Source organism: Triticum urartu, chromosome 7A (genome assembly GCF_056163025.1).
Source record: "Triticum urartu cultivar PI428250 chromosome 7A, HENAU_Tu73, whole genome shotgun sequence".
Classification (NCBI taxonomy): domain Eukaryota; kingdom Viridiplantae; phylum Streptophyta; class Magnoliopsida; order Poales; family Poaceae; genus Triticum; species Triticum urartu.
The window spans coordinates 52,222,627-52,294,260 of NC_141879.1; the positions used below are offsets into that span (position 1 = coordinate 52,222,627).

The window sequence follows — 71,634 nt, forward strand, 5'->3', positions numbered from 1 at the left end:
TCTAATCCAACCCCACACGGCACGGTCGCAATCCTCTAGACTCCGGCTCGTGCGTACTCTGCTTCCGCGTGCCCTCCGAATTCCAACCGGAGACCGGCACGCACGGGGTGACCCTATAAAATCCCCACCCCCACGTCTAGCTCGATCACTAAGCAAACAAGAATCTCCTCATTCGCTCGAGGAGCAGCAGCAGCAAGGAATCCTTCTTTCCAGACTGCCTGATTCAAGCATCCGTCAGTAGAGGATCCATGGCTATGGAGAGGTTCTTCACGGCGCTCGTCTTCTGCGAGGCACCGCTGGACGGCTACGGCACGTCGGTGCTCACCGCCGGCAGCACCGACACGGTCAAAAGGCTGGTCTCAGGTGGTGGTGACGCGACGAAGCCGTTGGTGGCTATCAAGCCGGACGCTGAGAAGGGGCAGGGTTTCTTCACTGGCAAGCAGATGGCGCAGCGGCGTGCTGGGTTCGAGCTCGCGTTCGACGGCCTCAATTGCTTTGACACCGTCGTCATGCACTGAGCATGTCATTGTCATGTCGCTTTCTTGATTTTACTCTGTATAGAACTTGGATCAGTTAGAATGTTTGAGACGTTGGTGGGGTTGTGATGTTTCGTTCATTCTAGTCTAGTATTTGACCGGTGCACAATCTTGTTTACAAACGAAAGGAATTTAAAGGGGACATCTCCTAGTATCATTTTATGTCTTCGATTCCATGTCATGTAGATCATTCAGTCAGACTACTGTTTGACTATCTGTGGCACGCGCTTGTTGTACAATTAAGAGGTGTGGCTGGTAATACGACGTCGAAAATTTCCCTCCGGCTCTGCTTTCCTGTGCATGTACCATCTCTTCCTGAAAAGTAGTAAGAATATAAGAGGAAGATAATGACACTGAGGAGAGAACAAAACTAGTCTCTGCGTGTGTGTAGAATTGAAGTAGGAGTTGGACCTTACAGGCCAAGCTTGCCATTTGGCAAAAGAATAGCCCAACTTTGCTTAGCAATGCTTGACAGAAACAGAGCGAGCGTACATTAGAGATATATCGATCATGATTTCAGATATCACTGTCTGTTAGATAGTTCCTTACAGTGAGAATGTGTTCGAGTGCTAAACGTAAGCAACCCCCTTCTGGATCCCTAGAAGAAAAGGGGAGCAAACCATACAATAATTGCATTTCGATCTTAGCAGTCATGTTATCAGGTGTTGCCAAAAAGGTTCCCGATACCTTCCATTTCTTGCAGTAATTTATCAGAATATGTTGTGACATGGTAAATATGTATTGTACGTACATACTAAATTAACTTCAGATTTTTTTTAATAACTTGTAGAGTGTGGTTTCATCAATTGGTTCAATGGTAACACCATAAAGATGGTTGCATTGGATACGTCCTTCTATTAAGGTAGTGGACTTCTGAAAGGTAAGCACACAGACACTCATATTTCTTTCAAAAGGAAGCTTGCCCTCAGCCTCTGCGTCAAAAAAATGCATACAACAAAATTTATTACGAGGTTTTTGGTTATTTATAGAAAAAAAATAAAGGAATGTACGTCCAGCCAAAGCATCGACAAATATAGATTACAGGGAATGCTCATGTGTTACCAATCCTATTACATGAGGCAATACAAATTATGAAGCAAGAGGGTTCCTGAAAAGGACTTAAGAGCATCTACAACAAGGCCGATATGCCGATAAACTAGCCGATTTACCCCTTATCATGGGTCAACCGATAAGTTCTCGATAAGTGATGTCCCCAGCATTGCTATAAACTTTGTTAAAGTTTACAAAATTAGACTTTGGCCAAAGCCAATATGCGGAGTAAATAAAAATGAAGGGTTATATTATAGACTCCATCTAACCTCCAGACTCCGGCGACCGGGCACGCAGAGGGCGACCATTAAAATTCTCACCCCCGACGTCCAGCTCGATGAGCAAACAAACAAGAATTTCGTTCGACGAGCAGCAGCAAGAAATCCGTCCTGACAGACTGCCTGATCAAATCTCATCTTCATCATAGAATACATGGCCATGGAGAGGTTCTTCAGGGTCAAAAGGCTGGTCTCAGGTGGCGACGACGCGACGAAGCAGGCGGTGGCTACCAAGCCATACGCTGAGAAGGAGAAGGGCTGTTTCTCCGGCAAGCCGATGGCGGAAAGGCGCGCTGGTTTCGAGCTTGCCTTCGACGGTCTCGATTGCCTTGACACCGTCGTGATGCACTAAGCATGTCGTATTCACGATTTTGATCTGTATAAAACTCGGATCAATTAGAAATAAGAATGCTTGACGCAGGCGTAGGCTTTTGATGTTTTTTTGTTCATTCGATTGTACTACTATTAGACATATGGCGTTGAAGATCTTCTTCCAGGTCTGCTTCCGTCAGCCTCTGCCTCAAAAGTACAAGAGTAAGAGAATAGTAGCTACTAGGAGAGAACAAAATTAGGGCCTCTGTACGTGTGCCAAACTTGCCATTTGGCAAAACAATAGCCCGACCTTGCTTTGCAATGTTGTACAGAAAAACAGTGTGGATTACAACTAACTCGAACTTGATTTCAGATATCACCATGTCTGTCAGAATGATTGTTCCTTGCGGTAGGGGTGGAAACATGATTAGGAGAAGCGGTCTCTGCTTCAGTCACGGTATGGCAGATAAGCATGAGTAATTAAGTATGTCCACCGCCAGAAACAAACTCTTTTCTTTGACGGGGAGACAGTGTTTTTTCTGCGGGTCGACGTGGAGATGACGTAACCCCACACGGCACAGTCGCAATCCACATGCTCCTGCACGTGTGTACTCAGCTTCCGCGTGCCCTCCCAGTTCGAACCAGGCACCGGCATGCACAGGGCCAGGCCTCGAGCCTCCAAAATCCCTGGCCCCGACGTGCAGTTCGGTCACCAAAAAAGAATCCAGTGGCCAAGCAGAAATGCTTGATGAAACCAAGAACCTGATACTCGTAGCTTGAGCTTAGCGTGATGTTGTCAAATTTGTTCCCAATGCCTTCCATTTCCATGAGTGTTTTTCAAGCAAGACATTCAAAGACAAAATGCACAGTAATGGATCACATGGTTATTGACACACGAGGAAGAAGGTATGTATGGATATCTTGCATCATATGGACTCTAGGTCTCCAGCACGGTAGGTGAGCAGTTTCTAAAATAAATGGCTGACTTGATGATCTGATGGTACGTAGCCACAAACTAGCGTAGTATTAGAAATCGGGTGCAGACATGTGCGGATTACAATATGCGGACGACACTTTGCTACTCTTCGAGCCCGATGACCATAGTATAGCCTCGATTAAGCTCATCCTCCTCGCTTTCGAGATCATCTCCGGCCTAAAGATAAACTTTTTGAAGAGTGAGGTGATTGCCATTGGGATGGACAATCCTTGTGCCACTCCCATTGCCAACCTTCTTAACTGCAAACTAGGGAGTTTTCCAATTAAGTACCTAGGCCTTCCCATCTCGGACAAACACATCTCGATTCTTAAATGGGAACCCTTATACGGTAAGGTGGCGAACCGGGTTAGTCCCTGGCGCAGCAGGTTTTTATCTTCTGCGGCTAGGCTGATTCTGACAAACTCTAGCTTGTCCTCCCTGCCCCTGTTTACTATGGGCATGTTCCTGCTGGCTGATGGAGTCCACGCCAAGCTCGACACCCCTAGGACTAAGTTCTTTTGGGAAGGAACTGGGACAAAAAAGAAATACCACCTGATCAAGTGGGCGGCGCTCTGCCGCCCCAAGAAATTCGGTGGCCTTGTGATCCTTAACTCCAAACTCATGAATGTAGCGCTCCTTGTCAAGTGGATCTGGAAAGTTTCCCAGAACGAACAAGGACTTTGGGCCGATATCCTTCGCGCCAAATATTTCCCCGATGGGAATTTCCTCACCTCAAAGGCGAAGGGATCGCCTTTCTGGAACGGGATTCAGGCTGTTAAACCTGCCTTCACGCTAGGGGCCAAGTTCTGCGTTAAGAACGGGAACTCCACGAGGTTCTGGCTCGACCATTGGCTTGGGTCGGAACCTCTTTGGCGTAGCCACTTTGTCATCTATCAACTTGCCACTAACGTCGACATTTTGGTGGCCGACGCGCTCAGAACTAACCCACCAGCCATATCTCTCAAAAGACCACTCCTCGCCCATGAACGGGCAAGTTGGGATGGGCTCCTAACTGCCTTGCAAGGTGCATCTCTCTGCCCTGAGGCCGACACGGTCTCGTGGTCCCTCTCGAGCTCCGGGAAGTTCACGGTCCAGTCGCTTTACAATAAGCTGACCGAGGGACCGACTCTTGACATAGCTAGGGGGCTATGGAAAGCGACTATTCCTCTGAAGATCAAAGTTTTTCTTTGCCAATTATTCCGTGACTGCCTCCCTCTTCTAACAACATTGCCATTAGACACGGCCCTTCGGATGGGTCTTTTTGCGCGTTATGTGGAGCGCATGAAGATGCTAACCACATCTTCTTCAAATGCCACCTAGCTCGTTTTGCTTGGAGTGTCGTCCGTGATGCGTTTGCGCAGAACTAGAATCCCCATACGGCGTCGGACCTACGTGGGATCCTTCTCGCTCATAGGGGTAGCTTCGGGCGCGTGCTGTGGAGATGCGTAGGGGCGCTGTGCTGGTCACTATGGACCACCCGTAATAAGATGACTATCGAACACAAGTTCCTTAACCATCCTGCTGATATTATTTTCAAATGCCACTTGTTTCTCCAGACACGGACACCGTTGGGGAAACGGCGTGATGCAGATCGGATGATGGAGGCCATGGAGCGGATCCGCACGATACAGTTTGAAGCCCGTCACTAAGATGTTGCTCGTGGTGCTACTGGCTGCTTGTGTGCTAGTGTTGCTGTTTCTCTTTATCAGGCTGAGGCCGGTTGCATGTTCCGTACTTTTGGCTTCGGCCACTTACCTTCTGTTGTAGTTTCTGTGTTGAACTTGTTGAATGCTGCCTGTCGGTGGGCTTTATTAATTTAAGGCCGGACGCATCGTGCGTCTTCGTTCTAAAAAAACATGTGCGGATGTTATTGGAAAAACTTGTTAAATTATGTGAAACAAAGAGTGCCAAGAAAATAGATGAATATATGTGCAATGCCAATTTCTGCTAAATGTTACTTTTTTTTAAGAAGTGCCACATTTATGTTAATAACATCAGCAAATTACACCACACGGAGAAATCCAGAGAGATAGCACACCAAGACAAATTACACGAAACAACCCCAATGAAAGAAAATTGTAGAAAACTCCTCCTTGGTCGCTGGAGCCGACAACATAATAACTGAACGTTTCAATTACCACCGTGGCTGGCAGGGAAAACCATATCAGCAAAGTTGTGTTGTAAGCCATGGTGTCTCTCGTGAATGGCATCACACTAGTTGTTGTTCATTGTCAGGGGGAGAAACTATTCATGAAATTACAACACACGTGGCATCTCGATGAAGAAATCCAAAGAGATGGCACACCAAGAGAAATTACAAGATACATCCCCACCAAAGGAACTTTGTAGAAAAATCCTTGGCATGCCGCCACAAACTAGCTTAATATTGGAAATCAGGTGCCTGACATGTGGGTATGTTATTGAAAAAACAAATTAAAGTAGTGAAACAAATAGTGCCAAGAAAATAGATGAATACCTATTTACTGCCTATTTCTATTGAACATGACTTGTGAACTGTTTATTTTATCTTATTCTTCAGAGGATATATCTCAAACTCTTGTTTGTGATGATCGCTGCATTATTACCAGGATTGTTGTCTCGACTACCTTTCAAGGTTCATTTTTTCTATTTTAAATTTGGTGTGGTTGGTACTAAAATAGTTTTGGCCTCAAAATTTTGGATTACTTTCCGAGCAAAATCAAATGAAATGAAATGTGGTAACAAACATCTAATGCTGATCAATTTTTTAAAAATTACTCAGATGTAAATTTTGAAACTTTTCAATCAACAACAATGCAGATGGCTAGATGGCCAGTGACTACTGCCGCCGATAAAACATGCACTCATGAAGCTATTCGAGGCCTGAGTATATACGGATTCATGGATTCACTGGCAAAGAAGATATGCTCCAAGAACCAGGAACATGATTCTCGTGTGTTGAGCCTAACCAGATGTTGTCAAATATTCCAAATACGGATCATTTCTATTAGTACCTTATGAAATGCAAACATATGATGACAATATGTGCACTGTCAATTGGATGGGAACGCCAAACACGGTTAGTGGGATGCGGTATAGCTACATCTTCCCTTATAAGGAAGCACAACGATGTAGGTAAGAACCAACTCCAACTGATGGAAAGCGAAGTCAACCATGTGTTGACTACGAAATGTGTCTACTGGTTTTTTTTTTGTGTGCAAAACCTTCTTTTAAGGAAATTATGGATTTAGTAGTATTCATGCAATGTTCATAGTAATTGCTGGATTTTACATGTGAAGCCTGGCATTCATATTTTATATTCCTAGATCCGTTGATGCGACCCTTGCATTTTGTATTGGCGTGATAAGGTTGGTTTTCCATCAAGAACGGATTTGGCTCTGTCGCCAATGAATAGTGGATCTTTTCCCCATGTTAAATCATTGGCATCGACTATACATACGTAATGTTTACTTTTCAATTACGAATCCCACCACTCCAGGCTCCACCAAAACTGTGACACTCCAACTCCGACCTAACTGCTCAGGTTGAAATTTCCTATTTTTTTTTCACTAGAGGCTCCGTTTCTATCTTAGCCGCTCCCATTTTGTATGTGCTGAAATATACATATATAAGAAGTACATATTTCAGGTAAAAAATAACCTCTTTTCCCACAGGAAATCATCATCACGGTGCTAAATAGGCAAGCGCTGGTGCAATGGTACTATTTCAGATGGTCTAGATGAAGATGCTTTTATGGGGATCTAATGACGGTGTATAGGATGAGAAGTAATCCATTCGGAACTTATGAAATACTGCACACGTATTAGAATTAAGATGTTTGATTCCGTGGCATTAGTAGTTCTGTTGAATACTACACACGTTGGAGTTTTTTTTTCAAAATTTCCAGCAAGTTTAACAACTCAACATAGACGAATATGAGAGACTATTAGATCATCACAGAAGATATAATAAGACATAAAAAGCGGTGTGCACACAATCCTCCTTCATCGACTATGTATGAAGATTTAGCCTCTCAGCAGCTCCAGGAGTAGCACGCCACAATCACTTCACACTAATTTTTCTTGGTATTGCGTAAGAAGATAGGACGGTGTAAATATTCTTTCCATCGACCATTGCTCAAAAATATGCCCATGCCACCGATCGGGGAACAAAGGGTCATAAGAGATTGTGGTGCAAGAAACATACTAGATTTTATTTTCCTGACTAGATGTCTACTTGTGAAACGAGAGGATGGTAAAGATAAACCGATGGTGGGTGAAGGTTCAGTTAATATAAGTAATTTTGTGTCAGTATGTGTGGTTGAGATATGATTTTGTCTTGACAGTCCAACTAAATTGATTTTTTAGAACTTAGAACTGTGAATTCAAACCTATAAAACACCATTCACTCTCTCTCGTAATTTCCCCCAAAAAATAAGCTGGCATTCTCACTTCTCATGTACCAACCAGGCAAGCTCCCACAGCTAGCTGTAACTCCTCGTGGCTGATATCTGCTATGAGCAAATGCGTCCGCCCACCATGCCCCTCTTCCAATATGAGTAAACCACCAACAACACCGGTGCCGTTAAGCGGAGACAATCTACCCGTGGTAGCCAATGCATTTCAGTTATCAAATGTTTTTGTACCGAAAAAGGGTTCCCCGCTTTATATTCCAAAGCAAACCATCATTGTACACATCCCAATGCTGGGGCGAGCAGTACATCAAGCCTAAAGAAAAAGAAAAAAAAATAAATGCCAACAGCGACAGCTCGACAAAGCTTGGCAGACCCGCGACCGTTGCGCCTTCCGGATACAAACCACTACAGCCCTAGGCTCCGATCTACCGCGAACTAAGCAGCACCTCCAAGAAGGGATGCGACGCCGACGACGCTGCTGCCCGAACAAGACCTAGGGTTTCCCCCAGTACGCGGAGGGAGGTGGGGGATAGCTACTCCCGACACCCACCAAGAAGGGATAGTGGCACCCGCCGGTGTCACCGCATCGGAGCCGGACGAACTGGCAAGGATTTCTCCCGCACGCCAAACCCCACCAGCCAATCGGAGCTGACCAGCCAAACCACCGCCCAACCATGCGCCACCCCGGTTGCGCCGCCACCAACACCGTCTTGCTACGAGCACCACCACGAGGCCAAGAAGACCGGAGAGAAGATCCAAACGACGGGAGCAGTAGCACCGAGGCCGAGCGGGAGGGAACCACCTCCACTGCCGTCGTACGGGAGGCTCGCGCCTTCGGCACCGTCGCGGTAGCCGTCCGGACACTGCAGCGGGGCATACCAGGCCACCCCTGGCCCGGCCAGGCCCGAAATAGGCCCGCTAAGCCCCGCCGGCCACGCTGCAGCAGGCTGGCGTCTACGCCACCAGCCCCCGCCGATCATCGCTGTTGGACTTCAGCCCTCAGGATCAATCACATCAAATCATGATGAACACGCAGACGAAAAAACTTTTGCCAAAGGCACCTGTCGTGCCTTGTTTTTTTTTCTTTATTTCTTCTTTTTCTCCCGATGTTACAAAAGCTACGCCCTGGCTGCACATATATATACTACTTGGATCAGGACTCCTAGCCGAAGCTGATTACTACTAAACCTATGACACGCAATTGACCAAATACAATTCCTAGACGAACTATGACACCTAGACCAGACTTGTAACCGGACTCAATTCTAACTGCTTAAACCAACTACTCCTGCATATACACGTATACTACCAGGACAACAACTAAACTAAGACAAGATTATTCTAACAATCTCTCCCTAATCTTAACTTGTCATCTCCTCGTGCTCTTCTTCATCTTCACTCGCTGGAGATCCACGACTTGATGATCCAAACTCCGACGTATGATCCGGACTACCAGCCCATACGGTCACATCTACACGTGCAACGTGCAAGACTGGACGCATCATCAGTCTTCACGTCGTACGACTTAACTGGTCACTGTCTCACATCGAGCTTGATCTTCAACTTGTCATATCCGTACACTAAGTATGACCCGCCTGGAAACATGCAACACATCTCCTTTGCTGCCATGTTGTGCCACCGCCATTGCTTGGCCACTGCCTTGCACTCGGTCCGCACCATACTCCTTGTACTTGCTTGCAGTAGATCCACTCTCCATTGGTCGCACACCTCCTCGCTTTACGATGGCTTCGCCTACCACTGTCCGTCTCCGGCATCACACCGAATCCACACTGGCCGCAACCAGGATGCTCCACGAGGACGTGGACATGACTCACGGAACACCGTGCACACTGCATCCACTCCAACGAATCATCACCAAGACGAGCACTTGGACACGACGACGACTCACAGACGCAAAGACAACTGACCGTGCAAACTCGCACGACTCCTTGACTCATCCGACTCCCCCGGACGATGATCTTGATGAGCTCCAGCACCACACACTGGCACCACCTCTCCCATCAACGATCTCTTTCCGCCGTCTTCCCGACGACAGTCTGCGGTCTCCCTCCATGTCGCTCCATAGAACGACGGTTGCTTGATCCTCTGCGTCGCTGCATCACCCAGCAACTTCATCGCCCGCCCTTCCTCGTCGCCGCACCACCCAGCAACTATATCGCCCGCCCCGAGGCGCTAGTCGGGTCGCTACCCCGGGGCAAGCACTCGACTCTTGAACCTTGCTCTGATACCAATTGTTGGACTTCAGCCCTTAGGATCGATCATATCAAATCACGATGAACACACAGACGAAAAAACTTTTGCCAAAGGCACCTGTCGTGCCTTGTTCTTTTTTCTTTATTTCTCCTTTGTCTCACGATGTTACAAAAGCTACGCCCTGCCTGCATATATATATAGATGCAGACCAACCATACCAACACGTACTCTATACTACTTGGATCAGGACTCCTAGCCCAAGCTGATTACTACTAAACCTATGACACGCAATTGACCAAATACAATTCCTAGACGAACCATGACACCTAGACCAGACTTGTAACCGGACTCAACTCTAACTGCTTAAACCAACTACTCCTGCATATACACGTATACTACCAGGACAACAACTAAACTAAGACAAGATTATTCTAACAATCACCGCTCACCACCGCCTCATGATGGCCACGCCAACGCCACGCCTGTCACCGGCCCGCCCAGGCCCAGATGGGGCCCGAAGGGCCCAGATCTGGGTTGGGCGGGCGCCGCCAGCCCGCGCCATCGCGCAGCCCCGCCGCCGACGGCGCCGCCGCCGCCCAGAACTCGCCCCTGCCGCAGCACAGGAAACCCCGCCGCCGCACAGGACCGCCGCCGCCTGAAGACACCGCCCGGAGCGCTCCGTCCCGCGCCGGAGAAACCCTAGACGTGTAAGGGCCGGGGGCCGCCGCCGCCAACGTCGCCCGGGCCAGGCCCGCGGCGGGCGCCAGCGCCGGCGGCAGGGAGGAGGGGGAGGGCTTGCGGGGAAGGAGGGGAGGCGCGGCTGGCCGCCCGCGGGGGCGGCGCAGTCGCGGTTGGCGTATCCAAGTCAAGTTTTTTTAACAGTCTATCAAATGTTTTTGAGTAAAACAAATGATTCATTGTCATTAAACTCTGTGTATGATTTGGACTTCTACATATCACTGGTTTATTTCGGGATTTGGTCATTGTTGCGTGTGACTTACAAGTATCAATCAAGCCATATTCAGAGAGGACTCTTTGCTAGTCGCACCTGGGCTGGAAGTACTCGGATTGGGCCTAGCCAACAATGACTTGACGTATCTATTGGCAGCTTGAAAGCAAGAAGGGCGATGCACTGCAGATAGAAAAGTAACTCAAGAAGCTCTTGGAGGCCCCAAAAAAGAAGGAGACATTTTTCAAGTAGCAGAGCAAACATGCTTGATAAAACCACAAACATGATTCTCTTAACAAGAACTTGACCGGTTGCGGTCAAAAGAGTTCCCAAAACCTTCCATTTCTATGAGTAATTTGTCAAAATGAAACATGCAAAGACAAAATGGATAATAATAGGTCACGAGGTTAGCGGCACACGAGAAGGTGGAAGATATATATGGGCAACCTCCATTATTTGGTACACCATGTTCCCACACGGTTGGTTAGCTGGCACTATATCCCAGATAAAAGAGTGGAATTGTGATGACCTAATAGCAGGTAGTCATAAACTAGCTAGTACAATAAGAACTGAGGTGCCCCGACATGTGGGAATGTTATTGGGAAAAAACATGTTAACTTATGTGAAACAAATAGTGCGAAGAAAATAGATGAATATTTACCTAATGCCTATTTCTAATGAATGTGACTTACGAGCAACAACACAACAGTCCATCTGTCTGCTGCTTTTCCCTCCCAATGAGGTTTGAAATATGAAACATTTGAATTACAATCCACTTCCCGCTCTCCTATCTAGCCCAACTTAACAAGTGGAACCATCGATCCCTGGACGATTTTTGGAAAACTAGTCCCACAACTGGAGTAAAATTAACGTGCTGACAGGTAGCATAATAAGAAAACAGGACAGTTTGCATTCCCATTTTTTTCTCCAAAATTACCAGGCAACAATTTTTTTTCTTTCTAAATTTTCATTTGCAAACACACAATTTTCTAAATGTGCCGTTATCGACAGAACAGTTTTTTCTTAAAGTTGCCATTGGACCATGCCAATTTCTATAATGCATGTGTCTTTTGGCATTGTACCATGGCAACTTAAAAATATATCACCATGGAAACTTAAATCACATGCTATTTAGTACTTTAGAGCATTACATTTTTATGTTTTGAAGCATACTCATCCGTTCCATAATTTGAACTAAGACCACGACAAGAATTATGGAATGGAGGGAGTATCAATTTTGCTATTTATGGCACGGCAATTATATTGTTTAGCGACAACTTTTTCACTTTACTACATTTTTCAATTTTGCCTGATTTTTAGCGACAACTTTATAACTTCAGTGCCATGGCAACTTGACATCTATTGCCATAGTACTTAAATTATACAGCCATGTTAACTTAACATACGTTGCCTTGAACTGGACCATGGCAACTTCGTGTAATTTTATTCTAGACTACTATGCGATGTTTGCCGTGTAGGTTATTTATTCCGTCCTGGACCATGTCAAATTCATGTAGTGTTCTACTTCTTTAATTACTATGCGAATTTGTCATATACAAATTCTCATTTTTTTCTGTGGTGGACCATCGCAAATTCATGTAGAGTTCTTATTTTTTTTAATTACTATGCGAATTTTTCATATAGAAATTCTCATTCTGGCTTGGCACATGCTGGTCGCAGGAACAATGCAAATAAGAGGCGTGGCTGGTAATATTCTGACTTTGCCTAAATAGTGCAAGCGGAAGAGAATGAGAGTGCGGAGAGAGCAAAGTTACTGTCTCTGCATGTGTGCAGAGTTGTAGTGGGAGTTCGATCTTATAACAAACAACAACAACAACAAAGCCTGTAGTCCCAAACAAATTGGGGTAGGCTAGAGTCTGTTTAGATGATGAACTTGAGTTTAGATGATGAATTTCAATGATGATGTTCGGCGGCCGAGGAGAGGATCACAGTTTGGCCGCATACACATCAATCATGATAGAGCGGAGGGTCATGCGAAGATCATGAGAGACTACTTTGACCCAAAGCCAACCTACCCGAAGAAGTACTTTCGCCGGCGCTTTCGGATGCACACAAGTCTTTTTCTGACCATTGCAGAAGCCGTTGAAAGATATGATGATTGGTTCAAGCTTTAGAGAAATGCACGTGGAGAGATAAGTGCAAGCCCTCTGATGAAATGCATTGCTGCCGTTTGAATCTTGGCATATGGTTGTTCGGCCGATGCATAGATGACTATATATGTCCGCATTAGTGAAGACACTATCTTGAAGGCTGTTCGGAGATTCACTGAACTAGTGATCGCTGTCTTTGGCCCGGAGTACTTAAGGGCACCAACCGAGGAAGACACCTAGAGGCCGATGACTGAGAGTAAAGCAAGAGGATGGCCAAGGATGCTTGGATCACTTGACTATATGCATTGGAGATGAAAGAATTGTCCTGCGGGGTGGAAGGGCTAGTACAAAGGCCACTGCAATGATCCAACGATCATTATTGAGGCAGTTGCATTGAAGGTTCTTTGGATATGAATTTCATTCTTTGGTTTGCCTGATTCTCACAATGACTTGAATGTGCTGTCGTGATCACCGATGTTTTCTAGGATTATTAAAGGTGAAGCTCCCGCTTGCAACTACTCAATGGGTTACTACCTTGCGGATAACATCTATCCACCACGGGCCACCTTGACCAAAAGGTAACAACATCATTCACTTTGCCTAATGTCAGTAAGCTGCTAGAAAAGATGTTGAGAGAGACTTCGGTGTGCTTCAGAAGCGCTTTGCAATTGTTCGTGAACTTGCCGAGTACTGAAATTCCAAGGTTCTATGATGGATCATGACTTGTTGCATCATCTTGCATAACATGATATGATCATTGAAGACGAGAGAGATATGTCTGAGAACTTTCGATGCATCACCAAGCCAGAGTATGGTAGTGACATGATCCTCACACTCCTTGAGGAGCATCGCAAGATTGAGAACAGCCAAATTCATGCTCAGCTCCAACAAGATCTTGCTGAGCATCATTGGCAGCATTTTAGTGAGTCCTAATTGTTCCATCACATGCTATTGGCTACATTTGATCCATTCGGCGTGTTTAAATTTGAATAATTCGTTTTGTAACTATATTCGTGAGTTGCTTGGACATTCAAATTTATGTTTAGTTTATATGTGTGTGCTAATATGTAGTTGCAATTTATACTAGAATTGCATAGTTTAGAAACAACAAAAAAGAATCCTTCGTTAAATAAGGGGATCGGCTAGATCAGGCGAAAACTTAGTGAAATAAATATACTACACTAAACTTTTACTTCACCGGATAGTCCACTATTTTTAGGGGATCGATTAGAAATGCCATGAGCCAAGCACACCCAGCAAGTACTGCAGTCTTCATCTCACGGATAAGCATGGGTCCTGGTACAGTGGTACATATCCACCGGCCGGTTCCGTCTTGTCAAAGACAAGGGCTATCGCCCACGTCAAGAGCGGCAGCGGAGATCTGTACAGCCTGCACGCACGGCTTGATGGTAGCACTTGACCGCGTGCTCTGTTTTCCTTCTCACATTCTGTGGACAAAATTACTGTTCTGACCTAAAAGACTAACAAAATCCCTATTTGACCTTGTTTCAAAAAAAAAATCGATTTTGACCTCTTTAGGTGACGCCAACATCCCTGGCGTCTGGGTTGCGAACCACCTGGCCCGCGCTGCCCGCCTGCCCGTTGACCTGCTGACGTGGCAAAGGGGCCAGACGCCAAGGACCCTGACGTCTGGCCCTGGTAAGTGGATAACCCACGGGAAAGTGTGTGGGACCCACCCCACACACTTTCCCCAATCCACAACCCGAGCTTGAAGAACACTTGGAGTTCCCACACTCTCTCCCACCCCTCAAGCTCCCCCTCAAATGCTCTCCAAAAGGTGCATCCCTTAGGTGGATCTTTCCATCACTTTGTTGCTCTTGGTAATCTCCCCCAAATTATCCAATTATTTTTTGTTAAATCTTGTTATTTTGGTTGCATTTTATACATGTTGGTGGAACCCTAGTTTTTGTTTTCTCCCTTATGTTAGTGCGAATGGCTTGGTTAACTTTGATAATATAGTGATATGCATGGTGTGTAGTAGGAATATATGCTTGTTGAGTAGAAAGATTGGGGGTTAGGGTTAGTTAGTGATTAGGGTTAACTTTGCTTAGTGTGTGTTAATTAGTGATACTTTTTTGACCATGGCAATAATTTAGTGTTGATATGATTTGGATATAATGAGATGTATTTGGATAAACACCAATTCTCATTGAAGTCTTAAATGCATTCATGCTATTTTTAGATGGAGAGACTTGTTAATGTTCATTACATGGACAAGGAGGCATTCTTGAGTAACAATGCCGACACGGGTGAGGAACCATTGGTTTTTGGTACAAGCCCTAGCTATAAGGATGTTGTCGCAAAAGTGAGACAAGTCTTAAAGTGGATGGACACCAATGTTGATGTTAAGTTAATAGGAAGGTATGATGTTGGAGTTGGAGCCAAATCTCGCTTGAAAAGTATGCCTATCACCTCGGATTTGCATCGGGATGTATACAAGGAAAAAGTTTCCCAATCGGAAGACAAGTCACTTGAATTGTTTGCCACCAAGGTTGAATCTCCTCGGTTTACCTTTGATTTGAACTGGCATGTCTCTTCCCCAATGGATGACATGAGCGAGAGGACAATGGTGCCACTTGATGAGCATAGGGTTGTGGTTGATGCCCCCAATGCTTATCGCCAACCACGTCCCCGTGTACCATCTATTAAAGCAAATGAGGTTGAGTTGTATGCCCCCAATGCTTCTAGCCAACCACCAACTAGCCAAGCAAATGAATTTGAGGTGATTGCTAGTGACGAAGTAATTCAAGAGGATGAAGATGCTTATGATGACGACGAAGAGCAAGAGGAAGGGTTTCATGGTAATGATGTTGGTGACTTGGATGCGTACATAGCGCAAAAGGACATGGATCGTGACTTGCCTTTTAGTCGTCAATATGCGTATGACTCGGATGACGAGGGTCCAGTTGAACAGTTGGACGAGGATGGATTCACAAAGGAGGAAAACCAAATCCACTTTGAGCTGACGGGCTTAGAAAAAAGAACTCACTTGTTTAAAGATCTCAGCCTTGCCCATAAAGCTATTGTTGACGGTGGAATGAGAATGACGGCGATTGAGCGAACACCATGCCCGGATCCAGGAGAACCAAGGGTGGAGAATGAGGACGGGAATGCTTATTTGAAGAAAGGAGTGAAGTTTCTGAGTTTGCCTATGCTGAAGTTTTGGTTGCCTGACTATGCCATTCGAAACCATAGGCCAATTTATGTTGAGCACTCCGACATGAAGTTGCGTTACACCGTGGTGTGTGAGCAAGAAGGATGCCCATGGAAGGTTCGTGCAAGAAAGCTTAAGGAAACCGAAGAATGGGTGTTAAAAAGTTGTGTTTCCACTCATAGATGCAAACCGCCATCGAAACGACTTAGAAAGACACACCGTCAACTCACATCTGAGTATCTCGGATACAAATTGATGAAAGACATAGGATTTGATCCCACTGTGAAAGTGAGGTTTCTCATGCGGACGGTGAAAAAACAATTTGGTTATGAAGTCAAGTATGGGAAGGCATGGAAGGCAAAGGCAAATGCTATTAGGATGTTGTATGGTGGTTATGAAGAAGCATACAACCAGCTCCCAAGGTTGTTGGCCGCAATTGCACATAGGAACCCGGGCATGTTTCATGTGGTCGAGGATCACGAGGGAGTGTTCCACCGTGCCTTCTGGAGTTATGGACAATGCGTGGAGGCGTTTCAGCATTGTCGTTCGGTCTTGTCTATAGATGTCACGTTCTTGACCGGTAGATACAAGGGCACACTAATGGTAGCAATGGCGCACTCATCAAACGACAACGTGTTTCATGTGCATTTGCTTTGGTGCCTTCCGAGCACCAAGACAACTAGGAGTGGTTCATGGGTCATGCTAGGCACAACGTGATTGGGGCTAGGGAGGTATGCATCATATCGGACAGGCATCATGGCATACTCAAGGCAATGTACATTGTTATTTCAGGATTTCCAAAGCTTCACCACAGATGGTGCATGAGGCATTTCGTGGCCAACTTTTACCGGGCATGTAAGAGCAAGGAGCTCAGCAAAGACCTTACCCATGTATGTGTGGCCTTCACCACCCAAGGTTTCAATGCTCGGTACAACAAACTCTTTGCAGCGGTGAATGAAGGGGGAAAAGAGTTCTTAACTAGGAATTTAAGCGAGAAGCACAAGAGGGCACGCGCTCATGACGATGGTGGTAGGCGATATGGCGACATGACGAGCAATCTGGTAGAATGTTTCAATAATGTGCTGAAGGGTGCTCGTGCATTGCCGATGACTGCAATAGTGGAGTACACATTCTTCAAGCTTAATGAGTACTTTCAGAGGCATTCTGAAGAGACTGCAAAATGGATAGGTGAAAAAAAGGATTATCCGGAAAAGGTTGATGAATGGTTGCAGTTACAAGCAAGCAAGTCTTCACGGCAACAAGTTATCATATTCGACAGAACTGAAATGATCTATCAAATTGATGAGCCAGGTGGCACAACACGAGACGGTAGACAATATGGTGGTGCTGCATTTGAGGTGCGTCTGAAGACTCGGTGGTGCCAGTGCGAGAGGCCTAGTAATTATCATTGGCCATGCTCGCATTTGATAACGGCGGCGAAGGCGAGAAACATACATGTCTGTGATGGAAAAACCGTGCGGATGCAAGAGTTCCATGTGGAAGCTACTAGGTTGACATGGGCATCAAGATTTCACCCTTTCTTGGACCAATCACAGTGGCCTGAGTACCATGGCCCTCATATTAGGTCAGACCCTCTTCTGAAGTTGGAGACCAAGGGTAGAAGGAGAACTAAGAGGTTCAGGGGTGATATGGATGACCTGGCCGGATACACTGGCATAAAACAATTTGGTAGCGGTCATTTCATGGAGGCTCCTGACACTATCAACTGTGGGGTGTGCGGTGAAGGGGGACACAATGAGCGGACATGCAAGAATAGGAAAACCAAAAAAAGAAAAACAAGTCGTGGAGGTGGCACCGATGGTGAACGAGGTGGAAGAGGTGACGGTGGTGGTGGTCGAGGAAGCACAAGTGCTAGAGGTGGTGGTCGAGCAGGCACAAGTGCTAGAGGTGGTGGTCGAGCAAGCACAAGTGCTAGAGGTGGTGGTCGAGCAAGCACAAGTGCTAGAGGTGGTGGTGGTCGAAGAGGAAGCACAAGTGCTAGAGGTGGTGGTGGTCGGAGAGGAAGCACAAATGCTAGAGATGGTGGTGGTCGGAGAGGAAGCACAAGTGCTAGAGGTGGTGGTGGTCGGAGAGGAATGGTTGATAATGGATTGGCCTTCGGTTATTTGCTTAATCCAGATGGTTGATCTAATAATAATGGTATATTATTTGTTCTTAAAATTCCTAGCATTTATTGATTTACTGTATTTACACATATATCTCTTTATGTCTTGTGCTAACAATTGTTCTTTTTGTAGGCATGGCTTCATCCGGTTTCAGGACGAGGCCGGCGTGCGCGGACCAAGAGGACATGCCGAAGACGTGGATGGAGGCCACGTTGGACAAGGAGAAGGAGAAGGATGTGCCCACACCACCATGTTGGTGTGGTGATGTTTGCAAGATGAAGGTGTCCACGGACCGCAAGAAGTCATGGACAGAAGGTAGAAGGTTTTTCGTGTGTCCCAACTATGCACATGATCGTCGAAGGCCAACTAACGCATATGACATACCACCGGTATGTTGGGTGTACATACAAAAAACCTCATCAAGTTGGACTCATATTACTAACAAAAACATGACTTTCATATAGTCGCCTCCTCCACTTTGCAAGTACTTCACTTGGATAGATCACGAGGTACCAAAAGATGTCTAAGAGGACCAACATCGAGATTACTTACGGAGGCAGCGCCTGTTCGAGGAGTCCTTTGCACGGGGATTGGAGCATGAGCGTCGTGAGAAGGAGAAGAACGAGTGCAACAAGCGTGATCAAGAGAGGGCACGCAAAGAGAAGGAGGCTCGCCAAGAAGAGAGGGCAAGAAAACTTGCAAGGGCTCGCGATGCACGAGAGGAGGACGAGGCACGTGACAAGAAGGAAAAGTGGCCCCGTACTACTCAGTAGACAAATGGAAAGGCACCGGCGTCGATGATGGAATATCGAGACTTTGTTTAATGTATGAACTTGTCATTCGAGACCGTTTGTGGTCATGAACTACTTATGTCATTTGAGACATCATGTGTGAACTTGTTATTTGAGACCTATTTAAAATTATGTGCAAACTATGCTTTGTTCATATTTTTGTTTGACTTCCAATGTTTAAAAGTGTGTGCAACCTATTTGAAATTATGTGCAAACTATCCAGAGAGCATTTTGCCCATCCGAAAAGCGACAAGAACATGACCAGAGAGCATTTTGCTTATCCAGAGAGCCAGACGCCAGGAACTCTGGCGTCTGGCTCCATATCCAGACCAGACAAGACCAGACGCTAAGGTCCCTGACGTCTGGCTCGTTTTGGTCACGCAGGAGACCAGACAGCTGTCTGATCATCCAGAAAGCCAGGCGCCAAGGACCAGACGCCAAGGTTCCTGGCGTCTGGGTCCATATCCAGACCAGACGCCAGGGTGCCTGGCGTCTGGCTCGTTTTGGTCATGCAGGAGACCAGACACCTGTCTGATCATCCAGAGAGCCAGACGCCGGGAACCCTGGCGTCTGGGTCCATATCCAGACCAGACGCCAAGGTCCCTGGCGTCTGGCTCGTTTTGGTCGCGCAGGAGACCAGACACTTGTCTGATCTGTCTGATGCCCGATCCAGAGGGCCAGACGCCAGGCACCCTGGCGTGTGGGTCTAGTTTCGAGTGGATAAGATTCTTTGGGCCCGCCTCTAGCCCTCTCATCCATTCATCTCCACCTCTACCCCTCTCATTCCTTTCATCTCCACTCACTCTCACCTCTAGCCCTCTCATCCAGTACCCTAACCCCCTCAAATCTCTCACGAATCGGTCCAGCTTCACCGTTGGATCTTCAGTATTTCGAAACTAGAAGGTAAATCAACTCCACCCCTATCTTTTGGTTGGTTTAATGCATCATAGTTTTGTGTAAACCCTAGTTTGCTTTCCTCGTGGTTTAATGTATCATAGGTTAGATACTAAGAGATTTGTGTGTTGTAGATGGTTAATGGTACTCAGTGGGTGCTTAGCCCTGTTGTTCATGTCCTAGGCTTGTCTCCATGTGTTGTGCAAGTTAGTGAAGTGGACCTCACTTTCGATTGGTTGAAAACTAAATTCATGTTGAAGCAAGGGTTGAAGGAAGAGGATTTTGTGTACTATGTCAGCAGGAAGCAGTCAGATGGCCCCGGCGAAAGAAAATTGGTTGACATAACTGATGATGACAAGATTCAAGAAATGCTGCAAGAATGGGGATGTAAAAGGGTTGTTGACTTGCATTGCTACAGGAAACCGAGTTATATATGATGTTCATGTCGTTTCAATTATCATGGACCATCGTGGTTATTACTTATGTCATTCGAGACTTTGTATGTGATGAACTTCTCATTCGGGACTATTTGTGTAATTTGAGATTATGTGATAACTATGTTTGTCATTTGCTATTATGTGAACACTAATATTTGTCATTTGCTATTATGTGATACTATAGGTGTTTGATAGAACAAAATATCTATGTGAACACTAATGATTGTCATTCGATACAACATGTGTTTGATAGAAAAAACTACTACACCAGGGCCAGACGCCATGGACCCTGGCGTCTGGCTGCCCTGTTTCTGCTGTCCCATGCCTCTGCTTTTGCTTCCAGTCGACCACCAGACGCCAGGGACCTTGGCGTCTGGTCCCCTGACTTCATACCAGACGCCATGGACCCTGGCGTCTGGTCCCCTGACTTCATACCAGACGCCACGGACGCTGGCGCCTGGTCCCCTGACTTCATACCAGACACCAAGGACCCTGGCGTCTGGGGCCCTGTACTAATTTTTGTACTTATTTCACACAAGAAGATAGCACATATATAATAATATGACAGGTTCATAAAACACAGAAGATAGCACATTTCACAGAACTTTCACCACGACAAATTCTTGCATACAAACGACAACAAGTTCACAGATTTTTCATCACGATAAATTCATGCATACATAAGACACCAAGTGCATACATAAGACACCAAATTCAAGACAACCTTAAAAGTTTTTACCACAACACCAAGTTCATGCGTACAAACGCCACCTAGTTCATACACTTCCAAACAAGAAGCTCACTTCCTCCTTCCTCTCTTCATGAGTGCTGCAAGTGTAGGCTCCTCCTCTTCGCTAGCCTCCTCCTCCGCCTCAATGTTGGCCTTATATCTTTGCATTCCTGTTGGGATAAGCTGATGAGGATACTCCGGACTATGGAATTGTGTGTTCCATGTCTTCTTTCTACCTTTCTTGCCTGGTGTCTTAGCTATGGCTTTGCCTTTCCTAGAGCGAGCATCGCCTTGTGTCGGTTGTGTAACCTGTGATGGTTGTGGAGCATCAACATCATACTCATGATCCTCTTGATGTATTGCATCATACTCATGATCCTCATCTTGTGTTGGATCCTCTTGATGTGATGACTCCTCTTCATGGACCTCCTCCTCCATGTCCTCATCGTTCTGGATATAACGCCGTCTATTAGCTCTGGCGCAGGTACCAGGTGCATACACGTCACTGGACTGAGCACCATGGCAAGAAAGCATTGTTGCCATCTTATGGAACCGCTTCTTGAACTTCTGCAACAACACAAAATATGCTATGATATGAGATACAAATAAATAATCCGTGAAAAGAAACTTTTATAATATATTGGTCACACCTCCATCGTGCTCCTAAGAGTCCTCTTAGATAATACACCACCGGGTGGATGACTCAGTGCAACATTGGCATCGTTGATGCACAGAAGCAACGATCTGCCCTGCAATTCATGAACAAACCAAACTTATGTATTTGAAAGAAGACAACATGCTGCATGCAAGTTTGTTAGAATAGGTCAAACAAACTACCATTTCGTCATGCATCGGTGCATAGTCAACGTGAGCCCCTCTGGTGTCTCTCACAGCCGTGTTGAAGGTATGATAACCTTCTGCAGTCTCCGGGTCTTCAGACACCAACTCCGACCACTCCTCGTGAGTCCAACCAGGCTTTAGCTTTAACCGGTAACGATCCGCATACCACACTTGATACTTCTGATATGCTGACTGATTGTGAGGTCTATTCTCTGATTGCACTAACGTGTCTCTTTGATTCTAAATTTCTATCCACGCACGGTGTTTGTTTGCCCAATCCGATATATCCTGATTGTTTCTTCGATCGAACCTACAAATGATGCACGGGACAAAGCATTAGCAAACATAGACTTATTCAATGCTCCACTACATATTCAAGGCATGCTTGCTCACTGATGCAGAGATAGCATTTCCTCGTTGCTCTCCTCAATTGGAATACCTTGTCTTCTTCCAAATTGTCTTGCCACACGGTCTACAAAGTGCCACTCGACTGCGAAGAAGCATATCATTGGGCACCTCGCCCGCCAAAGATGGCTATCACGCGTGCACATCTCATTAAGATCATAGTCACGATCTTCCATATAAGGCAACCAATGTACCTGCAAAACAAAGAGATACATTGTTAGATACAAGTTTCATTCTTGACTAAATTTGGTCTCATCGAACTTCTCTATACCTGCTCAGCAGTCAAGGTGTCCAGCTCGTTCATATAGCACTTTTATTGCACATGCGAGCTTCCTGTGTACACTGTCACTTGTTCCCAATAGTAAGCAAGCGTAGGGCGCCGATATGGATCATCATCATGCAACCCGTCTGGATTACCCCGTGGGTTTGCCATGTTGGGGTCCTTGATATCGGGCCGTCCAACCGGGATCCGCTCCCACATCCACACGGATAGGCTCCAAACAAACCCAGCCAATGAGGATGTATCTCCCTTCCTGCGATACGCCAAGTCAAGCTGCAATCAAACAAACATGTTAGATATGGAGGCGCATGACAAATGCAAGTTAAATGGTTGCAAATATCTCTTACCTGACGATACAAATATGCTAGCGCGGCCAAACCCCAGCTATACTGGGTATCCCAGTTATTGAGTAGCTCCAGGAACATCCAGAGGGCCGAGTTCCCGGTTGCATCTGAGAAGACTACCTTGGTTAGCACATACCAAAGATAGGCCCGCGCGTACTGCTGCACAACCACGTCATTAGCACCCTGAGGACACGGATTGGTGTTTCCTCTAACCGCTTTTAGCCAAGAATGCCTCACTCTCGCGGTATCGGCCTTGCCTTCCTCAGGGGCGTCGGACTGAACACCAATTAAAATGCCAGTCCGTTCTCGCCAATTAACGGCACTGACACGACCGGTAACAGCTTGTCCGTTGATAGGAAGGCCGCTTATCATAGCCATGTCCTCAAGGGTCATCGTCATCTCCCTAAATGGAAGGTGGAACGAGTGAGTCTCCGGCCTCCAACGATCCACAAGTGCGGTCAGCGCTGCGTGGTTCACCGGCGGAGTGCGTCGCTTAAACTGCAACACGAATGAGAGAAAACCCAATCTCCGAATGTAAGGCTCGTACCACGGGTCGTAAGTAAAGTCATCAGCCGAATGTCCCCTCATGCGCATAGCAACTACAAGATGCAAATAAAGTGATGTTTTAATCAATAGAAGAACACAAATTAGAAACAGCGAAAATTGATAAGTCTTGCTTCTTACATGTCTGTTCTCAATGGCACGAGCACGATGCTCCTTATCCCACTCATCGATTAATCCGTCATACCAAGGTCCATCACCATCCGCCATCCTACAAAACAAATCACAAACATCTATGAATACATGAACAATATCAAACAATACAATTTTCTTCTCCAAGTTATGCCATATGAACACACCATTCTTCTCAAACATAACCACATCATTTTTTTTCTTCTTCATATGCACACATAATTCTTCTTAAACATACCAACATCATCTCAAGCAAATAAATTTGTCAAATAATATGGTGTCACATATGCAAATACATATCATCTAGAGTACCGAATTTCACCATGTCTTTCGCAACTAAAGTATGCCAACAATAGGATTATCTACACATAGAGACATCATATTTAAGTTCAACTGTATTGTTATACCACATACACACATCATCTATCAAACCAAATTATCAAACAAGTCTATTTTACATACAAAAATCATGTATTCATCACCCCTCTTAGTTCAAAACAATTTCCTATGGACAACATATGCACCAAACGGAATTGATTTTGCCTACATGTTCAACTACACATCATCTACTGCCTACCAAATCATCTATCAACTACAAGCAATTTCCTAAAACAAAGAAACCATCTACTCATCTAACATCACCTAGTGTTGAATAATGCATCAAAAAGAAGAGGACTCAACCCAAATAAATTGGAGGGGATGGGGGAGAATACCTCAAGGATGCTTGGGGGCCTCAGATCCACAAATTTAGATGGAGGATGGAGTAGATCAAGGGAGGATTTGGTGTGAGGGAGAAGAGGGGCGAAGGAGAGAAGCCCCTCTGTTTCTTGCCTTCGGCCGCCGCAGGGAGAGGTTGGGGATGGGTGGGCTGGGCCCGCGCGTGGTGTTATCCACTTTCCAGGGCCAGACGCCAGGGTCCTTGGCGTCTGGCCCCTTTGCCACGTCAGCAGGTCAATGGGTAGGCGGGCAGTGTGGGCCAAGGGCCAGACGCCAGGGTTCCTGGCGTCTGGTTCGCAGCCCGGACGCCAGGGATGTTGGCGTCATCCATAGAGGTCAAAATCAAATATTTTTTTGAAACGAGGTCAAATAAGAATTTTGTTAGCCTTTTAGATCAGAATAGTAATTTTGTCCCATTCCGTCCCCTGTGCGCTGCCGTATAGTTTTCGTCGAAAGCAACCTCTTTTTCTACGCTGAATTATTCTACTAGTACGTCTTATGCTTGGCTGCTTGGTACCGATGGAAATGTGATCTGGATTCTGGATTTTTGGGATAAGATCGCCTCGTTGATTCCTAGCTGGACATTCTGGATTTCTGCTTGGTACCATTTGGTCGCCATGAAAAATCGCCCGTACGTGTGGTTTCACCAACTCAGCCAACCTGTTTATTTTATTAGAATCAACGACATGATCTGAGTTATTCGCAAAAAAAAAGGAAGCACTAATGCCCATACATGTGGCAGTTTTGTAACTCGCCCACACGTGTGAACCATCGTCCAGTATAGTTTGCACGAATCTTGACATATTGAGGCAGAATTTACATGCCACGTAGGACGGGTTTGGTGTGTGGGCGTTGGAGAGTTTGCACACACGCCCGCACCATGCTGTTTGCCAGCTGCACTATGTGTGCGAATTAGTTTCTGCCCACACAGCCACCGCCTAGTCCATGCACGTGTGGGCGAATTGCTTTTCGCCCACACGACACTCCTACGTTGTGGATGGCAAATGCAGTTACCCGAACATGGCAACTAGGTAAATACATATGACAACTGTGATTCTTTGCTAGACGGCAGCTGTAGTTGCGCGCACGTGGCAACCTGATAAACACACATGACATATGTGATTAACCATATATGACAAGTATGGTTGGACCACACGTGGCAACTAGGTAAACACACATGACAACTACTATTTGACCATATGTGACAAGTAGTTAATCACACACGGCAACTACGGTTTGATTACACGCGACAACTACCATAAATTAGATATGATAACTATAGTTCACCAAAACAGATATAGTTGCCATGCTTTTACAACTACGCTTGCCATTCCGGATAACTACGTCTGCCAACCAGGATAGCAACTAAATCGTCATCCTGCGGGCACCTAACGTAGCTGCGTCAGGACGTGTGGGCATTTTTGCTTCGTGCCACACGTGCGGGGTGGAGATGAATAGTGCTTGTTGAGCGTGCCTCGCCCACACGTGTGGGCAATTCTAATGTTCGCCCACACACAATCCGTGTGGGTTGCCTTCTGCTTACAGCACATATGATGTATGGACACATATCTAATATACCACATGTGTGGCAGTTATCGTCGTCAAAAAAAACGACATGATCCGAGTTCCACCCGGCATGCAAAGAGCAGGGGTGAACCGACGTTCGAGTACACGACACATAAAGCAAACCGGAGACACTACCAAAGAATCGTAACCGAGTTTCATGGAAGACCAGCAGGCTGCAGCAATAGAGAGTTTGCAGATCCATGGCCATGGAAAGGTTCCTGACGGCGCTCATCTTGTGCGAGGCGCCCCTCGACGTCTACGGCATTTCGACGTCGGTGCTCACCGCCGGGCCAACCAAGCATCTGGTCTCCGACGGGGAGAGAAAGCCGATGGCAAACAAGGCGGACCCCCAGAAGGAGCAGGGTTCTCGGCGTGCTGGGTTTGAGCTGGCGTTCGACGGCGGATACTGCTTCGACACAGTCGTCGTGCGCTAAGCATGCTCTGGTTGATTAATTAGGAACGTATGTGTGTTGTGTGATTGCATTCATTACTATGAAGCACTAGAGATAATGCAAGCACTAGTAGAAAACGGAGATTTAAAACCGGTTTGTAAGGGCCTTTAGTGCCGGTTATGGAACCGGCACTAACGTGTGGGCACTAAAGCTCCCCCCCTTTAGTACCGGTTCGGCACGAACCGGCGCTAAAGTGTCACCACGTGGCGTGAGCTCACGCCCTGGTATGGGAGACCTTTAGTACCGGTTGGTGTTACCAACCGGTACTAAAGGTTTTTTTTTTGAATTTTTTTGGAAAATTTTGGAAAAAAATTGATTTTTTTTCAATTTTTAATTTTTCTAAATTATTTGATGATTTAGTCTCTAATCACCTCTCTTATTTGCTATCACTCATTCCAAATCATCTAACTTCCTGACCGGTCACCCATCCCTCTCACTACTCCAGCCCGAGCACGCTTAACTTTCGGGTTCTATTCTCCTTCGTTTCCAAGTCTGCACTTGTTGTTTTCCTGACAATAGTAAGATGTTAATCCTATTAACCCTCAGGAGTTTAGCTTGAGCATGAAGTCACACATTTCACCGTTTGAGTTTGAAACTATTATTCTAAGAAAACAGTAATTATTTAGTAACGCTAATATTTCTTGAATAAGTTTGACCATAGTTTGACCAGATTTGACCAAAATTCAAAAAATTGAAATAATTATTTAACAACACTAATATTCTTGAATAATTATGTAGTAACATTAATACTTCTTGAATAAGTAGTTTGACCAGATTTAACCATTTTTTTTTTAAAAACTGAAATTTGACCATATCTTTTTTTCCTTTTGGAATTTGAGGATTCTAAAAAATTCCAAACTGGCCATTGGCCGTCTCCATCGGATGCGGATTTTCGTGCTGATTTTTTTGATATATTATACGTTTTTTTCTAACATCGTATGCAAAAGTTATAGCCGTTTTACATTTTCCCTACACTTTTTGCAAAACATGTCCAAATTTAAGTTTTCAAATTTTTCTAACTAGTAGATGTAGTAATATAACTACCTCTCGAAGGATTTTATTTTTTGAAGTTTTTATCATTTTTTTTTGATTTTTTCAAAACTGAAATGGCGATACACGGGGAGGGGGAGGGGGAGGGGGGTAGAGTTTGAAAATTGCCCTATAGTGCTGGTTTGTGTCTTCAACCGGGACTATAGGTTAAGACTCTGTAGTGCCGGTTGGTGACGCAAACCGGTACTATAGGTTAGATTTTTAGTACCGGTTTGTGTCACAAACCGTCACTAAAGGGGCTCGTGGGGCCCTGGCCTGACGCCAGCCTGCCACCGCCCCTTTAGTACCGGTTTGTGGCACGAACCGGTACTAAAGTTTCATTACGAACCGGCACTAATGCATAGCCATTCGAACCGGCACTATTGATCACATTAGTGTCGGTTTTTTTACAAACCGGCATTAATGTGCTTCACGTTTGACCCTTTTTCTACTAGTGAAGGTTTAGTAAAAAGTTGGATCATCTATTTTGAAACGGAGGAAGTACGTACCTATGGCCATCCAGCGATTTCTCGTGTGCGCGCTTGTTTTCCTACCGGCTGGCCACTGTGTAGATGATCGTGTTTTGGCGTTGTAATCACTTACTCGGGGATGACCTGGAGGACACAGGAGGCACGTCGTTTGCCATAATAATCACGATCCATATAGGCATGGCATCATCGTGTGTTTTTTCATGTATGTACATGTAATCTTGATTTTTTTTTTTGCAGGGTGTACGTACATGTAATCTGATCATAGGATATATAGTCTGCTAGCTGAGGCATTAAGATACATTACGGAGGCTATGTAATCTGCCAGTAAAGCAATACAGAAAACTAAGATACGTGCCCATCTGCATCCTGCGATTTTATAACACCCTAGTTTTTGGCCCCTGCTTTTTCTTTCATTTTGCTTCCGTGGTTCTTGCTGGTTCTATGCTCTCGTTTCTCTCGGTCAACTCCTCTGGACTTAACCAACCCAAACCAGCTAAAAATCTCTCTCACTAGCTCCCTCTCTCTAGGACAACCTCGCTTTTGCTCATAATCCAAAACCGTAAAATATATTATTTTTCTCAAAAGAATATATGCTCTTAAACACCAAGGTTATGAAGCAACTACCATTTCTGTAACTTCAAAAATTTCAAGAAAATTCTCATAATTTCTTGGGTTTTTATCATTTATGCCATCGGTTGTGTCCCACTACTCAGTTTTGCCACTAGGAATTTCAACTGCTCAAAAATGCCATTGCTGTGTTAGACACATGTTCAAAAATGCCACTGGGCACCATTATTGTGATCTCAAATCTCGTTTGCCATGTTATAATGACATAAATACCTATGAACCAGCATGCCAGCTTTCCTTCTATCTTACTACAATAAAGTGTGGGGCCCACTTGAGCCCAACGACGTTCTTATTTTTCTATAAAATTATTCGCTTGGTTACTCCTGACAAGTGGGACCACACTTATCATTGTAAGATAGAGAGAACTGACATGTGGATCTAGGCTTATTTTTGTCATATAACATGGTCAATGAGTTCGATGTGAAAATAACGATGTCTAATGGCATTTTTGAGGAAACATCTAAACGGAACGATGGCATTTTTTAGCAAACATCTCACGGATCGATGACATTTTTGAGTAGTTGTAACTTGTAATGGCAAAACTGAGTAGTAGGACACAACTAGTAGCAAAAATGATAAAAACCCTAATTTCTTTGGGTCAAATATACTTCATGAAAGTCAGTGGCCCCACCAGAAACTATTGTATCTGAGCCCCTCTTCCACTTTTACATTCTGGGTCCTTGTTTCAAGTTGTACAGCAAATACTAGATAGAGGGACTCATTTGTTATGTGAATTTGCACACACACTCACCTTAGTAACTAAAACCACCACACCAAATCTCACATTCAAACTCCAGCTCGTTTGCAATTTTCAACTATCAAACACCTTCTGTCCAGAACCTTCTAGAAGAACATGCACTCACCTCACTTCACCTCAGCCCCAATTGTAGCCACACACACACACACACTCCCCCCTTAGCCCCCTAGCTACTGAACATAGCCAGACATGCCAAAAACCATCCAGGCGACAACCCCAGGTGGTGAGCGTGAGGCTGGCATGACGCTCTGTGCAGCGCCCGTGCCCTGCACACGTGGCCAGCGGCCGAACGCGTGTCCTCGGCTCCTCTGCCACGCGCAGCCTCTCCCTCTCACCCCAAGCCTTTCCAAATGCCCGACCCAGCCACCCCGTGGCCAGGCCCCCTCCGCCGCGCGCTGCCGAAGCTCCGGCCATTGTGCGCCCATGACCTAGCAGTGTCGCGATGCGCCAGGCCGGCACAGAAGACCTTGGCCACTTGCTGCAGAGCCTCTGAGCCCCGGTCAAGCAACACCGTAGGCCGGCGCAGGCCAGTTTGCCGTCAGCGCCACGCACGGCGGCGCCATGGCCCCCTGATTCTCTCCTGCCTATAAAAGGTAAAGGAGACCCCTCAGCCTCCGTTTCTCCTTGCACCACTTCCACTCCCTCTCTTACCATTACTGGTTGACACCCTCGTGCTATCGTTCTATGCCGCCAGCGAGCCGAGCTCGATTCTCTCCACCCACGGCTCTCCGAGCCCAGCCATCACCACCGTTCGTCTTCCCTTTCTCCCATGAGCACGCCCAACCCCCGGGACGGCTCAATTAGTGCCCTCTCCCCACAGTTCCCCGACCCCTGAAGATCACCGCCGCCCGCGAAGAAGAAAGTGACACCGTCAGGCGTTCCCAGAGACAATGCGGGCACGGGAAGGATCGCTGGAGATCCCTCGCTCCAGTGAGGTCCTTATTTGAGCTCTAGCGCTCTGTAGTCGCCGGTGAGCCCTCGTCGGACCACCTCCGCACCTTGCTCTGGTTTTTAAACAAGAAAACTGATAGGATGGACCCACCCGTCACCGACCACGGCTGCCGAACTGGTACCTAAATGGAGGCGTATTTCTAAAATACGCCTTCGATGTAGCCACTCGGTGGATTTTCCAATTTAGACTATTTTCTGTTTTTCTTCGACTAAACTTTCATAGTAATATCTCCTAAACCATAAGTCCATATGAGTTGATTCTTTTTTTATTATTCTCCTTTTATGGGAACTAGCAAAGTGGCCCGCTCGATGCGCGGGCTAGAACTTCAGAAAGTTTAATAATGAAAATATATACATATTTGGGAGGCAAATGCGTGGCTGCTGCTGGCCATTTTTTGAATTTCTGCTACATATGATTGCCGAGTTTTGCACTCGTAAAATGTGCTCCTATGCTGAGCTTTTGCATTCGGCAAACCCTGTGCCACGTGGCATTGGTTCCGCTCGCTCCGTTCCGTCTACGCCATTTGTTTGCCTAGTTTCATATATTTTGCACCCGGCAAAGATTTTTCTGAGTTCCCATGAAAAAGAACATGGCAAAGATAACATCTCTGAGCCCTTTTCAGATAAGTCCTTTTTCCCGAGTTTTGAACTTGCCAAAGTCTTTGTTGAGTTTGTTATGCCCTTTGCGTGTTTTTCAAGAACTCAGCGAAATCAGTGATTCCAAATAGTGGAGGCTCCTATTGTTGCTTAACAAAAATGTAAGTTTTGTCTAAAGAAAATTTGGGGCCAAATATGGTGATATTTAGAAATATACGTGTTTTCGGAACATAGTTTAGTTTTAGGTATGTTTGCTTTTCTCAATAACATATAAATATATATGTTATCGTTAATCTTTTTCCTGCTGACGATGCATGCCATATTAAGTGTATTCTTTTATGATGAATCACGTTTGAAAATTTATAATTGGTATCTTTTGTCCAGCACTTTATCATGTTGCATTTTTTTCTTTAAACATAGATTAAGTTGTTCCTATCAGGTTGCTGTAGGCATATGTATATCTCTCAACGCTTCGTAAGATTAACATATTAGCATATGCATATTTGCTAACATCGCGTTTGACATATTAAAAGTTTAGTTGTAGATGTGCGTACCCATATTATTATCCAATTATACATGTCCCAGGTTTTAGTTTATTTTAGTTATTTTGTTTACTTTAAGTGCTATTTTCATTTGGTGTATGAAGGTAGAGTGCATTTGTATACTATGTATTTATCTATTAAGAAAAGGAAAAATATGAAAATCATGGAGAACTTACCAAGTAGGGAAAGCAAACAAATGTAATGGTGAGATCTTTTAGCACGCCCTCAATTTCCGCTCCTTATTCCACACAAAAAAAATCCGCTCCTTTTGGAACTTTAAAACACTTGTTGGGCCTAGATAGTGTATTTTTGTGCGGTAGATTTATGTGCAATTAAAAAGGAAGACGCTAAAACTCTCTCGCGCGAATACGCAAGAGCTTGCATATCTTTCATTGACCAAGTAGAAAGGGAACTTGTGCAAAGTTTAGTTATGCCCCTAATATACCATTTCATATGTTGCATCAAATACGTCTGAGAGGCCACCTCTTGAGATTATGAATTCGTGTACATCCATGACTACATTTCATTGACTAAACTTTCATAGTAATATCTCCTAAACCATAAGTCCATATGAGTTGATTCTTTTTTTCTTATTCTCCTTTTATGGGAATAATTTGAGATTTATTTGACTTGTCTATATGCTACTGGCCAGATTTGTGACTTATTTGCTTTATTTGAATTTTATTTCTAAAGTATTTCCAGAAGGAAATAATCTTGGAGGTCAAGACTAGGAGTAGTTTGATATTCCATTTGAGCAAGGCAAGCCACCACCTCCATTTTCTTGATGGCATTGCAAGGCCATTTGTTGAACTTGCATTTTCTTTTTCCCGCAACTTTCTTTCGGTATTGTTTGTTGCTCCCCCTTGCATATGTTAAGTTGTAGTGGTTGAAATAGCCTAGTGAGTCACTAGAGTGGATGCCTTGATTAGGTCCTAGTAGACTAGAAGTTAAACTTTGACTCATAACCGGTAATTGTTTTGCCAACATGATCCTAAGCAAAGTAAGTTGCAACGTTCACGAAGGATCTCGGGGGAACATTTTACTTAGGATAATGAACCCTTGTGAACATTGCACCTTAGTAGGACAACAAGTTGAGAATGGCAGTAGATAGTACAAACTTACGACTTTACACTTGTTGTTAAACTAATCTTGAATAGCTGGTCAATCCAAATGCCACAAAACTGAATTTCCTCAGTACAGCCACATCCGCCCGAATGGGAGGGTATTGTTCCGTTTGTAGTTATGTCTCTTTCGTGTGTCTCCATAGAGGGAAGCTGGAATGAGTAGACTTCCTTTGGCCGGGAAGTTTTCATTCAGTCAAGAGAGCCAGGGTCAGTGGGTGAGCTCAAGAGAAATGGTTCCTGAGGGAACTGAAGGAGTGCCACGAGGAGGCAAGGACCCAGATTCTCTCTCCCAGGGCTAGCCTGCGGGAGGTCGAAGGCATAGTTAGAGTGCCATGCTATGAATAGGGTTCGTTAGACAAAGAGACTATGGTGTGGGTAAAGTGTGCGTCCTCTGCATAGTGTGTGTCGAAACTATTCGAACAGGTGAGTCCCCAGCAATCAGTGGCGGTGCCAGGAATCATATCATGTGTAGTCAATTGGGTGTTGTGTAGTCAAATGCATGAATTTATAACATTTTGTTGCCTGATTTCTACTTGTTTTATGATGTATTTACAAAAACCTGTGTAGTCAATTGACCTCACAGGTAAGTATGGCCTCACCACTGCCGGCAATCAGACACCCTTCGTGTTAAAACACACACCAAGCACCTAAATTCATTCACTCTAACCTCTAATAGTTGTGTTAAGCAGGTAACTTGTGTGGACAAGTTAATTGAGCAAGAGTCATGCCAGGAAGAGGTCCAATGGATGTTAAACGAGCAGACTAAGTTTATGCAGTAGTCTTGATAGAAGTAGCTTTACTAGTCTTTACTTCTTTGCTACATTTGTTTACTCTCTTCCTGCTTGCTTGCTTGCTTTCGATTGTTTGTGAGTTTGCGAGTACATTCAAAGTACTGATCTGGCTTGTCATGCCAGATACTGGACATCCGATAGAAGAGTTTCATGAAGAGTTCGTGTACCTAGACTAGTTGGTGTCCCAACATTCTCCCTTTGAATTGGAGCCCGCCAATACCCCGCCTTCCATTGTGTCCTTACTACTTCCTTAAGACAGTCGTAGAATAAAGCCCTCGGGATTCCGACATAGAAGTGTCCCCTTGCTCCGCAAGAGTATATTGTACTATTAAGACATTATTCTACTTAAGTACTTATTTACTATGGTCTTTCTACACCAAGCTATAGTCATGTGTAGAAGACATTTATCTCTGGGCTGAAACACGAGGACCTCCGGTTGTCTGAATCGGAGTGTGGCAGATTTCCCGTGTGCCTGCATGTGCCTTGATTTTCTTGCCAGCTGGCCGCTGTGTACACCCGCATGTTTTGGAGTTGCTTGCGGCAGCTGCACACAAGGATCGATCAAGCGCAGATCGGCTAGCAGGAGGCTAACATGGTACTACAGGTGGACCGATCAGAGGAAGTGAGGTTCCTTCGTTGCTTCGTCGTCGCCTTCTTTCCTAACCTTTATATGGTATGGAGAGCGACATGGGCTTGTGGTACATAAGGGTAGATCAAGTGCGGATTAGCTAGCAGGAGGCTAACAATGTACTACAAGTGGATCTATCGGAGGAGAAGAGGTTGCTTCGTTGCATTGTCGCCACGTTCTTCCTTGACCTCTATGGCATGTAGAGTGACAGGGCCGTACCTCGGAAATTGAGGCCCCGGAGCGAAATCACAATTTAGGCCCCATGTATAAGAAAGTCAAGTAGGCAATTTAAACATTATTTTTATTAGGCACTACAGCAGTACAGCTTTCTCAAGGAACTACATAATACAAGAGAAAAATCTTAGAATTTTGAGCTACAAGTCCATCTTTTACTCTGTTAGCCAAAGCGTGCAATCCTTTGAGCATTTCTTGATACAAAATCTTCAATTAGATCTTCATAAGCAACCCCCTCCAGTATATCATTTTCAATTGCTATAGTAGCCAACCCACTGAGCCTTTCTTGTGTCATTGTTGAACGTAGATAGGACTTCAATAATTTCAATTTGGAGAAACTTCTCTCAGCTGATGCGACGGTCACTGGAATAGTTAACAAAATTCTATATGCAATAGTTGCATTAGGGAAACAATCTAACCGTTTAAGAAATTTCAAGATATCAACCGGCCCCATATTATCATTTGGAATGAAACTTTTAAGTAAATTTAGCTCAACATATAATTCACTACCATTAATGTCCGATTTCGCCCCACTCTTTAGTGCAGCCTCAAGAACACTACAAGAAGATTTTAAGCTCTTCTCATCCAATGATTTTAGTGCATAAGAAGTAAATAAGAAACCAAAGTTCTTTTGGAATGATTCATATTGCTCAAATCTTGTTGTAAGTGAACTGATAGCCTGATCAACAACAGGAATAAAATATTTTCTCCTAAATGATTCATGTGCAGGTTGTGAAGAAATTAACACATCATCTGGGTTTTCGTCAAATTGTTTCTTTCTTTTAATTTGATGCTTTTGACGAAATGTAGGATCGATCTCCATTTCAAGTGCAATTTCTTTTGTTGTTTCCAATGCATTACAAAAACCAGTGTCTCTATACCCATTAAAAAAGGTAATTAGCCCCTGCACTTGCTCAATAGCAACATCAATAAGCATATCCTTTGATTGTAAGTTCTTGCTGACCAGATTGACGGCATACAGTATTTCATACCAAATAACAATAGCTACTAAAAATTCAAAATCACCAAGTTCATTATTCGCGAGAGATTTAGCTTCACTGCTAGTTTTTTGATCATTATCAATATCAGATACTTGCAGTAAAGCTTCTCGTATGTTCAAAATCTGAAATCTTATAGCTTTAACACTATCCATTCGACTCTCCCAGCGAGTAGATGACAACGACCTGAGAGTCAATCCTGTTGTATCATCTATATTATCTTTCAAGATCTGCCACTTTTTAGTTGAATTAGCAAATGTTGTGTAGATGCGTTGTATGATTCCAAAAAAGTCCTTTGCTTTACCACAAGTTTTTGCCATGTCACAAAGTGTCAAATTAAGACTATGACAACCACATGCTGAATAAAAAGCTCTAGGATTTTTATCCAAAAGTTTCCTTTGAACACCATTATTCTTACCTTTCATATTTGCACCATTATCGTAGCTCTGTCCTCTCACATCATCTAGATCCAGGTCAAGATTCCGTAGTTCTTCCTGCAAAACATCAAAAAGCCCTTGCCCAGTTGTATCATTCCCATCCAAAAATCCTAAAAATGATTCCTCAATGGAAACAAAAGTCGAAGAAGCATTGACATATCGTATTATCAGAGACATTTGTTCTTGGTGGCTCGCATCAGGGGTACAATCAAGTATCACGGAAAAATACTTTGCTTCTTTTATTTTTTTAATTATCTCTGACTTAATTGCAGAAGCAAGCAAATGTATTAACTCATTTTGTATCCCATGACCAAGGTAATGAACATGAGTTCCATTGTTTGTTATGCGCCTAACATGCTCCTGAATAATTGGGTCGAACTCAGCTAGCATTTCAACCAAGCCTAAGAAATTTCCATTATTATCTTGATACAATGTCGAGTTAGTACCACGAAATGCAAGATTGTGTTTCGCAAGAAATTTTACCATCAAAAGAATTCTAAATAGAACCTTTCTCCAATGGTCCTTTTCTTTCTCAAGTTGTCGCTGCGCTACACAATTAATAGTTTGATGCTTTTGCAACCGTAGTCGCAAATCATACCAAGTGACCATATTCAGAACATGTTCGGCACTTGTTTCGTGCTCTCTAATTCTAATGCTAATATGTGCCCAATCATTAAAACCCTCACTAGGCAAATGACCCTTTCCATGCCCCTTTCGAAATAATTTGCAACAAAAGCAGAATACCTTGTCAAGTTCTCTAGAGTATACAAGCCAATCTCTATCACACTTCTCTCCATTTAGTAGAACTCTTGTGTAAAATATCAAAGAAAAGCATCTTTTATTTTTATCCTTCCGGCCTTTTTTTATAGTTAAATCTCTTTTGGGACCCTTTTCTACCAAGATGTCAATCGCTTTTGAGTCAAGGGCATCCCAATTCCTTGGATCATATATATCTGGCCGGAAAGAAGCATTACCATCGGAAGATGCATCCATGTTATTCTTATCAGGTGAACTATCCATGTTTTCATTAACACTAGCGCCAACGACATTTCCATGAAGGTTAGCCTCATCAGGATTAGTATTCTCAACCTGAATGTTGTCAACATTATCATCAACATCAGCCTCTATATTCTGATTTTCGGAAGAAACTTGTGGTTCTTTCACAACAAAGTTATCAAGAGACCCCTTCAGAGAATGAATAAGATTTTCAGCTTTTTTCTTCTTTGTACGTTTTTCATACCCAGATTCATACTTCCTACCAGGGCGTTTAGAACTAGAAGACATCTTAGAAAATTAAGAAAAACCAAGGATACACAAATGCAAGAAAGAACAACGGATCAACTAAAAAAGGGGTGAAAAGGGGGCGAAACAACCTTTGGTTGCTGACTGTTCACGGATGCAGATCATCAAGCGGGGGCGCTTGGTGCTCTGATTGCTCACCTCCAGGGACTACGGCCACCAAGCAGCGAGATTCCAACCCAGGCCTGTTCCAACCTCTTGATTCTCTAAGGGGACGATGGATGGATTGATGGATCAGTGGAAGAAGCGGTAGAAAACGCCCTAATTTATAGATTGATGAGGAAACGAACCTGCAGTTCATTGTGTACTTGCCATCAACGGCTCTCTTCTTGGATAATAATTGGGAAGCCATTCGAGAAAGGAGATGAGGAGTCTGCGAGTTAATTGCGAGCGATTTAATTCGCCAGCTGCCGGCGAGTCCTGGTCTCGAGAAACAGAGTCGTAGAGAGAGAGAAAAGAACAGGGGAATTCGATCCATCTTCAGTCTTCTGGAATTCTCCGTGAGAGAGATGAGTTGGGTTATGGGCCTGTTGTTCCGTTGGGGCTTGGTGGATTAATTGACGTGCGTTGGGCTGGGGCTGCACTTTATTTTTTTGGCAGTTTAAGGATATATATATATATATATATATATATATATATATATATAGTACTTGCACAAAAATTGGGGGCCCCAGATTTTTGGGGGCCCTGTGCAGCGGCTCCACTTGCACCTGTAGATGTACGGGCCTGTAGAGTGACATGGGCTTGGTCTGGATGGGAGGAGGAGGGGGGAGCGGTGGAAGAAGAGGGCTTGCAGGAGGGGGAGAGGGCACATCAAGTTGTGAGGGTTAGAGATTGTACGTCTTGGTGTGGAATTGAATCGTATGCTATTAGGAATCTACTATAGTTGCTTATTTGATCAAGAGATTGTATGTCTATGTTTTTTTTTTATTTTGATGTGCATTTGGATCGTCTGCTATTAGAATACAATGGTTTGTGTTTCATGAGCTTTAACGTGGAGGCTCAAAATCATTAGTGTGGAGGCTGAAAATTACACGGTTTAATCTACATCATTATAACATGGTCCCACTAGATAAATAGCTCATAATTTCTAATCAACATGGGAATTTCTTAGGAATCACTAATTAGTATAGGGGCTTGTTCGGAAGCCCTCCACGATAGAAAAATCCTCAAATCCCACACCAGGAATCCTCCACCAGCTTCTCGCCATCGATCAGGGAGAAAGCACTCTGTTCGGTAAGATTGCTTCTTGCTCGCACGAGGTAGCGAGCCGGAAGGCCATCAAATCGCCTCAATGTGTCCCATCTGGAGAAGGCTACCAATCCAAAATGCATGGGAAAGAAGGGTTGGGCCGTAGGCTTGGTCGGGATGAGATGCGCGACAGGGGCGGTCTCGCCTGCTCGATTGAATCGGTACCAGCAGTTTCACTTCACAGTGGCAACCTCGGTGTAATTATCAACAACTCCTACTTCCCAGTTTTCGCGGAGCTCGAGTTTTCCAACTCCGTGACTCCACCGAATTTGCACGCACTGAATCGCCAACTTCTCTCCCATAAAACCAGGAGTTGGAGTGTTCGGCTAAGATCTGGATCGGGAGTTGATGGAGTTGGGAGTTGGAGGGCTCCTGAAGAGGCCCTAGGTATAGTTAGTTAGTTAGTTAGTTAGATAGATAGATAGATAGATAGATAGATGTGTGTTATCTCAGGGAGCGGCGATTCGGCGCCCGAGCCCAATTGCGCTCGATATCTCGACGGCCCGTCCGTGACTTGGGATGAGGAATAATGCCGTTGGCTCGTCTGACAGGTATCGCCTGAAAAGGATTACGCCGCGGAATATGGTACGAAACAGTGGCGAGTTGGTGGGTCCGTAGCGACCGGGTCGGGCGAAAGGAGGACGGGGCCGAGCTGGTCCGTGGACCAGGACGTTGACCATATGGGTGGGCCTAGGATCAGATAAGGAGCTCAGGTCGTCGGCGGAGACGCTGAGCCGTCGCTCCACGTACGGCGTTCTCTCCTCCGCGTGCGGGGACCGGAGTAAATGTGACGGCCGAACACCCAACTAACCCCTATACCGTATCTATCTGGAAGGGGCTAGGACCGCTCGACCCCGTCCTCTCCCAGGGCGATCGACTGTGACGCCATTTTTGTGTGTATATCGTAGGGAGATTTCTACAGCCGGCGCAGGACAGGGCATGGAAGAAGCAGGCATGGAGTTCCTTCTGGATGCCGTGGACAGGTGAGTGAGCCCAGATCTGCCTTATAATCCCTGCCCGCAATAGGTACCTAACCTACCGCCATGTGCGGCGGCCATGGCCGCCCCTTTTTCAGGTTCCCCTTGCTTGAGGAATTCGCCGACAGCGTTGAGCAGCCAGATCCAGTTCCTCTGGCGCGGATGCAAGCGAACGAGCCCAGTTACGCGGGTAGCGCTGTCTCAAAAGATGATTCTGGATGCGGGCAACAGATTGGCGAAGTTGAGGTGAACGGAAGGCAACCTGCTGCTCGCCGCTGTACGAACACATCTCCAACTCGGTCTGCCCAGTCAACTGACAGGGTGAACCCAGAAGCCCTCGGGTGGACTAAAAGGTATGATTGCAGAGGCCCTCCTTTGTTATTGCAAGATTGCATTGCTGTGCTGAGTTCAGGGGAATGGTTTGCCAATATCTACTTGTGAGATTTAACTTCAGAAACATGTACGTTGGTTTCAGCAGAAGCTAAACCTGCGAATTTGAGAAAAATGTTTTGGCAAAAACAACTTGTGAGTTGAAACTGAAGAAAAATAGATAGTTCAAGGGTAGTGGGAGTTCAAATTTGCGTTCGTGGTAAAGGATGTGCTACTTAACTGTAATCTATTGAATTTTGACTGGTGGAATAAGGTTACGGCTAGGGAGCGCGCCACCGGACAGGACACCATGTCCCAGCCGTATGAGCGCTCTGGAGGAGTCGATGCGCAAGTACGCTGAAGAACCCAACAAAAATGTGGTGCGGCCGACACTTGGTCTGACTTTTGATTCGCTTGGTGAGGCATACGACTTCTACAATTTGTATTCCTGGGAAACCGGTTTCGGCATTAGATATGGAAAGAGCCGGCTGAACGTTGAGAGGACAAAGTGCATGGAAGAAATAGTGTGTGGTTTCTCGGTGAGTGTTGTAGTTACGTCTGCTATTCATTTTGTTCGGTAGATAAAATGCGTTTTAATTTCCAAATTCATACGTGCTGGTGATGACTGTCTGTTATGGTCCACTGTCAAAACAGGGGAAGCCAGAAGCAGAAAATAGTAGATCATGCAGGTGTGAGTGTCCAGCTTTGATAAGATTGTTGCGAGCAGCGGACAACAGCTGGTACATTACAGAACACAGAGAGAACCATAATCATTCAATGTCATTGACAATGGGTGAGAAAGTTCACTGGCCGTCGCACAAGCACATTGATGTGTACACTAAGGATCTCATAAAACAGCTACGGGAGAACAATGTTAACCTTGGCAAGGTGTACAACATAATAGGAAGTTTCTTCGGGTCGGTTGAGAAGGTTCCATTCACTAAGAGGACCCTGAGGAACATATGAGGGAAGATCAGTCGGGAGCAGGCTGATGATGATGTTAGGAAGACACTTGAAGTGTTCGCTAACATACAGGCTGGTGACCCTAGTTTCACATATAGAGTGCTGGCTGATGATACAAGCAAAGTGAAGAACCTGATGTGGGCAAATGGGAGCAGCCGTATGCAGTACCGTTTCTTAGGAGATGTTGTCACTTTTGACACAACATATAGGACTAACTTGTACGACATGCCTTTTGGATTATTTGTTGGGGTAAACAATCATTTTCAGAGCATCATCCTCGCTAGGGTGCTGATGCGCGACGAGCAGCAAGAGAGCTTCGAATGGGTTTTCGCCGAGTTCCTTCGAATGATGGGAGGACCTGCCCCAAAGACTATCTTGACAGGTTAGTTCGGTTTCGATAAGTTTGGTTTTTTGTTAACCCTTGGAGTGTAGAAAGACATGTCCTTATTCATCATCTGACCATAATATGTTATGGACATATTCATTGCAGATCAGTGTAGAGCTATGGAACTAGCTATCAAGAAGGTGTATCCAGATACGGTGCATAGGTGGTGCAAGTGGCACGTGCTGAAGAAAGCAAAGGAGAGTCTGGGACCTTTGTACACCAAAAAAATGACTTCCAGGCTGATTTTCACAAAGTCGTGAAAGACATGTTAACCGAAGATGAGTTCGAGACGGCATGGGGTATGTTGCTGGATAAGTACAATTTGTGGAAGCATGCATATATGACACAGATTTATGAGATTCGAACAAAGTGGGCCAAACCATACTTTAGAGGTGTTTTCTGTGCCAAGATGACCAGCACACAATGGAGCGAGAGTGCCAATCACATGTTGAAGACATACATGCTCTCAGCTAGCCCCATGCATGTGTTTGTGAGGCAGTATATGCGACTGCAATTTGACAGGGAGCGTGAAGAGAGCTACGAGGAGAAAAGAACTATGATTGTAAGTGAGCCGTCTAATTTTTTCAATGCACACATGGCAAAACATAGATGCTAATTTTTGGAACTTATTTGTTGTTCTGTCAAATTGTGTTGCTCTTCTGTAGGGAGGTGCAGTGAGAAGAACAAATTTGGCTATAGAGAGGCACGCCAGTAAAATATACACCCGATCTATGTTTGAGGAGTTTGGGAGGTTGCTGATGGAAGCCACAGCATATAACATAACGGAGATAGAGAAAATGAAGAAGTATGTGGCAACCCACAATAATGCGGCAAAGAGAGAGAGATGGAGCAGAGTTGTTTACGAGGTTATTATCGCGGATGATCAAAAGGAGTTTACTTGTGAGTGTGGTCAATTCGAACACACTAGTTTGCTGTGCAGCCACATTCTAAGGGTAAGAGAAATGTAAATTGATTTCCGGTGCCATAACAGTTTGGTAACATGAGTTCTGGACTGCAGGTAATGGAAATACTACACCTACAACATATTCCATCTAAACATATTGTGAAAAGGTGGACGAAGGACGCAAGAGACATTCTACCAAGCCATCTGCAGCAGTACCAAAAGGACAAGCGGACCAACACATCGTTCACATGGAGGCATTCAACACTGTACTTCAAAGCTATGGACGTCGTTCGAATGGGGGATGCGAGTGCAGAATCGTTTGATTTCATGCTAGTTGGGATGGAAGATCTACTAGTACGTGGAGTACCTATTGCAGAGAGGAGAGATGGCCTCGGGTTTGAGGATCGGGTGACGACCTTAGACCCTGTGAGGCAAAATGATAATGGAGAAGTTGCTTTGGTGCTCGGTACAGGTGCCAATAAAGAGAATAGCATGGCACATTCTGTCAGCGTCAATGACTTGGAAGGGCTTGCAGCACCCGCTAAACAGAGGGGGGTTGGTAGGCCAACCAATAGCAGGGAGAAGGCATCGTACGAAGGACTCAGTCGACGTACACATTTCTGCAGCATCTGCGGGAGGGAAGGACACAAAAGAACTACATGTCCTGACAGAGGGGACGCACCGAAAAAGCCGAGGAAACCTGGTCGATGCAAGAACTGCGGAATCGAAGGTCACCGTCGGAACACATGCACGAGGCCATTGGGGTTCGCTGCAAACTAATTTTCAACATTCATGTCTTATGGTTTGCCGATCGGAATTTACTAGTTTGTTGTACTACGAACTGCTCTTTGCATGCTTATCTCCACTTAGATGGTATTCATAGTTGCATGATAAAAAAAGATTATGTAGTGTCAGCTGTTCGTCCATGCTCTATGACAATGTAGCAAGATAAAATGTGCTGGACTTGAGTGAGGACTTACGTGTTTCGTATTGACTGAAGCTGAAATGTTTATTTGACTGTCATACTGAAGAAAATATTGTTTCCTGGTTTTTAGTACGACTGCATGTGAATATATGTGAAGAACATGCAGAGTGGAGATGTTTGGTTTGAATGACACCAAACGTGAGGAGACCAGTTTTCTGATTGAGTGACTCACAGCTGTGAGAACTCATAGCCGGCGACATGTGGCGACCATGCGTGTGGTGACTCATCTTACTTCCATGCGTGTGGAGCGCGCGCACCATGGAGTTCAAATTTTGAACAAGCTAGTAAATGCATAAGTTGTGAGCCGTGGATAACATACGACGCAGGAACCAGTATAAAGGCCGAGGGTGGGGCAGCTGCCTTCCTGGTAACCACTTTCTCAAAGTGTCCATCTCGTAGAGCAGGGGCGTCGAAGGATTTCGGAGATGGCACCAAGCGCGACTGAGCCTGAAAGCAGCGGCACGACGAGGAGGTCTCAATGGAGTGGTTCAGCCTTCGGTCTTGGGGATCAGGTTCTACTATCCTCCTTGTACATTTAACTTCTGAGTCGGATGTGTTCTTGTTTCTTATGACTTGCATTTTTCAGGCGAAGGCCTCTCCTTTGGTGGCATCAGCGGAAAGCTGCTGGAGTACAACTGATTTGGCTCCGCACAGTTTAGATGTGCCAGACGAGGTGAGTACAGAACTACAATCTATCCCCTGATTCCTGGTAAAATGACATAGCCAGCAGCTGAAAAAACGAAACGATTTTTAGGGGGAAGTTGTTCAAGCAGATCGTTGGGAGACTTGTTTGCTCGCTCAAGGAGTGGACATGAAGGCGGAGGAAGGAGATGTTAAGGAGGGGTTCGGCGAGAACGATCCATCCGTCCAGACGGCAGGCGATGGCACTGCGGATGAACAAGTTTCAGAAGACGCCTCTGCTGTCATGGAGTCACTGAGAAAGGGAAGCGACGAGGAAGAAGAAGTCAACAGCAGGGTGACGAAGCGACCGCGTGTGCAATCTTAGTTTGTGATTTCCATTCGCAGTTTTTTATGGGAGTATCTGTCGGCAGCTACAATTATCTATGTCTCCGATCCGTGCAGTAAAACATGTAGTTCGTACTGACATGCGTTGAGCTCTATTAGAAAAATAATTATGGTGCGGGAAAGGGGATGGAGGGGGATTCCGGGGGGTGGTTGAGGGGGCATTAATTTTATAGCCAGACGACTAGGCTCTGTTGCGGACAGACACCCAGTACGTACGTTAGGATTGTGTCGTGCCGTTTGGGCAAAATTGATGGAAACAAGAATTACCCATTGTTCGTGGATGTACTGATCGGGCCGGCTCATAAGTCTGATCTTGGTTAATTATTAACACATGGGATTAAAAATCATAGGAAAAAAACCCAGGGAGCGTGCAATTAAGCTGGGTGCTGGTAAGAAAAAAACGGCCTTAACATAGTAATTGCATACTCTTTTTTTCGTTTTTCAGCCTTTACCTTCGATTTTGCGCGTGACAGCGGTCATTACATGGTTGTCGTGCACAAACCAAAAAAACATAGAGTGGGTAAATAATGAAATTTCAACTATGGACCATCATGGGTTGCTTATAAAAAGATTCTTCAAATTTGGACCATCATGTAGGTTAGTGAGATACTATATAATTGTGATTTTTTTTATTGACGGGGGGAGACGATGGGTGCATGACGAGATAGTGGCATAGTTGAACTTTTGCGATTTTTTTTATTGACATCATAACCTTTTCAATACAAGTATGGAAAGAGAACTACACAACTATAGCAGAGGGTATCATCTCAGCAGGAATGAACGAGTTGACCTTTTTTTTATTTTTTTCATACGAATCTAAACACACTTTACAAAACCAAACAAGTTCATGGGGATACAATGAATGTCTGGTGGGTTTATAAGCCAGAAATGGCGACCATAATCCAGACCGAAATCATTTTTAGCAATACTACGTGGCTCTATGTTGGTAGATCAACCCTCGAAGATGAATGTGCAATGATCGGAATCTCATGATGTCCCAACTATCTGCATGAATATCAGGCATCCCCATGATCTCGATTAGGAAAATCAATGAATCGGTTATGACGCTCTTTGTAGATGGGATGATAATCGCGATTGGCATATTTGATAATTCAGTTTTGTAAGTCCATCCAATGCAGATAGTTTGGGGTAAAATTGCAAGGATGTTAAGAATAGGAAAAGATGGACTGTTAATGATAATCCGTTAAATTAAGAAGAGATTTTTGTGGCTTGTTAAAACACGAGACGAAACAGGTCAATATCAGGAAGCAATGTAGCGGTGTGATACAAATCATAGCCGCAGTGATTAGGAAAGATATGATGTCTGCATGCAGATGAGATATGTAAATGATATCATGGAAAGGTGCACGGGAACGGATTAATTAAATATGATGAGCATGCACATAGTTGATAGCGATTAGAAGAAGACGTGCGCCCCCACGTAGAACAGTAATGAGTAAGAGAAGCATTAAAGAAACGTTTACTTGGTGGGTGGGCGCGGGTGAGCATGGACGGGTTGCTGCACATATTCCTTTCATTTGTCCTGCCCCAGACTAGTCCTATTTGTACTGTTCCGACCGCGAGAAGATTTGGTTGCCTGGTTGCTGTCCCAATACCATAAAAAGGACGTGCCCAGAAACAACAAAACTGCCTCATGTGGGCGCGCATTCATTTGTTTTTTCCTTCCCCCTGGTCCCGGTCTCAGATGGACCAGCAACAAATAGTCTTGAAAAGCGAAAACAAAATATAAAGTGCGCAACTACACCGAGTGGCATTATTTATTTTCAATAGAAGAAAGACGGACCATGAGATGCGAGGTTGTTCCCGTGCATGCAGGCCGTGTAACGCATACTGGACGGGCTCACGACGATTTGTCCGGTCTACGGATTGTTTTGTGCATCCAGCCGTCTCGCGCGCCCTACATTACCAAAAGTCAGCTAAAAAGTAGGTCGGGGGAGAGGGGAAATTTGGGCGGCGGGAGAGAGTGCGCAGTAATTTGACAAGACACCACACTGGTCACGTGGCGCAGGACAGCTGCAAGTTGCATTTACACGAAGCTACTCCGCAGGATTTAGAGACTGAAGACAGAAGGAAGGCAGCGAGGGGGGCTCAAAAGCGGAAACAACCATCTGTTGGAGGATCTGTAACCGGGGCGAAGAAGAAAAGATCTCGCAGACCCGTGGTACTAGTTCCGGCCGCCGGATCTCGACCTGCACGAACCAGAACTCCGGTAGCTGCTAGGCATCTTGTGGCCGTTGGTCCACCTGGGATGGAACGAGAGAGTAAGGTACTCCGTGGTAGGATTGTTAGGTGCACTTGGACTAGAAAGCACATCGTCCGACTTGGGCTAAGGTACTACCACGTAGTGCATAGGACCGGCATGGCCAGTTTGTTGACCACTGCTTGGTCTGGAGAGGCAGATAGGCGATTCTACGCCTGGCTGCTTAGCAGATTCCGTTGGCAAGATATGAGATTCACCTTCCCTGACGGGCAATATAGGATTTTTAGCCCAACGTCCATAGTTAGAACCTTGGGTCTAAGGAATAGTGGGCGACATGTCAGCTTACTGAAGATACCTCCCAAACAGAGGCAGAACATAGCAGAGGAGATCAGGAGTGTGCTGAACATAGATACTAAGGCGGCCACAAGAGATGGTGGATTAAGCATAGAAGCCATCTTAGAGATGTTCTGAGGCATGAATCCACTGAAACTAACTAGGGTTCAGGAGAGAGCTGCCGAGATGGGGTTTTCATTACTATCTGCTGGTACATATGTTGCCCCCAAGCAATCGTACCAAAACCTACCTTGGGAAATCCTTGCATGTGTGCTATGTGAAGGCGGGACAGGGTTTTTTGACCTGGCAGAATGGGCATTTGAAGTAATTAGGGCAGCAGTCAAGAAGCTAGCTGAAGATCTTGCAGCTGGGGTACGAACATTGAGAGTACCAGGGTGCCATTTGGCGATCATTGTAAGTAAAAAATGATACAACATATATTATAACTTTTTAGTTTCCTCAATTGTTGTCACTAACTTGCCAATGATTACATGGACACCGCACAACCTTGGGTGTTCGATTGGCTGGATTTTGGGACAGACAATGTGGAACCAAATAAACTCCCTAGAGTCAGCGAGTACACTGAAGATAAGATCAAGAAGTTGATCTACTTGCTGAGAGAATACCCTACACAATTCAGGGTATGAATGAAGTATCATTTGTTCTTTCGCGTGTCCAATATATATATAAGTTGTTTTGCTGACATGATGCTTCTGGGCTGGGCAGACAAAACCGGAGGACTACCTGGATGGCATAGATGAGGTGTGGAATCCAATCGTTGGAGAGGCGGGGGGCTTATTGGTTAATCCATGTAAGCATCTATGAGCGAGTTATCTCTGAAAAAAACAAATGAGGGGAATACAGGAGTCAATCATATAGGAAAACAAAATTTTGCTGAATAAATTATGAAATAGTTTGTGCTACCAAAAAAGAAGAGCCCATTTGGATTGAATACATTAATGTTAATATAGTACAACAAGAAAGCTTCTGAAAATTATTGCTTGTATGCTCTTGCAGCGCAAAGGGAGGCTTTGCAGGAGGTACTAGAAGATATTGGAAAAAATACAGACAGTGAACACTCTGGTGAGCAGCCTAGACGCAAAGGAAAAGAGAAAATGGATGAAGAAAGTGATTCATCTAGTAGCGACACTGATGGCGACTTCGTGCACCAACACGAACGAGCTGCTAGAAGACTACAACGGGCTGAGAACAGAGGTTTGATTTTTCATACATGAATGAACTAAGCCTACAAAAAAGAATGTGTGGACTGAACTCTGACTTGCTCGAATTGCAGGTGAACCAATTCAGGCGAACCGCCCCCTCGGTAGCATTCGTATAACAGGTCATGTGCAGAATGTACCAATCCGAGGTTGGTATGAGCATAAATAAATCTTTGAACTGTCCGATAAACTAAAAACCTTAAACATTTGTCTAATTTGTGCGTGCATTCCCAATTTGTTGCTGGCAGTGCGAGGCCCACGTAGTATGAACTGGATGAGGGCCAGAATTCAGTTAAGGGGCAGTGGGTGGCAAGGAGGCAGCAACAGCAATGTGCTTTCCAGGGCTGACCACAGTGAAGGAATGTCACCAGCAGGAAGGTTTGGCCGTCGAGGTTCGCAGGGACATACTCTGTCAGATGAACTAACGACAATTCAGCAATGGGCAAAAGAAGTCATTGAACGTGAGCCTCCATATGCATTCATTACTTATAGTAATCTTATTTGTTCATCGCTGGACATGAAAAAAGATGAGGGAACCTAATTTTGAAACACTTATAACCGGTGTGTTAGGTGTTGCAGGCACACAAGGCCTCAGAGGTGTGTTGCTTAGGCTACTTGCATCCACCCAAGTTGTCTCCGATGATATTGATGAGCCAGGTGACAAGGGCAGGGACGAGCGGTTGATGAACCTAGCTACAGCAGCTCTGAACTTGGTCAACTGTGCTGTTGACAATCCGGAGTTGTTTGAGGGTAAGTAATTAGAAGAACACACATTGAGGTCACCTGGGGAGGAGATTGTTAATTTTCCTTTCAACAGGAATCTTTGAAGAAGCTACAAATCTGCTATCAGGATTGGGCTTGGAAAAAAACAGTGGAGGTGAGTACTTAGCATGCTGGAACAAAATCATGAACATAATTGTGAGGGGATGATATTCAGGTTGACATCAGAGGATTGACACATTGTTTTGTCTTGAAAAACAGGGCCCTCAACTCCAGTGAATGAACACGGCAATGGCGGCCCGACGGTACCTGGCAACAATGAGATTGACGACATTGATTAGGATGATCTTGAGAACGAAAGCCCACCAGTTGCAACATAGGAACAGATTGATAGTGACAACCTCTTAGCTAGGAACATGGAAGCTATGTTCAATGAAGCAGGTGCATATCCCATTCTGATGAAGTAGAATGAAATTCGGAGAAATGTACATACTTCAATATATGACGTCACTACAAAAAATTCCTGATTGGCAGATATGCATGATGCGTCCTTAAATGTGTCATCAAATGTTGAAACAGACTTCGTGGGGAGTGAAGTGGCAGTGATTGGGACACCCAATGCGGCAGCAGGAGGCGAGAACATGGAGCAGCAGGTTGCATCTCCTGTGGGGCAAGACACGGTTGATGAAGACCACATAAATTACCTGCTATCATGTATGAACACTTGCATCCGATGGATTTCATGGATTGGAGGTATGTTGTTGTTTCGTGTATGCAGAAGCGATCTGCTACAAACCTGTTGTTTAGTCACGTGTTCTCGTAGTTGACATGCTGTTATCTTTTTTTGTGGCTCAGCAATGTTGGTAGTTGGAAGCGGGAGGCCCGGCGATGTTACAGACGTTGATCCTTCATGCAATGGACTGATACTACTGGGTTGGCATGATGAAGGCCACGAAGTACAAGCTGAGGCTAGCAGGGAGGGGGTACGTAATAGCCAGAAGAAGAAATCCCGGAGACGGATTGTGGATGTTACGATGAATTGTAAACCTGGCCCAGCATACCGTAGGGAAGACGAAGGTAATTTTACATTTTGTAGGCACGGAATAAGATGGTTTTGGGATCTGTAAACAAATCATGACGATTGTTCATGTTGATTGCCTTTATTTTGTTCCAGACGGGGGTGAAGGACCTGCTTCGACAAAGAGACTAGCTGCTGAAGGAGGTGCCTCTACAGCCAGATTCCAGCAGGCTATTATGAGCTATCTGAAACAATGTGGGACGGAGTGCAATAATAACCAGCGGAGCAAGGAGCATGGGGCTGGGATGAAGGCACATACTGATCAAGATAGCTCAAAGGGTAAATGCGGTTGGGGGGACAATTACCCAGAATTTGTTGGTCTATCCCATGATGAACCGTCGAAGGGGAGTATTGAGAAGTTCCATGCTAACATGTTGCATTGCCCCGATACAGTACTGAAAAGGTAAAAGTCTTTATCATTGTGCATTGCCATTTCATTACTTTTTATTTTGATGACGAGCATGATATACAATATAAAACTGGTGCCATGTTATAGGAAATGGGTGAAGCACTTCCAGCCAATACTGGCAGTGGCATCTGGCCAGGACATTAAGGACGAACTCACTCCGGGTGGTGCTCTGACATTTAACCTCATGACATGCATAGTGCGCGCACTAGTGGAGAAAGATAAAAAGATGTACAAAGGCTGGCTGGACAGATGGAGAGGACTCTTTGATCCTAGATTTGTGGTACGAATTGTACTTAGAAAACAAATTGCAAAGCACGTATCAAAAAAGTAAACTGAAATTAAAAAGATGCTAACCTTTGTTTATGGGAAATTATTTGCAGGATGAGGTGTGTAAAGACGATGAGGATAAGGACTGGGATTACATATACAGCATGATGGACTCTAAGTCGATGGGGTACAGAATTGAATGGCTGACCAAGGTAAAATTCCGACTGAATGTAGTACTGAGAAAGACAATAGAAATTCCTGAGATAAGAATACTGACATTTGTCTATTCATTGATTGTGAATGTAATAAAGCAGTTCATGTTCCCGGTGCACCTCATGGACTGTTGGTCTATGTACATCCTGGACACAAACAAGAAGGTGATGATGGTGCTCGACCCAACAGAAACCGATCCAACAGATGAGATGAAGATAAAGCATGATTCGCTCGCTAGGAAGTTCCAGCAGAGATTTTGCTGTCTTATGAATGACGTGTTTGGTGTGTTTGGTGGTGAGCTGATCGAGACAGGTGGATGGTCTTTTGTTTACCCTCTGGTCGCACAACATGAGCCATGCAGCAGGTAGACTCTATGGTTTACATGCATTCCCTAACTTGAAACATTCCATCAAGCTGAACTACTGGGCGAACTGAACATATGTGACCTGCTTTCACCATGTGCTCGCAGTGAGGACAGTGGAGTTTACATGGTGCACTACTTCAAGGAGTTCACTGGGCTTTACCTACGCTCGACTCTGAACCAGGTATGAAGCCTTTCTTTTCCAACATTTTGGAATTGTCACAAAGGATCTGGGATTTGGTGCAAAGATTGATCCTGTGGGTGCGGTCTTTTCGACAGGCACAAATCGATGACATGCAGAAGAAGCTAGCTTACGAGATAGTGACGATGAAGGGGAATAAGGGGGACATCCTAGAGTTCCTTTATGAAGCGACCATTGACTGAACTTGGTGGGAAAAGTGATATGAGCGGTAAAAAATGGAGCCTGGCAATATCTTTTGGCGGCACGAGTGCTTGGCGTTTAGAACGGCCAATAGATAAAATGTTGGAAATCTGGTAGCAGATGGACAACCACCCCCCCCACCCTAGCTAGTAATTTGTATGCACTATGGTACTGTAATGTAATCGTAGATGGACCCTAAACTCAGACTAGATGAACTTGTGTGGTATGGTATTGTAGTGTGCTCGTGCATGGACCGAACAATCAGACAATGTGAACTACAGTGCACGTTGGATTAAATGTTCAGACATGATGAAGTCGTGTCAAAAAATGCAGTTTAAATTGTTCACCCCAGTAATACACATAAGATGCCTCACGGCGAGAGACTTGTAGGGCCATGTGGAACATGTGTGGAAAATTAGTGGAATGATACGTATGTGAAGAAGATGTGCGGCTATGTGTACTGAAATCGAAATAGATAAAAGTTTTCATTTGTCCGATAAAAGCCAATCCAGAGACGTGAACATGCGACCACCCGCACAAGTCTCGGTTGGGCTACAGATTACATTCTAGCATACTCCATAGCAAAGTACTACTGGGCAGGGCCCTGGGAGGTAGATGTTCTTAAACTACATGACACACGAATCCAAGTACATGATAGCAACAAGCAAACGATAGCTGATTTGGAATGATCTATACAATCCAACCATCAACTAGCCGAATGCCTACTTGGACTGATTCGAGCTGAAGAGACTGTCTGGGGGTGCTAGAGCCGCCCATAGAGCATCATGCGCCACACTAGCAGAATTCCCCTGAAGTTTAAGGCACTCATGTAGTGCCTGTCTTTTGGTTTTGCCAACATTGTGCTGTGTAAGGCAATATATTTGTGTTGGATGTAGTCAGACAATAATGAAAATAAATGCTCAAAAACGAACTACATTAGATAAACACACGCGAGAATAGCAACAAAGAACACATAGGTACCTTTGTGAGAGGGATCTTCAGTTTTATTCCATCATAGTGACGGGCTATGTGGAGGACACAAGCCCCTGTTTCTTCACTGCACAAATAAGTTTGAGGGTGGATATATTTTAGCAACTGTGGATTTATGTGTTAAAATAAGAAATTATGAACCATTTGCATGGTCGCTAAATGTTGGCTGTACATACCTGATGAATGTTTCTTCGGCTACTACCGGGTAAACCGTTCCCCAATGACCATCCTGGGTTGGCCATCCAGCATAATACTCATTCAGGTAGTGGAATAACGCATGGTGAAGCTTCCATGCAATAAGTTCATGCTTATCTTTTGTGAAATCATCAGGGCCATCCCCTCTGATCTTTGGGTCCAAAAAATGAATCTTCCTCGACATCATGTCCCACATCAATATAACGCATCCAGTTTTGAGGGGTGCTGGCAGGAAGAACTGCAGACAGATGCAAAAAGGAAATCATTTTTTGAGTTAGGGACACACATAAAAAACATGGGGGAATATTGATAAAGTCTTTCTTTTAAGAATAGAAAGTAAAAAGTTATGTTAATACCATCTGAGATGAGGTTATATCGTAAGGCATGTCCTTGCCGACTAGTTGCTTCTGAATCGAAATGTTGTTCACATAGTCGTGGTCAGACAGTACAATTGTCTATAAAACCAAATCAAATGACAGTTCAAAACTCTCATAAGGGTATAACTTCATTGGCAAGTATAAACAGTAAATAACTTCAGAGCTTTCGAAGCGAGTGTGTATGAAGGGGCATTACCGCAAACTCCGGTTCCATGTTGTGCCTCCAGTTGAGGTACGTACATTCCCTATTGGCTTCCATATCTGACTGAGTGTACCTTCTACATATAATGGAAGCAAGTTCGTGATCAAGACTTCGACTGCCAATGAGCTGATGAAACATAGCGAACCCTGTAACGCGGACAAGTCTGGGGGAGTGGTGGATAACATAATGCCTGCAAAAACCATCGTACTAACATTGATTTAAATTGTTGTCAGAAAAAAGACTATGGGGAACAAAACATTCAGATAAATTGAAAATGTGCTAAAACCTGCAGGGATGACATCACGAACCTCTGAAGATCGCTATTAGTTAAGTTGGAGAAGTGTGCAACTATCATATCTGTGGTTTCAGCGTGCGGTGGTAGTGGTAAAACTCCACGCTCCCATGGATTTGTTGCAAAACCATGCTGAAAAATGTACTTCCTCTTTGGAAGTTTCCCCTGGGTTTAGCCAAACACGGTAACGTTTGTGTTCGCTGGGAGATCAGCATACATTTGTGCAACTTTGCGAACGGTGTCTTTGAAGTAGTTAATCACAATGGATGATTCTGAAATCGATTTTTTGCTTGCGGATGCGGAGTCCTCATTGCTTGCGTTTCGTTTCCTTGATGATCCACCCTGGATAAGCGGTGACATAGCTGTGTACAATATTAATAGCATGTCAGGTATGTGGCGCTTGTCATGAAACCAACTATAAAAACAACACATATGGACGGGGGCAGTTATACAGTAGGGAGGGGGTGGCCTGAACCTTATCCATCAGACAAATCAAGCCTGTGCCCCTGGATTCTTTGTGCAACAGGAGTGCTGAAACGTACATTCTTGGCAGTAGCGACACCTAAATAAAAACGGAAAGAACAGAAAGGCCAAATATTAGTCATCAGAGATTGGAAAGAAAAAAAAGAATGAGCATGCACACCGCATGCGTATATAGAGCATGCATAAAACCTGATGCATGACACTCTGCGGACCGTCGCGTACGGCAGCAAAGGCAACGGTCTGAAATTGATTTCAGAATTCTCTCTGAATAGTTGAGCATGTCTGACTGCGATGCATTTTTTGCCTGCGATAGAACCACTTGGATGGCGTTGGATGCTTCTGTCAAACGCCTAATTGAGCTAGCATTCTGCTGTTTCATGATCATGGTTATCTCATCAGTCACCTGCAATAAAAAGGATGAGTACTTGAAAAACAGGCAAGCATACGAAAAACAGAGTACTCTGAATGCCAGACAGTTTAACAAAAAACATACGAGATGTGGGTACTGCTGCCGCAAGAAGTTGGCAAGGTCTAGAGGCCCTACTACACGTGGCATTGTGTTTGGAGTGGCAAAGTTGTCCTGACGGCAACCAGTACCAGGACAAGGAGATTCTGTTGTGGGAGTTTTCGCAGAGCGTGGAGTTGTCCCAGCCCTTGGCAATTGCTTGGTGGTGGAAGACGAAGGAATTGTGTACTGAACCTTGTGTCGCACATAACAAACATTCGCCGGGTCTCAGAGCTGGACAGCGTATACAATAATGGATTATGGAAAATGATAATAAAAATAAATAAAAGACATGCATATGACCAGTACAAATAGATATTCAAAAAACAGCAATCACATGGGGAGCAAGTTTCCACGAAACATCTTACGTTTGCATGGGAATATGACATAGCTCCTTTCACTGGGTCAAGAGCCATGATGAGCATTTTGTTTATTGTATCCGGGTTGAAGTCAATGATCCTTGGTAGTACATTGTGTGGCTTAATCAATATACCAAGATCAAGATTATCAAGCAGAAAAACCTGCAAAAACAAGTCATTTTATTTATTTTCCTATGTAGGCAAAAACAAATGTGTGGAAAACATGACTACAAATGTTACACTACGTCTACCTGAAAGAAGAAATGACATCTGGTGAGGTTGGTTGAATGATTGTTTATCAGCATATCTCTCTTGAGTTTTCGTACTGCGTCGAGCAAATACTGGAGGACATACTCACACCAGTTGAACTGCTGTATCATTTTAGTGTTGGCAATTGCCCCCCAGAAATCAATGGTCGAGTAGTTGTGCTTCGTGGTCGGAGCGAGTACATGACCCATGACAAATATGACAAACGAAATTTGAAAACAATCTTTCTCGAGCTTGCTAGAATTCTCATTGATATCACGCATCAGGAATTGTTCTGCCGCGCGCAAGCTATGCACTCCTGTCTTATTCATTTCAAGGGTTGACTTGATGAAGTGGATTGCTTCTGGATTGATATTTGCATCTCTCCCTTTCACGCTGCGGTTCCCGCAAGGGATGCTAAAGACCTTAAAGACATCCTCAGCATAGAACTTGAGCACTTTACTTTCTGACAGCCTGAACTCTCTACGGCTAACACTAACCCTGCTCATAATCCAGGCACTGCATCTGAGATTTAACTTCTGAATGTCGGGGAGCTTGAGCATACCTCCGAAACCAATCTCTTCCACAAGCCATTTCTTGTAGTCGCTGAAAGTCTTGATGACACTGATAGCGTGCTTCAGAGAGATGCGTGAAGTTGGGGCGGGGGGGTCTCCACTCCTGGCGCTGGAAGTGTTGGGGAACGTAGCAGAAATTCAAAATTTTCCTACGTGTCACCAAGATCTATCTATGGAGAGACTAGCAACGAGGGGAAGGAGAGTGCATCTACATACCTTTGTAGATCGCTGAGCGGAAGCGTTCAAGAGAACGGGGTTGATGGAGTCGTACTCGTCGTGATTCAAATCACCGATGATCTTAGCGCCGAACGGACGGCACCTCCGCGTTCAACACACGTACGGAACGGAGACATCTCCCATGCCTTGATCCAGCAAGGAGGAGGGAGAGGTTGATGGAGATCCAGCAGCACGACGGCGTGGTGGAAGTAGCGGGATTCCAACAGGGCTTCGTTAAGCGCTGCGGGAGGAGGTAGATGTGTCACGGGAGGGAGAGGGAGGCGCCAGGCCTTAGATTGGTTTGCTCCTCCTTTTTCCCCACTATATATAGGGCCAAGGGAGAGGGGGAGGCGCAGCCCTTGCCCCTTCCTCCAAGGAAGGGTGCGGCCAGGGGTGGGGAGGAGTCCATCCTCCCCAAGGCACCTCGGAGGTGCCTTCCCCCTTTAGGACTCTCCCCTTTTTCCCATCTCTTGGCGCATGGGCCTCTTGGGGCTGGTGCCCTTGGCCCATATAGGCCAAGGCACACCCCCTACAGCCCATGTGGTCCCCCGGGGCAGGTGGCCCCACCCGGTGGACCCCCGGGACCCTTCCGGTGGTCCCGGTACAATACCGGTGACCCCGAAACTTGTCCCGATGGCCGAAATAGCACTTCCTATATATAATTCTTTACCTCCGGACCATTCCGGAACTCCTCGTGACGTCCGGGATCTCATCCGGGACTCCGAACAACATTCGGGTTACTGCATACTAATATCTCTACAACCCTAGCGTCACCGAACCTTAAGTGTGTAGACCCTACGGGTTCGGGAGACATGCAGACATGACCGAGACGTTCTCCGGTCAATAACCAACAGCGGGATCTGGATACCCATGATGGCTCCCACATGTTCCACGATGATCTCATCGGATGAACCACGATGTCAAGGACTTAATCAATCCCGTATACAATTCCCTTTGTCTATCGGTATGTTACTTGCCCGAGATTCGATCGTCGGTATCCAATACCTAGTTCAATCTCGTTACCGGCAAGTCTCTTTACTCGTTCCGTAACACATCATCACGTGATCAACTCTTTGGTCACATTGCGCATATGATGATGTCCTACCGAGTGGGCCCAGAGATACCTCTCCGCTTACACGGAGTGACAAATCCCAGTCTCGATTCGTGCCAACCCAACAGACACTTTCGGAGATACCTGTAATGCACCTTTATAGCCACCCAGTTACGTTGTGACATTTGATACACCCAAAGCACTCCTACGGTATCCGGGAGTTGCACAATCTCATGGTCTAAGGAAATGATACTTGACATTAGAAAAGCTTTAGCATACGAACTATACGATCTTTGTGCTAGGCTTAGGATTAGGTCTTGTCCATCACATCATTCTCCTAATGATGTGATCCCGTTATCAACGACATCCAATGTCCATGGTTAGGAAACCGTAACCATCTATTGATCAACGAGCTAGTCAACTAGAGGCTGACTAGGGACATGGTGTTGTCTATGTATCCACACATGTATCTGAGTTTCCTATCAATACAATTATAGCATGGATAATAAACGATTATCATGAACAAGGAAATATAATAATAACTAATTTATTATTGCCTCTAGGGCATATTTCCAACAGTCTCCCACTTGCACTAGAGTCAATAATCTAGTTCACATCGCCATGTGATTAACACTCACAGGTCACATCGCCATGTGACTAACATCCAAAGAGTTTACTAGAGTCAGTAGTCTAGTTCACATCACTATGTGATTAACACTCAATGAGTTTTAGGTTTGATCATGTTGCTTGTGAGAGAGGTTTTAGTCAACGGGTCCGAACCTTTCAGATCCGTGTGTGCTTTACAAATCTCTATGTCATCTCCTAGATGTAGCTACCACGCTCCATTTGGAGCTAATCCAAATAACTGTTCTGCTTGGAGCTATTCTAAATTGTTGCTCCGTTATATGCATCCGGTATCTCTACTCAGAGCTATCCGGATAGGTGTTAAGCTTGCATCGACGTAACCCTTTACGACGAACTCTTTTACCACCTCCATAATCGAGAAAAATTCCTTAGTCCACTAGTTACTAAGGATAACTTTGACCGCTGTACTGTGATCCATTCTTGGATCACTCTTGTACCCCTTGGCTGACTCATGGCAAGGCACACTTCAGGTGCGGTACACAGCATAGCATACTGCAGAGCCTATGTCTTAAGCATAGGGGACGACCTTCGTCCTTTCTCTCTATTTTGCCGTGGTCGAGCTTTAAGTCTTAACTTCATACCTTACAACTCAGGCAAGAACTCCTTCTTTGACTGATCCATCTTGAACACCTTCAAGATCATGTCAAGGTATGTGCTCATTTGAAAGTACTATTAAGCGTTTTGATCTATCCTTATAGATCTTGATGCTCAATGCTCAAGTAGCTTAATCCAGGCTTTCCATTGAAAAACACTTTCCAAATAACCCTATATGCTTTCCAGAAATTCTACGTCATTTCTAATCAACAATATGTTAAAACATATACTCATCAGAAATTCTATAATGCTCCCACTCACTTCTTTGGAAATACCAGTTTCTCATAAACTTTGTATACACCCAAAATCTTTGATCATCTCATCAAAGCATACATTCCAACTCCGAGATGCTTACTCCAGTCCTCAGAAGGATTGCTGGAGCTTTGCATACTTATTAGCATCTTTCAGGATTGACAAAACCTTCCGGTTGTATCACATACAACCTTTCCTCAAGAAAATCGTCGAGGAAACAATGTTTTGACATCCTATCTGCAAGATTTCATACATAATGCAGTAATCGCTAATATAATTCCAACAGACTCTTAGCATCGCTACGAGTGAGAAAGTCTCATCGTAGTCAACTCTTTGAACTTGTCGAAAAACATCTTAATGACAAGTCGAGCTTTCTTAATGGTGACATTTACCATCATGGTCCGTCTTCCTTTTAAAATCCATCTGTACTCAACAGCCTTACGACCATCAAGTAGTTCTTCCAAATTCTACACTTTGTTTTCATATATGGATCCTCTCTCGGATTATATGGCCTCGAGCCATTTATCGGAATCCAGGCCCACCATCGCTTCTCCATAGCTCGTAGGTTCATTGTTGTCTAGCAACATGACTTCCAAGACAGGATTACGTACCACTCTGAAGTAGTACGCACCCTTGTCATCCTACGAGGTTTGGTAGTGACTTGATCTGAAGTTTCATGATCACTATCATAAGCTTCCACTTCAATTGGTGTAGGTGCCGCAGGAACAACTCTTTGTGCCCTGCTATACACTAGTTGAAGTAACGGTTCAATAACCTCATCAAGTCTCCACCATCCTCCCACTCAATTCTTTCGAGAGAAACTTTTCCTCGAGAAAGGACCCGATTCTAGAAGCAATCCCTTACTGCTTTTGGATCTGAGACAGGAGGTATACCCAACTGTTTTTGGGTTGTCCTATGAAGATGCATTTATCCGCTTTGGGTTCGAGCTTATCGGCCTGAAACTTTTCCACATAAGCGTCGCAGCCCCAAACTCTTAAGAAATGACAGCTTAGGTTTCTCTAAACCATAGTTCATACGGTGTCATCTCATCGGAATTACGTGGTGCCCTATTTAAAGTGAATGTGATTGTCTCTAATGCCTAACCCATAAACTATCGTGGTAATTTGATAAGAGACATCATGGTATGCATCATATCCAATAGGGTGCAGTTATGATGTTCGGACACACCATCACACTATGGTGTTCCAGGCTGTATTAGTTGTGGAACAATTTCCACAATGTCTTAATTCTGTGCCAAACTCGTAATTCAGATATTCATCTCTATGATCATATCATAGATATTTTATCCTCTTGTCATGACGATCTTTCAACTTCACCCTGAAATTACTTGAACCTTTCAATAATTCAGACTCGTGATTCATCAAGTAAATATACTCAACATCTACTCAAATCATCTATGAAGTAAGAACATAACGACATCCACTACATGCCTCAGCACTCATTGGACTGCATACATCAAAATGTATTACTTCCAACAAGTTGCTTTCTAGTTCCATTTTACTGAAACGAGGCTTTCAGTCATCTTGCCCATGTGGTATGATTTGCATGTCTCAAGTGATTCAGAATCAAGCGAGTACAAAACGGTCCATTTGCATGGAGGTTCTTCATGCATATACACCAATAGACATGGTTCGCATGTCTCAAACTTTTCAAAAATGAGTGAGTCCAAAGATCCATCAACATGGAGCTTCTTCATGCGTTTTATACCGATATGACTTACGTGGCAGTGCCACAAGTAGGTGGTACTATCATTACTATCTTTTGGCATGAACATGTGTATCACTACGATCGAGATTCAATAAACCATTCATTTTAGGTGTAAGACCATTGAAGGTATTATTCAAATAAACAGAGTAACCATTATTCTCCTTAAATGAATAACCGTATTGCGATAGACATAATCCAATCATGTCTACGCTCAACGCAAACACCAATCTCGATGGTAGAGGGAGCGTGCGATGCTTGATCATATCAACATTGAGAACACTTCCAACACATATCGTCAGCTCACCTTTAGCTAGTCTCCGTTTATTCCGTAGCTTTTATTTCGAGTTACTAACACTTAGCAACCGAACCGGTATCTAATACCCTGGTGCTACTAGGAGTACTAGTAAAGTACACATCAACACAATACATCCAATATACTTCTATTGACCTTGCCAGCCTTCTTATCTACCAAGTATCTAGGGTAATTCTGCTCAAGTGGCTGTTCCCCTTATTACAGAAGCACTTAGTCTCGGGTTTGGGTTCAACCTTGGGTTTCTTCACTAGAGCAGCAGCTGAATTGCCGTTTCATGAAGTATCCCTTCTTGCCCTTGCCCTTCTTGAAACTAGTGGTTTCACCAACCATCAACAATTGATGCTCCTTCTTGATTTCTACTTTTGTGGTGTCAAACATCGCGAATATCTCAAGGATCATCATATATGTCCCTGATATATTATAGTTCATCACGAAGCTCTAGCAGCTTGGTGGTAATGACTTCGGAGAAACATCACTATCTTATCTGGAAGATCAACTCCCACTTGATTCAAATGATTGTTGTACTCAGACAATCTGAGCACAAGCTCAATAATTGAGCTCTTCTCCTTAGTTTGCAGGCTAAGAAAATCGTCGGAGGTCTTATACCTCTTGACGTGGGCACGAGCCTGAAATTCCAATTTCAGCCCTCAAAACATCTCATATGTTTCGTGACGTTTCAAAAAACGTCTGTGGTGCCTCAACTCTAAACCGTTTAACTGAACTATCACGTAGTTATCAAAACGTGTATGTCAGATGTTCGCAACATCCACAGACGACGTTCGAGGTTCAGCACACTGAGCGGTGCATTAAGGACATAAGCCTTCTATGAAGCAATGAGGACAATCCTCAGTTTACGGACCTAGTCCGCATAATTGCTACTATCAACTTTCAACTAATTTTTCTCTAGGAACATATCTAAACAGTAGAACTGAAACGCGAGCTACGACATAATTTGCAAAATCCTTTTGACTATGTTCAGGATAATTAAGTTCATCTTATGAACTCCCACTTAGATTAGACATCCCTCTAGTCATCTAAGTATTACACGATCCGAGTCGACTAGGCCATGTCCGATTAACACGTGAGACGGACTAGTCAACGTCGGTGAACATCTTCATGTTGATCGTATCTACCATACGACTCATGCTCGCCCTTTCGGTCTCTGTGTTCCGAGGCCATGTCTTCACATGCTAGGCTCGTCAAGTTAACCCTAAGTGTTTTTGCATGTGTAAAACTTCTTACACCCGTTGTATGTGAACGAAAGGATCTATCACACCCGATTAACACGTGATGCTTCGAAGCGACGAACTGTAGCAACGGTGCACAGTTAGGGGAGAACACTTCTTGAAATTTTAATGAGGGATCATCTTATTTACTACCGTCGTACTAAGTAAACAAGATGCATAACATGATAAACATCATATGCAATCAAATAGTGACATGATATGGCCAATATCATGTAGCTCCTTTGATCTCCATCTTGGGGCTCCATGATCATCTATTACAAGAACATGATCAATCTCATACATTACATATATCATTCATCACATCCTTTTGGCCATATCACATCATATAGCATACCCTGCAAAAACAAGTTAGACGTCCTCTAATTGTTGTTTGCATGTTTTACGTGGCTGCTATGGGTTTCTAGCAAGAACGTTTCTTACCTACGCAAAACCACAACGTGATATGCCAATTGCTATTTACCCTTCATAAGGACCCTTTTCATCGAATCCGATCCGACTAAAGTAGGAGAGACAGACACCCGCTAGCCACCTTATGCAACTAGTGCATGTCAGTCGGTGGAACCTGTCTCACGTAAGAGTACGTGTAAGGTCGGTCCGGGCCGCTTCATCCCACAATGCCGCCGAATCAAGATAAGACTAGTAATGGCAAGCATATTGAACAAAATCAACGCCCACAACTACTTTGTGTTCTACTCGCGCATAGAATCTACGCAATAGACCTAGCTCATGATGCCACTGTTGGGGAACGTAGCAGAAATTCAAAATTTTCCTACGTGTCACCAAGATCTATCTATGGAGAGACTAGCAACGAGGGGAAGGAGAGTGCATCTACATACCTTTGTAGATCGCTGAGCGGAAGCGTTCAAGAGAACGGGGTTGATGGAATCGTACTCGTCGTGATTCCAATCACCGATGATCTTAGCGCCGAACGGACGGCACCTCCGCGTTCAACACACGTACGGAACGGAGACGTCTCCCATGCCTTGATCCAGCAAGGAGGAGGGAGAGGTTGATGGAGATCCAGCAGCACGACGGCGTGGTGGAAGTAGCGGGATTCCAACAGGGCTTCGTTAAGCGCTGCGGGAGGAGGTAGATGTGTCACGGGAGGGAGAGGGAGGCGCCAGGCCTTAGATTGGTTTGCTCCTCCTTTTTCCCCACTATATATAGGGCCAAGGGAGAGGGGGAGGCGCAGCCCTTGCCCCTTCCTCCAAGGAAGGGTGCGGCCAGGGGTGGGGAGGAGTCCATCCTCCCCAAGGCACCTCGGAGGTGCCTTCCCCCTTTAGGACTCTCCCCTTTTTCCCATCTCTTGGCGCATGGGCCTCTTGGGGCTGGTGCCCTTGGCCCATATAGGCCAAGGCACACCCCCTACAGCCCATGTGGCCCCCCGGGGCAGGTGGCCCCACCCGGTGGACCCCCGGGACCCTTCCGGTGGTCCCGGTACAATACCGGTGACCCCGAAACTTGTCCCGATGGCCGAAATAGCACTTCCTATATATAATTCTTTACCTCCGGACCATTCCGGAACTCCTCGTGACGTCCGGGATCTCATCCGGGACTCCGAACAACATTCGGGTTACCGCATACTAATATCTCTACAACCCTAGCGTCACCGAACCTTAAGTGTGTAGACCCTACGGGTTCGGGAGACATGCAGACATGACCGAGACGTTCTCCGGTCAATAACCAACAGCGGGATCTGGATACCCATGATGGCTCCCACATGTTCCACGATGATCTCATCGGATGAACCACGATGTCAAGGACTTAATCAATCCCGTATACAATTCCCTTTGTCTATCGGTATGTTACTTACCCGAGATTCGATCGTCGGTATCCAATACCTAGTTCAATCTCGTTACCGGCAAGTCTCTTTACTCGTTCCGTAACACATCATCACGTGATCAACTCTTTGGTCACATTGCGCATATGATGATGTCCTACCGAGTGGGCCCAGAGATACCTCTCCGCTTACACGGAGTGACAAATCCCAGTCTCGATTCGTGCCAACCCAACAGACACTTTCGGAGATACCTGTAATGCACCTTTATAGCCACCCAGTTACGTTGTGACGTTTGATACACCCAAAGCACTCCTACGGTATCCGGGAGTTGCACAATCTCATGGTCTAAGGAAATGATACTTGACATTAGAAAAGCTTTAGCATACGAACTATACGATCTTTGTGCTAGGCTTAGGATTAGGTCTTGTCCATCACATCATTCTCCTAATGATGTGATCCCGTTATCAACGACATCCAATGTCCATGGTTAGGAAACCGTAACCATCTATTGATCAACGAGCTAGTCAACTAGAGGCTTACTAGGGACATGGTGTTGTCTATGTATCCACACATGTATCTGAGTTTCCTATCAATACAATTATAGCATGGATAATAAACGATTATCATAAACAAGGAAATATAATAATAACTAATTTATTATTGCCTCTAGGGCATATTTCCAACAGGAAGAAGAATCATCCAGGGCAGCGTGCAGACCTTGCTGATCGGCCGGTGCGTTCGCACTTTCAGATACATCTACGTCCGCCCTGCAGCTACCAGAATTCGAATATTGTTCATCCTGTCAACAATTAGTTCACGGAGATGTATTAGAATCAGGCTATAGTCTTCCGAGGACACAGACGAGTTCGTAACCAATGTAGATTGGGCGGCTAGTATGTAAACATACCATTCGCTAAGAGCTGAAGATCTCGACGCATAAAACAACTGTAGGCGAGATCCTTTCCGCCAAGTTGGGACGACAAACAAGGAAGTCTAGAGGCAATGAGGTCGACCAGAGTTGGGTGGGCGAAGGGGATGAAACGAGTGGTGTGTAAGGAAAGGCGATGTGGGTGGGTAGATAGGGTAGATGGATGCAGGTACGCAATGAATACAGCGTGCGCAACCTCCACAGTATGCTGTGCAGCTCGGTGACTTCAGAACGATCGAGACGCATGTTCCTCATGGAGAGGAGGTACGAAACGGTGGAGACGATGAGTGATGTCCAACTGTTGGGCTGGATAATGGAGTTGAGTACGTTAAAAAATATAGAACAAACAACCAAAATAAAAAATGCAGTCTATACTAAATGGAATTGATAACTGATTAACTAACACAGCCAAGCTTCATTAGTTCCAGATAGTGCGTTACATTAGAGCACGAATTACATTTTCTGGTAAACAGGCTTAGAGGTAAAGGGAGCCACCCTTGAACACCATTAATTGCCTAATCATATTGCCTAAGGCAAACTAGGACCGACCAAATCCGCAGTCGAGCATCACACACACTCACACTTGTACTAAGAACGAACTAGTTGCCGCCGCCAAAATAGATGGCCACAACGAACAACAGAACCAGCAGAGTGAGCATGATGTTGCTAGCGGCAAGGATGAAAGCTGCTGCCCCCAGCGCCTGAGAACCAGAAGCAGCAACTGCGACGGGCCTGAAGATCTGGTTCACCAGAACGGCCTCCGGCGCCGCCGGAAGGTGATTCTGACCATGGTTCGCTTGGACCTGAGCCTGGTTCGCAGGTGGAGCGACGATGCTGGTAGGGTTTGCCTGCATCTGGACCTGGAGCACCCCCGCTTGCTGCTGAGCACGGGCGATCTGGTACGGAGTCATCCTTCTGACGTAGGCCGTCTGGAATTCAAAGAACCTACACTCGCGAGCCTGGGAAAAAATGAGGAGGAAAAATACGAGATTCATCTGTCAAATCTGATCCAAGAAAGCAAATCCAACTAATCGAAAAATGGTACAAAACAGAGCAACTTACATCGTAGCGGACACACTTGTAGAACCGCTACCCCGCCCTGCTCCCGGTTCTTGCTACATTGGTTTCCAGATCCGCGCCGCAGAAGGGACACCTGATGAGATCAAGAGGGAAATTGGCTGGCACAGGGAGAGAGGAGGACGATGAGGCAGACATGGTGGCTCAGGCAGTCTAGGGTTTGCACCAGAGAGCGGAACCAAATGGGGAATTTTCCAGAGTGCGAATGGCCGTGGCAGCTGGGAAGCAACTGCCTGCATTTATGGCGTCCCTATACCTGACGACGTTGGTCAGACCAGCAGAACACACGGACCAGCAAGGCCCAGCATCCGTGACGATCCGTCCTCCACGTATCTGTTCCGACATGAGAACGCGAAGCTCCGTCGCAATCAATGCGAGCGGCTGGCATAAGCATGAAAATGGAAATACTTCGTGAAATACACTAGAAGGCACAGATCTAAATGCAAACAAGCGGATGAGATGTCGGGATCAGCTGGGCTCGCGCTCAGAAACAGATATTCGGTTATTTCATTGCATTCATTACTGTGGATACAAACATACACGTGCTCGCCATGATTTTTCATTGCAGCACTAGTTGATTAGTGCATTTTCTTGAGGAAATCTAATTGTTCTTTCTTCATACCGAAGGAAGAGGCGATCTCGCCAGCACTGCAATGCAGTTTCTCAGCCGGCGTCCTCCGGCGCCTCTCTGGTGAGGAGGGGCGGGGGGGGGGGGGGTGTTACTAGATCCACGCGTGAGGATAGTTTCAGGCCAAAGTAGGTTAGTTTTCCAGGTTGTTCATCGTCTTGGCTTCGATGGCGCCGAATAAGATTTCTTCAGATCCCAAGCCGATTGATCCTAAGCCGATTTCTTCAGCGGCGGCACACTCTTGGTGGACCTATGTTCTCGGGCTCCGCCGTTGCGACCGCGTTTGCTCCAGCATCAGTGCCAAACATGGGAGATTGTTCATGAGCAGATGCAGATTGTGGTCTGCATCGGTTTCATCTGGAAGATGATGGATCGTGTGGTGGGTTCGTGCCACGTGGATGGCACGTATGGTTTCCTTCTCCGTCGTCTTGGTCATGTGGGGGTGCCAGATCTAAAGTTCAATGGCATGTCCTTGGTGTTGCCCAAGTCTGATTCATTCAACGATAATCGTTTCGCCTTTGGCGAGCCACCTTAGAGGTCTGCAAAGCTGCATATCAGCGGTGGAGTCGCGTCAAGCTCGGGTGTGGAGGTGATCCGTCATTTTTTTCATTGATGGCTACTGTGGTGGTGTCAGAGGCTGGTGACATGTGTTGGTGTCAAGCACAGAGGTTTGTTCGGTCTTATTTGTAATTTTACTTATTGGTCGTTGTTTCTTTGGGCAAAGGCTAGCATTCTGCTATTTGTTCAGTTTTTTCAGATAGATATATATGTGGCTCGTACTACGATCCTTGTGTAATAAGTGAGACACGTAGTACCATGCAAAAAATATAGTGCATTATCTTGAATACAAATAAAAAAAGTCGCATATTGGTCCTTTTTATTCCTTAGATAGGAAAGTGGTACCCCCTGTTGATCAGGATTATGAAAGCTGGAACCCACACATAAGCGAACTATTTTTTGACCACTTGTTTGACCTTTAACTTACACGTGGGGCCTGCATGTCAGTGTCAACCCTCTTTGAAACCATCTTCTCTCTACCTCATTTCCTCGAATAACTTGTGCGAGTGCAGCTCGCCAGATCCAGAGAGATAGTAAAACTACAATATTAGTGTTGATAAAAAACAAAGAGGTAACAAACTCCTATCAATGTTGATAAAGCTACAATATAGTTTAGGCAACTCTGTAGTCAAAGATTTTACATATAGTTCTATGATGAAGATAGTGACACGAGGCACCAGAATAAACAGCGTGGACTAACTGAAAGTAGATTAAAAAACACACTGAAAAATTACTCATGTGCTTCAAAATATATTCACGAAATGTAAAAAAATTGTTCGCATGATTTTTAAAAAAAATCACAACATATGAAAATCTTTGTGCCATTGAAAAAAAAACCATAAACATTTCAGAAACTGTTTGCACGTTCTAAGATGAAACTGGACATTCGCAGGTGAGTTTTGACATGACGATCGATTAAAATTATGTGTTAGAAGCATGCATGGTTAGAAGTCTAAACGAACATTGGGCGACACACCACATACTCTTCTCTCTTCAAATTTTTTCAACAGCATATTAAACTGGTGAGTGCTTGCAAGCAAGCTCACTTAACAACCGTGCAAGCATGCAGTTCTAGTCTGTTGTTGCGCAGAGTAGTGAATGTGATGTGCGTGATGCCGCCCTGCTCCTCCACACCAGAGTCACTGCAACGATCTCTTCCGTGGCCGAGGACTAGTATTGGGCTAGGCCCGCTTCCTCTTTTAGCCTATGCGGCTTCTCTGTGTCTGTGAGGCAGGGATATCACTTCGTTCCAGAAGACCACGTAGCTAGCTTTGCAAGACACATCTCACTAGAATGCGTGTGACAGGTTGGGCCTGCGCCAACCATGCCTTCACGTCTTTTCCTGCAACTTGACAGCAAGAAGATAAATGGCCAGCTACTACTCCCCCTATATGAAAAAGGCACCCATGAGGCTATTTGAGGTGCCACAACAAAAGGATTCATGGATCCTGTGGCCAAGCTCGCGTGCTTGATGAAACCATCCAATTGATTCTCATAGCTTGAACTTGGCTTGATGTTGTCGAAATTATTCCCAGTACCTACCATTCCATAAGTATTTTCCAAGCAAGGCATACAAAGACAATACACATGGTAATGGATCACATGGTTACCGGCACAGGAGGAGGAAGGCATATATGGGCGTCTTCCATCATATGGTATTCCAGGTCTGTCGCATGGTAGGTGAGCAGGCTCTGTATGTGAAATAAAATTGTGGAATTGACAATCTGATGGTACGTAGCCTTAAACTAGCTTAGTATTCGAAATCAGGTGCCTAACATGTGGGGATGTTATTGAAACAAATAGTGCCAACAAAGTACACGGATACTAGCGGGTAATGCATATTTCCATTGACATGACTTGTGCACTGTATTTTCTACGTGTATTGATCTATCTCAAAATTTCACTGTCATAATCTGGGTTACTACCGGGATTGCTGGCTCGACTACCGTTCGGAATTTGTTTTTTTTTCTAAACTTTGTATGGTTGGTACTACAATAGTTTTAGCGTCTTTTTCGACGAGATTCTGACCAAATTTAAATGAAATTTAATGTGGGAACAAATATCTAATTCAATTAAATGTTGACATAATTACTCCAATGGAAATTTTGAAGGGGCCAGCTTCAGTACAATCCCCATTTAAAAAAATAAAAGGGCAATTTTCACTTTTCTTCTCTTATTTACTAACTAGAAAGTGGCCTGCTCTACGCATGGGCAACAAGTTTTGAATTTTTTTTCATAAATATTTTCTTGAAGTGACCATGTATAACCCACCATGTCAAGTATATTTCATAAGATAAGACACACGAACATATGGAATTTGTTGAATGAACATAAGACCTCCCTTCATGCATTGTTGAAATTACCTCAGCATTATTCCTCAAAATTATTGTAGTCAGTGTCCAATACACCAATGAACTAAAAAATGTCCATATATTCTCTGCTACATTGGTTATTGATACACTAAACATGTGCACATCACCATGAGCCCGGAAGTTATACGTATGTAAATAAGTATTATACTTCTATGTTAATTATTTTAGTTTGTATATCTACTTAGCCATATTTCGATTATAGGACCACATAGAAAAATGATCCTAGACGAATAAATTTTCAATAGAATGCGATAAAGTGCACACCATTCTATCTAGGGCAATGTTTTGTATCACTAAATATTTGGAATGAACGAAATTAGTACTTCAATTACTTGTGCATTATCATGCCAATTGCACACTCCTTATTGTATAAATTGTTGAGGGGTACAAATATTTGTTAGAAATCCATTATTACTATCATGAACGACAAATCTCATTATGTTTTTTTACCTTAACCCATTACACAAACTAATAGCGAGTATATGAAATTGTGTCTTATCATGAAATGAGTGCCAGAGCACATTATTAAAAAGAAAAAAACAGTTATATCCTAACTGCAAGAAGTAAATTTATGTCATGTATAGTAATTGTAAATTTTTATGTGATAAAGTCCTACATGCGTAATAAGGTCATTAGTCGGTAGATGTATGATATCCATGTTAAATATATTGTAAATTTTCTTAGTAAGTGGTGAAGGATAAAAGGGGGCATGCTATTGCGCCGGTAACATCTTTATATTCAACGTTAATTCAAAACTGCAGAACTTGTCATGAATCAGAGGGATTCTTAATTATATATTGAACAGAATGTTCAGATCTTAGTTACACTTTTAATATTACTTGGGGAAATAGTTTTTTTGCAAGTTCACATTTTTCCATGATTATTCAGTGGACTAATAATCTTATAAGGTGCATTATGTTCTTTTATCTATTTTTTACCTTACCTTACCAACAATAATCTAGCTTGTGTGCACGAACGGGTATCAACCTAAACACGACACTCACTAATCTAAGTAATGGTATGTACAAGTAAAGAGGGAAAACAAACAATTGTTATTTTATTTAACATAGCTCCAATGAACAAAAACAACAAAATTCATGAGGTAAATGCAGCATAAATCTATTTTTGAAAACAACCTTTGAAGAAACATCAAGCGAGTACATATATAAGAATATATTGAGAGAGATCACGGCAGAAATAAAATCAAGTACATGCATATTAGCTATTTTTTTATTGGCATATATATCATGTCATCTTCAGATGTCCATTGAATATATACAACTCATGCAAAAATTGAGCGGGTCGTATAATTATATTCTGGAATCACAAATAATTTGATTTCAACGTTTTCTTGAGATATTTATACAAACCAAACATATATAGAAAATATGTGGTATTTTCTCTTTGGGTGTCAAGTGCATCTTCCATCACAAGTACTCCATTTTCACAATGGTAGGTGAAAAGGTGTTCGGCTTGACTTTCACCCACTTAAATCTGCGCTGATCTTGCCGCTAAGTACGACTTAATTAAAAAATTGTTTAGATGAGCAATGGTATCACGTAAAACTTTTCAAAAAAAGATGCATGCATTAGATAGAATAGATGTCTTGGACTGCTACTAAGATGTTCGTACATGTCATGTTTGTGCTAGCTACTTTCTCATAATTATGGTCATAAGAGGGGGCATATACATCCACGCATGTCTTTACGTTCCTACTTACCTACATAGAACTATGGTGACCTTCATCTGTTGGATACTTGCATGCATGTAAAGAGAGCATGGTCCAACATGTATCTAATTAGATTGTCACATCCGAGCAAGCATTTTCCATGTTTCATTGTTTAGAGAGAAAAGAAGAAAAAACTAGTTTTGAGTAGATCTCGAGAATGTGCGGCACTAGGAAATTGTCTTTTGGAAACTTTGAAAATTGAGGTTAGCCATATCAACTAGCATAGGAAGGCAAAATAGGCATGACTTCTAAACTTTCAACACATAGAGAGGAAATATGATATTATTGCAATATGTAAAATAATGTATTCTTGTCTCATAATAATTTTTAGTAGCATCATGAATGAATTCAACAACTAACTATCACATAAAGCATTCTTTTCATGATCCACAAGCATAGAATTTTTATAACTCTCCATATAAGTAATTCTCTTGTCATTCGGAATAGTGGGAGTATCATAAGAAACTCGAATACTATAAATTGTTTCCACATTAAAAGAGTAATGTTAAAAAAACAATATTCATAATTATTACAAGTTTTATAAATATGATTGTCACTACTTTTTATAACATAAGTGCCATCACAATAATCATCATAAGTAGCAACCTTGTTCTCAACATAATCAATTGAAACCTATTCCAAGATAGTGGAATCGTTACTAAATAAGGTCATGACCTCTCCCAATCCACTTATATTATTATAATAAGATTCAACACCCTCCAAAATAGTGGGATAACTATTATCTAAAGTTTTCACTCTCCCAAATCCACTTTCATAAATATTGCAATCATCATAAAATAGGAGGGATGCAATCATCATAACAAATTTGATCATTCAAAGTAGAGGGACTAAAAGGATCGTCTTCATCAAGCATAGCATCCCCAAGCTTGTGGCTTGGCATATCATAAAGATAATCACTCTCATCATTAATAGTATGAATAGCACCAATAGTATAGAAATTATTATCATCAAAAATTTCTAAGTTTGTGCAAAAAGATTTTCAAGATTATAAGAAGTATCATTATTTTCCCAATCATAATCATCACAACGAGTAATAGGCATAACGAAATCATCCTCAATAGCTTCTTCAGACATTGTGCCATAAGACAAAGAAGCAACATCATCATCAAGTATATCATCTTCCACAATTATTTTTGATTCATTCTCATGAGGCATAACAATAATAGGAACTACATCATTGGGGAAGTATACCTTTTTACCATTGTTTCTCCGTATTTTCTTTTTTCTTCTCCACATCATGTGTGGGTTTAATCAACTTTTGGGAGCTCCTTATTGATGAGATTGGTTGAATAGTGAGGTCCTTCTCATCACCTATTTCATCATGAGAGACAATAGGAGGGAAAGTGGAAATCTTTACCCTTTCATTAGTGTTACCTTTATATTCTAATGGTTCTCCCTTCTTCCTATAGTTAGCAATATAAGCATTTTTGTTG

General features: G+C 44.3%; 6 protein-coding genes across 6 annotated transcripts; 3 read left to right on the forward strand and 3 right to left on the reverse strand.

Annotated features, from left to right (window-relative positions):
- The first annotated feature begins 130 nt into the window (after positions 1-130).
- Positions 131-705, forward strand: LOC125521769 (uncharacterized). Its single transcript, XM_048686833.2, has one exon. It carries the CDS (start codon positions 249-251, stop codon positions 516-518), a length of 270 nt encoding a protein of 89 aa, XP_048542790.1. The 5' UTR covers positions 131-248; the 3' UTR covers positions 519-705.
- A 33,498-nt stretch (positions 706-34,203) lies between these two features.
- On the reverse strand, positions 34,204-36,759 carry LOC125518271 (uncharacterized). Its single transcript, XM_048683168.1, has 2 exons — positions 36,261-36,759; positions 34,204-36,134 (listed from the first exon to the last, which is right to left on the reverse strand). Exons 1-2 carry the CDS (start codon positions 36,757-36,759, stop codon positions 34,204-34,206), a joined length of 2,430 nt encoding a protein of 809 aa, XP_048539125.1.
- A 2,205-nt stretch (positions 36,760-38,964) lies between these two features.
- Positions 38,965-42,403, forward strand: LOC147957628 (uncharacterized). Its single transcript, XM_087531790.1, has 5 exons — positions 38,965-39,008; positions 39,101-39,355; positions 39,646-39,910; positions 41,385-41,672; positions 41,738-42,403. The coding sequence occupies exons 1-5, from the start codon at positions 38,965-38,967 to the stop codon at positions 42,401-42,403; spliced, it is 1,518 nt and encodes a 505-aa protein (XP_087387916.1).
- Positions 42,404-48,544: 6,141 nt separating this feature from the next.
- On the forward strand, positions 48,545-50,840 carry LOC147957629 (uncharacterized). The gene is made up of 9 exons (XM_087531791.1): positions 48,545-48,569; positions 48,663-48,881; positions 48,984-49,205; positions 49,303-49,609; positions 49,703-49,895; positions 49,996-50,094; positions 50,197-50,459; positions 50,565-50,640; positions 50,736-50,840. The coding sequence occupies exons 1-9, from the start codon at positions 48,545-48,547 to the stop codon at positions 50,838-50,840; spliced, it is 1,509 nt and encodes a 502-aa protein (XP_087387917.1).
- A 720-nt stretch (positions 50,841-51,560) lies between these two features.
- On the reverse strand, positions 51,561-52,626 carry LOC147957630 (uncharacterized). The gene is made up of 5 exons (XM_087531792.1): positions 52,597-52,626; positions 52,380-52,478; positions 52,005-52,261; positions 51,820-51,895; positions 51,561-51,701 (listed from the first exon to the last, which is right to left on the reverse strand). The coding sequence occupies exons 1-5, from the start codon at positions 52,612-52,614 to the stop codon at positions 51,561-51,563; spliced, it is 591 nt and encodes a 196-aa protein (XP_087387918.1). The 5' UTR covers positions 52,615-52,626.
- Positions 52,627-53,370: 744 nt separating this feature from the next.
- On the reverse strand, positions 53,371-55,164 carry LOC147957631 (uncharacterized). Its single transcript, XM_087531793.1, has 4 exons — positions 54,493-55,164; positions 54,251-54,403; positions 53,600-53,780; positions 53,371-53,456 (listed from the first exon to the last, which is right to left on the reverse strand). The coding sequence occupies exons 1-4, from the start codon at positions 55,048-55,050 to the stop codon at positions 53,371-53,373; spliced, it is 978 nt and encodes a 325-aa protein (XP_087387919.1). The 5' UTR covers positions 55,051-55,164.
- Between the last annotated feature and the right edge of the window lie 16,470 nt (positions 55,165-71,634).

Coding starts and splice junctions, on each gene's coding strand:
- LOC147957630 (XM_087531792.1), bottom strand. Junction 51,896..52,004: donor GCCGAAGAAACATTCATCAG/GTATGTACAGCC, acceptor TTATTTGTGCAG/TGAAGAAACAGGGGCTTGTG. Junction 51,702..51,819: donor TGAAGATCCCTCTCACAAAG/GTACCTATGTGT, acceptor TGCCTTACACAG/CACAATGTTGGCAAAACCAA.
- LOC147957631 (XM_087531793.1), bottom strand. CDS start 55,050: ATGCTCAAGCTCCCCGACATTCAGAAGTTAAATCTCAGATGCAGTGCC. Junction 53,781..54,250: donor TGTCATATTCCCATGCAAAC/GTAAGATGTTTC, acceptor TTTTTATTGCAG/GTGACTGATGAGATAACCAT. Junction 53,457..53,599: donor AGACCGTTGCCTTTGCTGCC/GTACGCGACGGT, acceptor GTTTTTATTTAG/GTGTCGCTACTGCCAAGAAT.
- LOC125518271 (XM_048683168.1), bottom strand. CDS start 36,759: ATGTCTTCTAGTTCTAAACGCCCTGGTAGGAAGTATGAATCTGGGTAT. Junction 36,135..36,260: donor TCTACTAAATGGAGAGAAGT/GTGATAGAGATT, acceptor ATTGGGCACATA/TTAGCATTAGAATTAGAGAG.
- LOC147957628 (XM_087531790.1), top strand. CDS start 38,965: ATGGAAGAAGCAGGCATGGAGTTCCTTCTGGATGCCGTGGACAG. Junction 39,911..41,384: donor AAATAGTGTGTGGTTTCTCG/GTGAGTGTTGTA, acceptor GCTCTTCTGTAG/GGAGGTGCAGTGAGAAGAAC. Junction 41,673..41,737: donor TGTGCAGCCACATTCTAAGG/GTAAGAGAAATG, acceptor TCTGGACTGCAG/GTAATGGAAATACTACACCT.
- LOC125521769 (XM_048686833.2), top strand. CDS start 249: ATGGCTATGGAGAGGTTCTTCACGGCGCTCGTCTTCTGCGAGGCACCG.
- LOC147957629 (XM_087531791.1), top strand. CDS start 48,545: ATGGAAGCTATGTTCAATGAAGCAG. Junction 49,896..49,995: donor TCTTTGATCCTAGATTTGTG/GTACGAATTGTA, acceptor AATTATTTGCAG/GATGAGGTGTGTAAAGACGA. Junction 50,460..50,564: donor CAACATGAGCCATGCAGCAG/GTAGACTCTATG, acceptor ATGTGCTCGCAG/TGAGGACAGTGGAGTTTACA.